This window comes from Telopea speciosissima, chromosome 4 (assembly GCF_018873765.1).
Source record: "Telopea speciosissima isolate NSW1024214 ecotype Mountain lineage chromosome 4, Tspe_v1, whole genome shotgun sequence".
Classification (NCBI taxonomy): Eukaryota; Viridiplantae; Streptophyta; class Magnoliopsida; order Proteales; family Proteaceae; genus Telopea; species Telopea speciosissima.
This window is the reverse complement of record NC_057919.1, coordinates 23,712,628-23,784,716: the sequence shown is the minus strand read 5'-3', so window position 1 is coordinate 23,784,716 and position 72,089 is coordinate 23,712,628. Positions and strand designations below refer to the sequence as shown.

The 72,089-nt window shown below is 39.6% G+C and overlaps 4 protein-coding genes and 1 pseudogene across 4 annotated transcripts in view; 3 read left to right on the top strand and 2 right to left on the bottom strand.

Annotated features, from left to right (window-relative positions):
- The first annotated feature begins 25,077 nt into the window (after window positions 1–25,077).
- On the top strand, window positions 25,078–51,259 carry LOC122659867 (threonylcarbamoyladenosine tRNA methylthiotransferase). Its single transcript, XM_043855012.1, has 11 exons — window positions 25,078–25,358; window positions 25,452–25,490; window positions 33,504–33,595; window positions 40,990–41,239; window positions 41,411–41,530; window positions 41,610–41,685; window positions 42,300–42,508; window positions 42,631–42,739; window positions 42,959–43,051; window positions 50,004–50,164; window positions 50,576–51,259. The coding sequence occupies exons 1-11, from the start codon at window positions 25,203–25,205 to the stop codon at window positions 51,101–51,103; spliced, it is 1,833 nt and encodes a 610-aa protein (XP_043710947.1). The 5' UTR covers window positions 25,078–25,202; the 3' UTR covers window positions 51,104–51,259.
- A 366-nt stretch (window positions 51,260–51,625) lies between these two features.
- On the bottom strand, window positions 51,626–69,945 carry LOC122658599 (FT-interacting protein 7-like). The gene is made up of 2 exons (XM_043853624.1): window positions 69,941–69,945; window positions 51,626–54,920 (listed from the first exon to the last, which is right to left on the bottom strand). Exon 2 carries the CDS (start codon window positions 54,869–54,871, stop codon window positions 51,827–51,829), a length of 3,045 nt encoding a protein of 1,014 aa, XP_043709559.1. The 5' UTR covers window positions 54,872–54,920; window positions 69,941–69,945; the 3' UTR covers window positions 51,626–51,826.
- LOC122659100 lies at window positions 60,351–61,056 on the bottom strand (annotated as a pseudogene).
- LOC122659099 lies at window positions 65,736–67,238 on the top strand. The gene is made up of 3 exons (XM_043854250.1): window positions 65,736–66,815; window positions 66,895–67,054; window positions 67,117–67,238. Exons 1-3 carry the CDS (start codon window positions 65,736–65,738, stop codon window positions 67,236–67,238), a joined length of 1,362 nt encoding a protein of 453 aa, XP_043710185.1.
- Window positions 69,946–71,385: 1,440 nt separating the features above from the next.
- The window catches only part of LOC122660247 (TOM1-like protein 5), a 20,786-nt gene continuing 20,082 nt past the window's right edge, over window positions 71,386–72,089 (top strand). Inside the window, exon 1 of the mRNA XM_043855466.1 lies at window positions 71,386–71,476. The gene's annotated coding sequence lies outside the window, so the exon portion shown is untranslated. The remainder of the gene's footprint in view (window positions 71,477–72,089) is intronic.

The following is a 72,089-nucleotide window of genomic DNA, read 5'->3' as shown; positions in this document are numbered from 1 at the left end:
TCTCACACACTCTCTACAAATCTATGTTCATAGACAAATGGTTTTATTGCTTCAATGTAAGAGAGAGTTTTAAGAAATCAAACTTTATTTGAAAAAAGGAAAATTGTGAGAATCCAAGAGCATGAGGTTCGTTTGCCACTTTGCCCAACATTGCAAACATCTCCTAATAAGCAAATTAATTATTGATATCATCAGATCTCAAGGATCTCATCTACCTTCCTCCTTTTGCCTTTCCCCATAAGTGTTCCTTAGACTCAAGTTCTAGGCTTCGAAAAACCATCGCAAGAATAGTGTTCGATTCCAAAGAAATCTGCAGGGGTCTCTCCCAGTTGAAATAGAATTTTAGATAATGGATTGTGAGAGGGTTTTCAGTTAATTGATGAAAAAAAGAAAAGAAAACGAAGGAGAAAAAAGTGAGTTCAGAAGATAAAAGAGAGGGAGAAGATGGGAAACAGAGAAGGGGTTTTGTGATAAAACTCATCTGCAGGTGGCCTTGCTCAAATCATACAAAGGTAGATTGAAAGCCCCAATTGCCACAACCGGTAACCAGAACAACAGATTGATTCCTCCGATAAATATGTCAGGCAAAAGGGTCTGTGACCCAACAAAAACACCATCGATCGTTGCAAAAACCTGCTGGAAATCTCCATTACCTCGACCTGTGGGGAAGTTGTTCAGTTTGATGTAAGCATTGGGAGGGTTCGACTCCCTGTCGAGCCAAACACCGGCGACTCCCTGTCGAGAGAAGAACAGAAGCAAAGAATGAAACCCAAGCCGCAACGACTCCCTGTCGCCTACCGCCACAACTGCCATGGTCACTGCACCTCACCGCAATGACTACCTATCGCTTGCGCTGCCGCCGTTGCACTCAAACGCTACCAGGAGCAGGGGAAGGGAAGGGAACGGAAGTGGAAGGGGGTGTGAAGTTTGGGCTTCCCTAAGGCTCCGTTTGGTTGCTAGGGGAATTAAAGGGAATGGGAGGTAAAATTTTCACACTTAAAATGAGAATATTTTTAATCATTACCCCTTATGACACCATGTGAGAATATATCTAACTCCAAATCATTCCATATTTGATTATTAAATTTTATTTTACTTTACTTTACATCCATTTTCTTTTGGTTTAAAATGTAAAATAAATGTTACATGTAAAATGTATCTTTACTAGATATGGTAAGAAATTTAAGTAGTTTATACAATCATATAGGGTAATGATTACTAAAGTTTCTTTTTGAGGTTTGAAAATTTTCCCTTCCCTTCCCTTCAATTCCCTTTGCAATCAAATGGAATCTAAGGGCAAAATGGTAAGCTCACACACTATTAGGGGTATATTTGTCATTTTAAGGCATCAATGACCAACACATCAGCACTTAATGGAAATGCTCTAATAGATGGGGACTGAGTGTAACGAGTACCCTAAACTCAGGGGTGTCGGGTGTATATTTTCAAAACACAAGGGGTTGCCCTGCATTTAGTACAAACCTCAAGGGTTGCCCTATATTTAGTACAAACCTCAAGGAGTGGCAGTGTAATTTAGGAAAAATTTCATGGACACCTCTTGTATGCATTCAAATATCACTGACACCCCAAAAAATATCAAAATATCAACCTTCCCCCCTGAGGTTAAGCACAATTAGCACCCAAAGTTGAAATGTCCATTTTACTCCCTTAGTTATTTAGATAAAAAAACACTTTCATTGGTGTGCCGCCCGTCGAGAAAATAACCACAATCTCCCTGCGAATCAGACCCCAAACTTGGGTTTGATTGGTGTGCCGCCCATCGAACCTTCTATTATTTCTCTCCATCCAAACAAAATAAGAGATAAGGATAAGGCCACAAATCCACACCTCTTTGAGCAAAACCGATTTCACCGTACCCTTCCACCAAGAACTCAACTCCAAAAAAGAGACTTCACATGTTCTTTTCCCCTGATAGAATGAAAATTTCTTCTGCATAGGCACAAAAAGAAGAAGGAAAGATGAGAAATGATTTGCACCAGATCTCTAGTTTAATCTGTGTTGTTCAATCCCCTACAACATCTCATTAACTGCTACTATCTGCTGGTAGAGATTTATGTATGAGAATCACTGAATATATCCTGTGGATATTCTGTTTTTCAGTCAATTTCAGGTTATAGTGTTTTAATCCTTGATTCTATTCTTCTTATCTGATTCAACCAAGACTTCAGAATATCAAGGAGTTACCCTAGTCCCAAGAGAGCAACTTGACTTTGATTTGGGAGAATTCTGATCATGGATTTTGTTGTTACTCAAAATTCTCCCGAATCTACCGAATATCAAAGAGTTACCCTAGTCCCAAGAGCGCAACTTAACGACTTTGATTTGGGAGGATTTTGATCATGGATTTTGTTGTTACACAAAAATCTCCCTAATCTGCAATTTTTAGGTTTCAAATTTAATGTTAGCCTGATTAATTTAAATTGGGTAATTTACACATACCACCCCTGAGGTTTAACGAATCATAATTTTACCCCCCAGTTTTGGATAATTCTGCGTACTCCCCTGAGGTTTACAAACGTTAACACATACACCCATTCCGTCAGTTTATGACTAACAGTGTTAAAATCAAGGGGTAAAGTTATCATCAATCGAATCGGTCAACTGTAATTGGAGCACCACACTTGTAATATGGATTCAAAACACCATTGATTTTTCCATTTTGGGGGAGGAAATAGTGCAGTTTTGTTCATATCAAGTGGGATCTTATAAACCTGTAATTGGAAGATAGCTTTGGTTTTGGTCTCGTCCGAGGTGGTTGGTAAGAGATTACCATTTCGACAACTGAATGGCAAGTTTCCAATTTTATCATCTTTGGCTTTATCAGGAGGAAGATCAGATATCTTGCCCTCTTCTTCTTCTTCCTGGTTCTCTTATTCTACAAGGACTTCAATTTAAGGCACAACCAACCCGAGCATCTCTGCAATTTCATCTTCTTCATCGAAGAACGAAGAATAGTAAAATCTCCGTCAACTCTCAGCTCTTGAACCGCGCACTGAGAGTACACGTTCTCATAACCAGAGTAGGCTTTGTTCATTTGTAATGCAATAAACCAATATTCAAAATTGATTTCTTCCCAATTAAAAAGACTGATATGAGCTGTCCATCCTTTTCTGTAATCAGATGAAATGTGCCGATTTATACTAACTCCATATTTATCAGCACAAGGTAATGGATTTGGATTTGGGCATGTTAGGGTTTTGGAAGCGTAGAAACTGAGTTCCACAATTTTTTTCCTTGGCATCCTATGCCGTCAAGAAATAATGATTAATTGGTTAGCTAGCATCGGTAAGTTATACTTGCAATTCATCTTCCCTTTTTTTCAAACCCTAAACGATTTGGGGAAGATGAGTTGCAGGTTTTTTTTTTCTTGCAAGGGCATTTCATACTTCCAAATCCATTTAAAGTGGGGAGATCAATTTTAGATCACATAAGTAATGAAAGGTAAGCATAATAAACGTTAGGTAGTAATTACTGGAGAAGACCTTTCATAGTTTCATACAGTAGGCCAATTGTGTAAACCTACTTCAATTGTTAAACACCCGAAAAAAGGAAAAAAGTTTTGGCAATAAATCAAAATACTGGACTGTAGAAACTATTTCTTATCTGTTGAAGTAATTGAATCCCTACCCCCAACAATTAATGTATGCGACTCCGGCTAGGGCTGCAACAGGGTCTGGTTGGGCCGAGCCTTTTAAAACCCCAGCCAGCCCTGAGTGTCCGTAGCTAGGCCCGGCCCTAACTCAAGGCCAGAAAAAAATCCAACCCTTACCTGCCCTTAGGGTCGGGTGGGGCTGGGCTTGACCCTGATTGACCATGACCATGGGGGGAAGGGAGATGCATGGGCTGGCTAGGATGGGAAGAAGAAGAAATAAAGATAGAAAGAGAAGAAATTTCTGATCTAGTTGGTGTTTTGAAATCCCGAATCGAGGTGGCTCTATAGGAAGAAGAAGAGGAAAGAACAGGAAGAGCAAGAAGGAAAAAAAAAAAAAAAGATTGGGTCAAGTTGATAATAAGGAATGATCATATTAGAGTTGATTTCATAGAAGTGTTGATATATGATAAGTTGCGAGAATATCGTTTAAAGTGGAATGGGCATGTACTATAGAGCCTTTAAATGCTCTAGTATGGAGGGGTGATTTGATTTAGTTTGAATGGGCTAAAAGAGCTTGGGACAAACTTAAAATGACTCTAGGAGAATTGAGGATAGACATGTATAGCTTAGGCCTTGTTACAAGTATAACTTTGAATAGAGCTGATTGTAAAAAAAGGATCCATGTAACCAACCCTATTAATTGGGATAAGGCCGAGTTGAGTTGAGTTGTTCTTGTAGTCTAGCTGACCATAAAACCATCCCCAACCACCCTGATCAGAGTCAACCACCAATGTTGCCACCTCAATTTAAATTTTGAAACCTAATTGGCCTACTAGATAATAGATCAGGATATCCTGCTTCCTTGAACTGATTGAAATCTTTATAACACACACACACAAAAAAAATAAAAAAAATAAAAAAAGAACTGATTGAAATCTTTCAAAATGGAAAAGAAAAAACAATGGTTTTATTCTATAAATCAGTCCTGGATTTGAAGTTTAACCCATGGTGGGAACTCTGAATTATATAAGGTTTACCCATATAAAGCAAACCGTATTCATTACAAACCATGAATCTGAACTCAAAAGTACAATTCTCAAAAAAACAAATTAAAACCATAAATGAAATAAGGGTATCTTTTTGACAAATTTATTAACAGGTGATAAAGCTGTTGACATAAGCAATCATAATACATTTTCTCATTCCACTTCCCCCACTTCCCTTGTTCACCACCTTAAACTGCGCAGTAGCCAGATCATACAATAGAAAATATCCCTCAAAAGATACAAAAGAAGGTCATCACCGGTCTAGGATTCTCCATCACAAAAAGCGGGTTAAAGTAAGAAAAATTACTAAGGCCAGAGTTATCTATGCCGAATAAATGAAGAATATTGATACTGAATTGCTTACTCCATGCTTGCTTCACATGATCATTCAAAACCCACAAGTCCAATTCATCGGAGGAAACACCTCGTAAGCCAAGACAGAGAGAACCCTTCATCTCTAGTAGAAAATGACCCCGGCATGGTGTTCGGGGTCGGGATGCCGGGGTACTGATCAATCTGAATTCCTCACTTGCAAGGTCCATCATTAAGATGCAATCATCCAGCTCTAGTGTTCTATGCAACATCCAATACATTGCTCCATTCACCGAATGCGGTTTACACATTGTGAAGATATCGGTATAGGTATTCAATGGGATGTCCAACTCTCTCCATGATCCACAACTGATGCCATCACCACCACCACCACCACCACCACCGTCTTTGTTGCTCAGTGTAACTGTAAATACCCCACACTAGTAATTCCAGTCTGTTTGGCCTGACTTTTGAAAGATGACCAAAACCTTAATACTTGTGATTTGAATTGTCGTAAGCCAATTAATGATGCCCACCAAGGATGAACAAAGTTGCCGAGGAGGAATTTAGGAAGCTTCAATTACCATTGGGTGATGGGATTACAGACATAATATTGCTGGACAGGGTTCTTACTGCTTAAGAGGAGGAGACCATTGCAGGAGTTTCGAAGTGTCACAGCAGTCTCCTTCACGACTTCTTCGATGTTGAAATTGACTTGCCAAACTCCTCCTTTTTCTAACTCTAAGTTGATATAGGAAAGGAGGCCTGATTTTTTCTGTTCATAGATGATCCCAGATGCAGGTAAGGGGGATTGTTGGAGTTGAGATTTTGCAAATTGAGGGTCGTTGATGAGGGTGAACCAATCCTTGCACACACACTTGAACATCACCAGAGATTTTATAGGCAATCTGATAAGAACCTCTGTTACAAGTTCTTGAGGGAGATAGGCACTACTTCTTTTCTGGTTAGCCATGCTTAATTAGTGTGTAGTTTCCACACACGCTAAAAGAAAAAGTGAAAACCCCTTCAATTCAATTCATTTCTTCTTTGGTTCCTGCTATTGGAAGGTGGAATTGGAGACTCAAAATTCGAAGAAAGTTTCTTGCTCGACAAGACATTGAGTTGTACTTAAATTTGAAAGTTGTTCAGAGTTAGAATTCATTGGTGATTGGGATCCTCTCCAACGACATTGAAGAAGATTTCTCTCCAACTACCTTCTTCTTATGCCACATTATCTATCAACCTATTTTATAAGAATCCATTAAACTTGAAATAGGCAACTAACTCTTGGACTATATGTTTCCCTTCACCCATAGAGGCCGGATGGTTCACCCACCTTCCTAGGGTTCATGATCCCCTCTCTAGGGTTTTAGTATATTCCCAAAAAGCTCTCCCGATATCTCCTCCTGCCTTCCCGTTCACCTTGGTTGGCTTAAAGTTTTACCTGGGAATAAGGGTGTCAAAATGGGTCGAGTTCTTGAGTATAAAATCTGAAGTTTTTATTTTTTTTATTTTGTGATATTTAATTTTTATGGTTAAATTACATATGAAGTGTCCAATCTTTGATAAAAGTACTTTTTAGGTACCTTAAATTTTAAAAGTGACGTTTGGGTTCTTTTGAGCTTGGTCCTACTCCAAAATAAATAAATTTCCAAACTTACCCCTCTCAACCCCTCACCCATCTTCATCTCCACTTTCGCTTCCACCTTTGTCACCACCTCCACCCACCACCGCCACCACCTGTAACACCCCTCCCTCTCCAGTTCTCACTCTCCCCTTCCCTCCCTTGCCGGCCCCACCTTCCTACCCCATCCCTCGCTCACGTCCTGCCCAACTCATCTTGGTATTCTTGTGGCTCTATGAACTTACCATGAAACCTTTCAGGTGAATGAACGGATAGTTCTGCTGATCCTTATTCCTGTCATATGCGAGCTCGGATAGTTGAGCAACATGGTGATCTGCAAAAAAGAACAAGAAAGATTAATGGTTCACCTGTGTTCACCTGGGGCATGGCGATCTTCACATACACCATGCCCTATCAACGGCAATATTCCAATACGCCTGTACCATGGCAGATACTGTTTACAACCCCAACGGAAGAACCCATACTATTGACCAATCTAGTCACCCCAATCAGCGCAACTCATACTATTGGCTGCCTGAGCTTTACTACCAATTCAACCGATGGAGTCACTTGTGCAGGTACGCTTCTATCAGTCGCATTCCAGCGTCCATGAAGCAAGGCACTGGCGAGTTTTCGCTCAATCCGACAAAGTGATGTGTTTGCAAAATCACTTCTTTGATCTACAGTTGTTGCACAGTCTCAGTCAAAGAGGGGCATTCTGTAGATATCTCAATTTGTCCTTTCCCCCCTAGAGTTTTTCCGTGACGTTGATGAGTACCCTCCAAGACCAAGAGCCGGTGTATTTGTGGATGTAGCATTAGTGTGCACTGCCCGAATCCGTTTACTAATAGTCTATTCCTCCTTGTCGAAACCCAAACCAAAGCCCTCCAAGAACCCCTGGAAAGGCTAGCCCTGACCTAGACTACTTGGAACAAGCCTGCCCTAGTACAAAACCTGGCCCAAATAGACCTATCCATCCCTATCGACACCGAAAGCTAGATCGACACTCAAAATCCCCGAGTCGACATCGACCATACCTTCCATCGACATAAAGCCATTCTATCTCACTGTCGGGTAGAACACCCCTACTATCTAACTTATCTCGACATTCAAAATTTAAACATCGACAGTCGAGCCACCCTCCCCAATGTCAAGTATAGTTTATCAACTGGCACTTGATGTCGACCTGACCCCACCTCGATGTTAACTCAACCCCAAATCACTGTCAAATCTGTGCAAATTCGAGAAGCCAATTCTTACCATGTTTAGCTCCGATTTTGATTATTTTAGTGACCAAGCCTATTTTTGGCACCTTGAATGCGTATAATGGCTTCCTTAGGCCCCAAGAAACATCCCCTAAGGCAATTAAACACCTTCTCTCATCCCATTGGCTCTTACCTTGACTATACACCCACCGTCGATGCAAAGACATCTCCTTTCGATAATTCAAATTAAACTAAACATCCCTACACGAATTTGGGAGTGCACACACTCCTCTACATCTATAAATACAACCCTCTCATGTTGAGGAGAGTCTAGTCTTCACTTCACACAAGCCCCTACCCAATTCCTATTGCTTTGGTGCATGCCCCCCCCCCCCCACCCATCCAAGTAGCCTTGAAGCCTTAGCTTTGACTCTCACTTGGCCTTACCCTACCACTTCCCCTTGTCCTTGAATGTTACTACAACCCACTTGAAGCTTCAAGATCAAAGCCCAAACATTCACCTGGTAATTTTGGTTTGGATAACAAAGTGTCACATACGAAGAAACGAGAGAAGCCACTACAAGCGGTGATATACTTGCTCAACGTACGAACCCTGAGTCACAAAAGGGAAGCCTCCACATCTCCATTTTGATTATCTTCTAACTAGGTAGGAGACTATTTCTCTCAAGCTTTCGATTATTTTACATCGTTTTATTGTTTAATTTGTTTTGTCTCTCCTAAGGAGTGTGATCCCATCTTTATAGATGGTGATCACACCTCTTTCTTCTTTTTCTCTCCTCCTAGTCTTTCCTCTTTCTTTTCATGAATCCTATGCATGCATGCACCCATCATGATCCCCATCCCCCGTAGTCTAACACTCGGTCATGCCTACATTCTTAATGTAGCTTTTCTTTTATGAATATTCATATGCCATGTACAAGTTTTGCATACGTCTTCTCAATCCTAATTTTTATGTTTTTCCATGTATATGCACCAAACCATTATCTTTGGTTCTTCATGCATTTACCATAGATTAGGGTCGATCCTGCTTAGGTCATCTAGGTCTTGAGTCCGTACCTAACATTCCCGTATACTAAACCTTGTTTTGCAGCCAAACTTCTGGGTATGTGTTTTTTGTCCATCTTTGTACTTTATTTTCTTTATAATTTTTGTACTTTCCATCTTGTCCAAAACCATGTCATAATCCTACTTTACCTAGCAATAGAAAGACCGGCAAGTCTGGGTGGACTGGGGTGCCTAATACCATTCTTGGATCATAATTTGACCCGTATCCAGAACAACGGACCATTAGTCCCCAAAAAGGCATTGGATGAAAGTCATTACAATACAATTTTTGGGTCCTAGACCCTCCTCTAGTTGGCAACTCCAACATTCATGTCACATCTCTCCACTCCTCAAAGAGGGATGAGGTGGAGGACATGTGGCGATCCCCCGCCATGTCATTGCCCTCATAAGGGGCTGTGGCAATGTCTTATGCGCAGCCTCTCTCTTTTTTCATTATATATGTAAGTGGGGGACTACCATGCATGTGACCCCCTTCTTACACCCTAACTCTATTGGGTTCGTGGGTCCCACAGCTGCCCCAAGTGGGTGCCCAACCCATATTGTTTAACAATTTCAATACTATTTATCCACTAAAGAACCTCTCTGAGTATGCCTCTTTATTCAAACTAGGTACGTTTATAATCATTTGTGATCGAAGTTTCACTAAAAACTCGAAAGAGGCTGGAGGGGCAGGTATATGTGCCAATGATAAGTGTTTTATTACTGAATAATGAATTTTGGTTTTGCAGGGAGCGCACAGGAGTCTAAGGCAAGAGCCATCTTCAGTGCCTTACAAAGAGCAAAAGAGCTAGGTGAGATACAGTCATCGACGTTTTGACTGATTGTAAGAGTTTAGTGGGTTAGTTGCAGGATGGAAATGAGGATTGACCTTGGGAAAAATTTTCAATAATCTTGGAAAAGAAAAACACTGGTTTTATTCTATAAATCAGTCCTTGATTTGAAGTTTAACCCTTGATGGGAACTCTGAATCAAAATAAAGCAAACCACGCGAAATTTGAATTACTTAAGGTTTACCCATATAGAGCAAACTATATTCATTACAAGGAGTCAAATTGCAAACTATGAATCTGAACTCAAAAGTACAAATCTCAACAAAACAAATTAAGACTATAAATGAAGTATGGGTATCTTTTTGACAAATTAACAGCTAATAAAGCTGTTGACATGAGCAATCATACTACATATTCTCATTCCACTTCCCTTATTCACCACCTTAAACTGCCCAGTAACCAGATCATACATTAGAAAACATCCATTAGAGACACAAAAGAAGGTCATCACCGGTCTAGGATTCTCCATCACAAAAAGCGGGTAAAAGTAAGAAGAAATAATAAGACCAGATTTATCTATGTCGAATAATCGAACATTGATACTGAATTGCTTACTCCATACTTGCTTCATAGGATCATTCAAAACCCACAAGTCCAATTGATCGTTGGAAACTCGTATGACAATACAGAGAGAACCCTTCATCTCTAATAGAAAACGACGCCATGGTGTTTCGGGTTGGGGTCGGGGTGCTGGGCTATTGATCACTCTGAATTCCTCACTTGCAAGGTCCATCATTAAGATGTATTCATCCATTTCTGTTCCTCTATGCAACATCCAATACATTGCTCCATTCACCGAATGCGGTTTACATCCTGCGAAGCTATAGGTATAGGTACTCGCAGGGATGTCCAACTCTCTCCATAATCCACAACTGCTGCCATCACCACCACCACCACCACCGCCGCCACCGCCGCCGCCTTTGTTGCTCATTGTAAATACCCCACACTTGTATGGCCCTAGTGTACAGCCTGTTTCGCAACCTGGATTCTTAAAGATGATCACAACCTTATACTTCTGATTTGAATTGTCGTAACCCAATAATGGCCACAAAATATGAATACCAGCAGGGATGAATTGAGGAAGCTTCAAATACCATTGGGTGATGGGATTACAGACATAGTATTGATCGGCAGTATTGTTTCTGTTTAAGAGCAGGAGACCATTGCTGGAGTCTCGAAGGCTCACAGTATCACTCACGAGTTCTTCGATATTGAAATTGATTTGCCAAGCTCCTCCTTCTTCTTCTTCTTTTTCTACCTCTAAGTTGATGTAGGAAAGGTTGCCTGGTTTTGTTTGTTCACATATGATCCCACATGCAGGTAGGGATTGTTTGAGTTGAAATTTTGCAAATTGAGGATCATTGATAAGGGTGTACCATTTCTTACACACACACTTGAATCTCATCAGAGATTTTACAGGCACTCTGAGGAGAATCTCTGTTACAAGTTCTTGATGGAGAGCCATGCTTTACTATCTGAAAATGGAAGGTAGAGTCGGAGTTAGAAGATAGTTTCTTGCTAGAAAAGACTTTGAGTTTACTCAAATTTGAAAGTTTTTTAGTGTTAGAGAATTCGTTTGTGGACAAGGCTCTTAATTTCCTCTCTATGATAAAATTTTGTGATGTGAGATTACCAGAATTTTCTTCTTTCCATATGATAATTTACAAGGTTGACCTTAGCATGGACCATAGAGTTTGGGTTTTTTTTTTTTTTTTGGGGTGATAGAGTTAGGGTTTATAACTTAAATTCACATCCTCTACTTCCGCCTGCCCCTACTGCCGTGTGCGACCCACACACAAGCAAGGCGGAAGTTACCGCCTTACCCCCGCTCGGGCAGGGGTAAGGCGGTAACTTCAGCCTTGCTTGTGTGTGGGGCGCACGACAGTACCGGGCAGGGCGGAAGTAGAGGATGTGAACTCTTTTAACTTAGGTTGTCTAGTAATTAACATTTAAATGTTAATTCCATTTAGTTTAATTGGGTTTATAAGCCTCAAAACAAGATACGTTAAATTTAGCAGCGCAACAATTGAGTTTGGAATTAAATTTAGCATCCCTCCTACATAGGAGGGACACCATTTGTAGGCCCTAGACCCTAATTTAGGTGTTGACTGCCATTTTTACCCAATCCACCCTCATGCGACGTTAGAGTAATACCACGAGGCCACAGATAGGAGCCCTGTATCCCCCCATTCGGGTGCCCTCAGTTTCCCCCGATCTATCGCACCTACAATGCGGTACATCAAGGTATAGACCAAAAGGTCAGAAATTCCAAAAAAGACATTGCACCATTTCCCTTTGACACCAAGGCTAAAAAGGTTGGATATGTCATCTAAAACTTCTTCTTTAATTCAATGGAGGGGGATGTTTTTTATGCTAATGTTCAAAATGATCACAAGGATTCTTATATAATAGGGAAAGTTCTGTAAGCCAATTAGTTGACAATGTTGGCAATGTTAATTTGATACCATCAGAGTTGGAAGGAACAATATATAATTGACACCCCAATCAAACTAATAAATGCAGTGGAAAGGGTAGATTTCAATGCGGAAGATCTAAAATTGAACATTTTAACTTCGAATCATTCTTCACTCGCATTAGAGAAAACACAACAAGAAAACAGAGTGGTTTAAGGTTACGTAGTACCTCCAAAAAAATATGGCACATGAATACAGATCCCTATGCAAATCGACAAGTTCCCTTATTCAAAGATTGAGCGAGATCTTGAACAATGGAACAATCCTCTCTCAAATTTCAAAACCCTAATTCGTACAAAGAAGACAAAGATTGGAGGCCGAAGGAGAGAGAGAGGGAGCGACTAGAGTTGGAAAGAACAATAATTGACACCCCAATCGAACTAAAAATGCAGTGTAAGGTGTAGATTTCTACAGGGATGATCGAAAATATGAAAATTTTAACTTTGAATCATTCTTCACTCGCATTAGAGAAAATTCAACAAGAAAACAGGGGTTTAGGGTTACCTCTTAGTAGCACAAGTGCAATACCTCAAAAGAAATATGGCACATGAACACAAATCCCTTTGCAAATCGACAGGTTCACTCGATCAAAGAATGAGCAAGATCTTGAACAATGGATTCAATCCACTCTCAAATTTCAAAACCCTAATTCTCAGAAAGAAGATCAAGAATGGAGGAGAGAGGGAGAGAGAGGCGGCTAGTAGTGTGGTCTACCCCTACCCATAGTTGTGTATATATAGATTGGAAACCCTAACCTACTAAAGGGATCATATGCCAAGTGGTAGGATCCTAATATGTAATCCAATTAGATTTCCTTATATGAGTTAGATCAGTATGTGCAAATAAATATAATTACTTAAATGTCTCACTTTTAAACAATTACTACATCATTTACCAATAAGTACAACCCTAAATGGTAATAACTAAAACCCCTGAAAAGTGAAAGAAACAATCACGTTAAAGTCCTCCACTTAATAAAATCACATAATAGATTTAGGGGTATAGAATATGAACATCGTCAAAAACTCTACCACGTTGAAACGATTATGTCTGAGAATCATGACCATTGATATTTTTAAATATAAATGTTAAATAATTATATTTTAAATTTATTTGCAAACTCATTACAAAATTACAACCGAGACATATATATGTACATGGGTTTTTTGGTTCGGTTGGAAAATATTAACTTTGATTCGGTACGATTCTAACCGAATAATTTAATCCATAAAACTGAAATCGAAACCGAATCAAACCAAAAAAGATGTCTTGTTCTAAAAGTAAAACCAAACAGAATTTATGATTGTTCCTTCCTTACTATCTCTTCTTGATATTTTCCTCAAAGCTTTGGATTTGTTTGTCTCACATGGCTAAAGGTAATTTGTAATTCATTTTTGCCATTTCATGCTACTTTAATTGGAATGCCCGGAACCAATGTGTTATTTTTTCTTCTAAACCAAACCCTAAGGTGATTTTACAAACCATTGATAGATAGTTAACAAACTTAGACATATAGGAGAACAGGCAGGGTTGCAATAATGATTTCAATACTGTTTATCCACTAATTTGAACGTTTCTGGCTAAGTATGCCTTTTTATTCACACCACATGTGTTTGCAATCATTTGCGATGGAAGTTTTGCTAAAGAATCAAAAGAGGCTGGATGGACAGCTATTTATGCCAATGATCAGGGTTTTATTACCGAAGTAATGAATTTTGGTTTTGCAGGGAGCGCACATGAGTCCAAGGCAAGAGCCATCTTCAATGGCTTACAAAGAGCAAAATAGCCAAGCAGTCATCGATGTTTGGACTGATTGTAAGAGTTTAGTGGGCTGGTTGCAAGATGGAAATGAGGACTGACCATGAAAGATATTTTCAATCTTGTGGGATATTAAGAATGACTAAGTGTTGAACACACAATGCATATGGCAGGGACTATGTGTTGGTTGTCATTGTTGCCAACACAGTGCATGTGTGTTGTTGTGGTCAACACAATGGCATGTGTGTTGTTCAGGCTAGCACAAGCAGCATTTTGGTTGAGTAGACATGCTTATGGCAGTGCAGACAGTGATTGGATAGTGTCCCAGCATCCCCAGTAGTTCTTAAAGTGTTCACAGTGGCAGTGACATCATTACAAGGGTTTAGCAGTGTATACAAAGGTCCCATAGTGTTTGGGAGTCTTCCAAGGGCATATCTGTCATTTTAGGCATGGACAGCATTCAGGGACATTTATGTAATTTTATAGAGTACATATGGCCTAGACAGGTGACAGAGAGCATCCAGTAATATGTTGGTGATTTTGTCAGTCACAGAGGTCTATGGAGTGTTGACACAGCTCACAGGGGCATTTTGGTCATTTGACAGTGATGTGACATGTTGGCAATGATGCTGAAGCATCCGGGGATTATGTGGCAGCATAAGATTGTTCATTGTAGTGTTTGGAAGCCTTAAACAGCCTTGGGTGAAGGCTAGGTGCATTAAGAATGTTGATTTCATAGGTTTTTGCACTGGCAGTGTGTTCATTGACATTTTTGGAGGCTATAATGATAGAACTTGGTGGAACATTCTACATAAAAAAGTTAGTTCGTCGAGTCTTCTTTCTATCGATTCAAACGGTTCGTCAATCCGATGTCAGACGAGGGAGTTATGAATTTTCTCGTATGGGTGCGCAGAATAGAAGCAAATCTAGAATTTTTTGGATTTCATCTCATGCTCTCGGCCAGCATTACAGATTCATTTTTGGTCTCAGGGGTTTATTTTACAAATATATATAAGTGATGTCTACAATGATATAATTGAGTGAAACAAGAAGGGTCTTTCTAAAATTATCAAAAGTTAAAGAGATTTCAAAAAGTGGAATCATGAGTGGCTTTTTGAAAAAGGTTGTATAAAGTCTTTGATTCCTTTCTAGAGCTTTTGATTGGCTCTTCAAAAAGTACTTTGGAATCCGTGCAAGTCACTCTCTACCTTTTGAGAAGTTTTTTTAATCTATGCTAGATTGAAGATTCCCTTTTTGAAAATCCCATTGGCCTATCTAAAAAGGGCTATTTTGACCTTTACATGGTCTCTTGAAAATAAGTAGAGAGAGGTGGTCTTCTTCTCCATAGAGAGAGCCATAGAACCGTGGAGAGCTGCAGAATAGAAGAGAGAAAAAAAAGAGGGTTTTTCCATTTTAGAAGAAAAAGGGCAACCAAAAGAAAATGGAATGATCTCATCTCTCTCAAGCTTTGATCTTGAAAATAGAAGGCTCTTTGGATTGCACCAAAGCTTATTCTCAATGGGTTGGAGCCCTAAATAGCACCTCTCTTCGTGGTTGCAGCCAAGGAAGAAAGGGGAAAAGAGAAAAGGAAGAAGAAAGAAGAAGGAGAAAGGAAGAAGAAGGAAGGAAGGAAGAAAGAAAGAAGAAGGGAAGAAAAAGAGAAGAAAATGCAAAGAAGTTGAAGCTCAATCTCAGATTCGGTGGAGTAAAGAAAGAAGAAAGCAAAGGGAAAAAGAAAAGAAAAGAAAAGAAAGGAGAAGGGACGAAGAAAATGGTTTCCCACACTGCCAGGAACCACTCCAGAGCATCAGTGATTTAGCACACTTGAAGATCCCAGTTCTCCATCAAATTGGGAGAAGTTAAAGATCCCAGTGAGCTACCAAAGTTGTCAGGCTCGATCTACGGATACCAGGAATCAGAGACACTACATGGTTGTGAGAATTTTTATCTCTTGACTTTGTAATTTTTGTATTTCGGTATTTATTGTATATACTAGCAGTAGGGATGCATGTTGATACCTATGCTAGATGTGCTTGACATTGTAGGGCATTCATATAAGCCAAAGTATTTTTGTTGAGTTATCTAATTGCATCTGGGCACAGTGTTGGTTACCAGTGGGTGCTGGGGAAACCATTGGGGGTAACACCCTTGTCTCTATACTTAGGGATAGAAGCAGGTCAGATGTCCTGAGTTATAGGTGTGACTAAAACATCATCTGCCATGGGTGCGGCCTCTCAGTTTTATGTTGTGAAAATTAGTGATGAGTAGATGCTGAGGTCCAAGTGATCATTGCTCCGTGCACGTAGGCAACTTGCCAAAGCACGTATATCTCTGTGTTGTGGATGCTTATTTGCTTTGGTTAGAAGTATTTTTCTGCAGGATGGGTATACACACCTGGTAGAGCCTTTGACTATCAGGCTGGGGTGTGTATGTGATTATATGTGCTTGCAGTGTGTGTGGTTGAGTGCCACATTGTGTGATAGCATCAGCTCTTGGAAACACTTGGTTTAGCAGCTCTTGACAGCAGTATCAGTGATTGTGGTTGTATGAGACTGAGTCAGGATTGCTATTAAAGTGTGATTGTGTGCCTGTGTGTCTTTTGAGAAGACTGTGTGGGTGGTTGTGGCGAGCGTTAAATATCTCAACAGGTGAACTGGGAGTAAAAGTGTTGGGGAAAAAGATTTTTAGAGTCCACTGATTCACCCCCCTCTCAGTGGCCGTCACTGTTCAACAATTGGTGTCAGAGCAAGGTCCTTGCAGTTAGCTTCAGCAACTTACGGATCTTGGTAATGATGGCAGTAGTTGATAGCCTTGGACATCCCAGATTTTCTGATTTTGGAGCACCTATCTTCTATGATGTAGATTATGTTTTCTGGAGATGCAGGATGGACTCATATATTGAAGCTGAAAGAGGTTATGATGTGCACCAAGTTGTCAAGAAAGGTTGTGGAAAGTCAAAAAAAAAAGAAAAAGGGTTTGATTCCAAAGCCAAATTTCTTATACTTGATGGATTGAGTTACAGCGTTAAAGTTAAGGTTAGTGGATGTACTTCCTCCAAGTCTATGTGGGATAGACTTCAGAGCTTATATGCTGGTGAGCCATGTAGAGCAGTTGTACAGTCAGCTAGTGATGAGTCAGCATCAGAGACAACTAGCAGATCATCAGGAGAGTGTTCTTCTATTCATTTAGAGACAGAGGTGGATAGGCTAGTGTGTATGGTTTCTAATGAGAGAGAGAGCATGGCGGTTCAGAGTTCACATGAGGAGTCTGATGATGAGGTAGATGATGCAGAGATTGACTGGAGAGGAGAGCTGACATCTGCTCTCAGTGAGTTGAGACTTGAGAGGGATAGACACCAGTAGATCTTTAGAGATCTCACAGATGCCAGAGAGACCATCCAGTCCTTGAGAGCTCAGTTGAGAGAGTCTTCAGTTATAGTGGAGGAGCTTGAGGCTCAGGTCATCAAGAGGGATGATATGTACCGCAATATGGAGGTGGAGACTACTGCTCTGAGGTCACAATTGACAGAGCTTGAGAGTAGCAGATGTGTCTACTGTAGACAGTCAGAGGCTGACAGCACAGTCCTGAGATCATTACTGGAGACATTAGTACAGGAGTTGTGTGATAGTCAGCTTGAGGAGAGATGCAAAGGACTTTAGGCAGAAGTCACAGCATTGCAGACACAGTTGCAGGAGCTTCATAGTAGTCAAACATCCATCCCATCTGTGGTTGTAGATATTGATAGACACCCAGCTCAGTCTGTAGATTCTCAAAGACCACCTATCATTAGCTCTGATTCTATTACAGAGCAGGGTGAGTCATCTAAGAGAGCTGCAGAGATAGATGTGAGTAGACCACAGAGATTGAGCATTAGCACAGCTCAAAGGAGGACACATCAGAGAGCTAAGAGGAAACAGAGACAGAGAGAGTAGAGGCACATGCAGATGAGACCTCTAGCACACCAGACACAGTGTGGAGGTAGTCCCCAGCAGAGACAGACCAGAGGGACACATACTAGAGTTACCTTACAGCAAATACAGAGGAGAGGTACAAAGTTCAGAGATAGAGGCCAGCAGAGGCAACACATACATGGTGACACAGGGAGATATAGTATGTTATATCAGAGATTGGCTGAGCATGGCAGGCTTGGCAGATTTCCCCAGCAGAGGCAGATGGTTCCTACCAAATGGCAGAGAGTACCACCCAATTGGCACAGGCAGCCCCCAGTGAGACAGTCACATTTTCATGGGTATTGTCACAGGTGCAGTGGGTATGGACACAGGAGTGTAGAGTGCACTCAAAGAGTAGGATCCACTAGCTATGGAGGGAGGATTCCCATAGCACCACGAGGTAGGCAGGCAGTGGAGTGCCTCAGATGTCACCAGCTTGGACATTGGGCCAAGCACTGCAGGACTGTTCTCTCCCCTCATCTTGCTCAACAGCAGAGAGATTATTTACACTCCAGAACCAGGAAATCTAGAAGAGGTTCTAGGAGACAGCATATAGAGAGACAATAGGTACAGAGACAGCATCAGTCACAGTCTAGTGACCAGTCTCAGAGGGCCTTGTGTTGTATTTGGAGAGTGAAGGGTTCACCAGAGACACATGCAGTAGTCAGACAGACCAGTACAGCGAGACCATCAATTGGGTAGTCAACAGAGAGGTCAGGTTATTTGGTCAAACAGAGACAAAGACAGAGGTAGAGACAGGGTCAGTGTCAAAGATAGAGGACAGTGACTGAGCAGTAGCAGAGCATGAGAGCTTCTGAGAAGAAGCCCAGCCAGAAGACCAAGGCAGTTGGTCAAAGAGTTTGGAGAGAGAGGCACACTAAGGTGTGTGCAGCTACACTCACCACCCTCACACCACTTAGCTTGGGTGTGGGAGTGGGCACACCTCCCAAGCACTAGGTGCACTTAGGTGCACAAGAGGGGGAGCTCACTAGATGTACATTAGTGTCCCCAACAGGACTCAAATTATAGTAGTAGAGTTCCTGCAGTAGTGCTTGGATTGGAGACATCAGTTGACACACAGTGCAATTCTCGACAGTGTTGTTGGATTTGGCGGATATGGCAGTCATCAGATGAGCAGTTTTAGGACAGTCAGAGAACAGAGTGTTAGTGAGATGTTAGTAGTGATGTCAGAGGTTTACAGTTAATGATTGTAGCAGCCAGCAGTCAATTTTATGTGCATCAGTATGGGTCAGAGTTTCAGTTGGTATCACTTTTAGAGACAGTTGTCAGAGTGCAGTTCTTCAGTGAGTATGGTGATTGTCTGACTTGGGCAGAGTTGAATGTTTCAGCACTTGTGACAGGGGGAGTGATATGTTGTTTTGACTGGATGCAGAGGTTTATGGTAGACAGCTAGTGTTGGTGTTGTAGTTGTGAGCTGCAGTTGTTTTTGTTGGTGTATATTCACTTGGGACAACACTTATTCTATTGAGCAGTGCTGGGTGGATATCAGGTGAAGATGAGCAATTGAATTTTCAACTCATAGGATAGAGAAGATGCGTATGGACACTTCCATGTAGTTTGAGAATTCACACCTGTAGGATAGGAAGATGCGATGGGCACTCCTATAGGTGCTTGTATCCCTCACTGGGAGAGATTGCTCAAGTGAAGTGATTGTCAGAGGCATCAGATGGATTTATGAGATTATTTTTTTTGTTGCTTTCAGTTTGGACTCATATGGAGTCAGATGGATTTCTTTAGTACTAAGACCAAAGATGGTGTTCTCAGACATACAGAAGATAGAGACACCAGTTGTGCACAGAGATATCCCAGGCAGGGGGAGTATTCTCAGGCAGTTGTGCTCAGTAGCATAGAGCAAAGATTGGACTTAGGGGGAGTCCAAGGTGGAGGGAGTCTCTATTGAAGGTGGAAGGCAATCCTCTTTAGCCCTTTGCAATTATTGTCAAGGGGGAGAGAGAGAGACTCATGAGCATGGATGACTTTTGATGATATTTTGCTTATAATGTGTTGACGATAATTCCAAAGGGGGAGATTGTTGAACACACAGTGCATATGGCAGGGACTGTGTGTTGGTTGTCATTGTTGTCAACACAATGGCATATGTGTTGTTCAGGCCAGCTCAAGTAGCATTTTGGTTGAGTAGACATGCTTATGGCAGTGCAGACAGTGATTGGATAGTGCCCCAGCATCCCCAGGAGTTCTTAAAGTATTCACAGTGGCAGTGACATCATTATAGGGGTTTAGCAATGTATACAGAGGTCCCATAGTGTTTGGGAGTCTTCCACGGGCATATCTATCATTTTAGGCATGGACAGCATTCAGGGGCATTTATGTAAATTTACAGAGTACATATGGCCTAGACAGGTGACAGAGAGCATCTAGTAGTATGTTGGTGATTTTGTCAGTCACAGAGGTCTATGGAGTGTTGACACAGCTCACAGGGGCATTTTGGTCATTTGATAGTGATGTGACATGTTGGCAATGATGCTGGAGCATCTGGGGATTATGTGGCAGCATTAGATTGTTCATTGCAGTGTTTGGAAGCCTTAAACAGCCTTGGGTGAAAGCTAGGTGCATTAAGAATGTTGATTTCATAGGTTTTCGCACTGGCAGTGTGTTCGTCAATATTTTTTGAGGGTATAATGATAGAACTTGGCTGAACATTCTACATGAAAAAGTTAGTTCATCGAGTCTTCTTTTCATCGATTCAAACGGTTCGTCAATCCGACATCAGACAAGGGAGTTATGAATTTTCTCGTATGGGTGCGCAAAATAGAACCAAATCTAGAATTTTTTGGATTTCATCTCATGCTCTCGGCCAGCATTACAGATTCATTTTTGGTCTCAGGGGTTTATTTTATAAATATATATAAGTGCTGTCTACAATGATATAATTGAGTGAAACAAGAAGGGTCTTTCTGAAATTATCAAAAGTTAAAGAGATTTCAAAAAGTGGAGTTATGAGTGGCTTTTTGAAAAAGGTTGTATAAAGTCTTTGATTCCTTTCTAGAGCTTTTGATTGGCTCTTCAAAAAGCACTTTGGAATCCGTGCAAATCACTCTCTACCTTTTGGAAAGTTTTTTTAACCTATGCTAGATTGAAGATTTCCTTTTTGGAAATCCCATTGGCCCATCTAAAAAGGGTTATTTTGACCTTTACATGGTCTCTTGAAAAAAGTAGAGAGAGGTGGTCTTCTTCCCCATAGAGAGAGCCATAGAACCGTGGAGAGCTGCAGAATATAAAAGAGAAAAAAAAGAGGGTTTTTCCATTTTAGAAGAAAAAGGACAACCAAAAGAAAATGGAATGATCTCATCTCTCTCAAGCTTTGATCTTGAAAATAGAAGGCTCTTTGGATTGCACCAAAGCTTATTCTCAATGGGTTGGAGCCCTAAATAGCACCTCTCTTCGTGGTTGCAGCCAAGGAAGAAAGGGGAAAAGAGAAAAGAGAGAAAGAGGAAGGAAGGAAGGAAGGAAGGAAGGAAGAAAGAAAGAAGAAGGGAAGAAAAAGAGAAGAAAATGCAAAGAAGTTGAAGCTCAATCTCAGATTCGGTGGAGTAAAGAAAGAAGAAAGGAAAGGGAAAAAGAAAAGAAAGGAAAAGAAAGGAAAAGAAAAGAAAAGAAAGGAGAAGGGAAGAAGAAAGTGGTTTCCCACACTACCAGGTACCACTCCAGAGCATCAGTGATTTAGCACACTTGAAGATTCTAGTTCTCCATTAAATTGGGAGAAGTTGAAGATTCCAGTGAGCTACCAGAGTTGCCAGGCTCGATCTATGGATATCATGAATCAGAGACACTACATGGTTGTGAGAATTTCTATATCTTGACTTTGTAATTTTTGTATTTCAGTATTCATTGTATATGCTAGCAATAGGGATGCATGTTGAGACCTATGCTAGATGTGCTTGACATTGTAGGGCATTCATATATGCCCAAGTATTTTTGTTGAGTTGTCCAGTTGCATCTAGACACAGTGTTGGTTACTAGTGGGTGCTGGGGAAACCATTGGGGGTAACACTATTGTCTCTATACTTAGGGATAGAAGCAGGTCAGATGTCCTGAGTCATAGATGTGACTAAAACATCATCTGCCGTGGGTGCGGCCTCTCAGTTTTATGCTGTGAAAATTAGTGATGAGTAGATGCTGAGGTCCAAGTGACCATTACTCCGTGCACGTAGGCAACTTGCCGAAGCACGTATATCTCTGTGTTGTGGATGCTTGTTTGCTTTGGTTAGAAGTGCTTTTCTACAGGATGGGTGTACATACTTGGTAGAGCCTTTGACTGTCAGGCTGGGGTGTGTATGTGATTATATGTGCTAGCAGTGTGTGTGGTTGAGTGCCACATTGTGTGATATCATCAGCTCTTGGAAACACTTGGTTTAGCAGCTCTTGACAGCAGTATCAGTGATTGTGGTTGTATGAGACTAAGTCAGGATTCCTATTAGAGTGTGATTGTGTGCCTGTGTGTCTTTTAAGAAGACTGTGTGGGTGGTTGTGGTGAGTGTTAAAGATCTCAACAGGTGAACTGGCAGTGAAACTGTTGAGGGAAAAGACTTTTAGAGTCCACTGATTCCCCCCCCCCCCTCTCAGTGGTCATCATTGTTCAACACTAAGGATTTTTCCAAGTTTGTTTCTTAACTCATAATTTAGCAATTGGTTTTTGAGCTAGAACTGCTAAGACCCAATTATGTATTACAGACACTGTTTGTGACTTTCTTTCTGTTTAGTTATATATTTTATTTCTCATAAAATAAAAAAAAGGAATGATTGTATTAGAGTTTATTTAGTTGTAATGTCGATATATGATAAGCTACGACGAGAATATCGTTTAAAGTGGAATGGACATGTACAATGGAGGCCTTTTAATGCTCCAATATTGAGATCCTTATTTTTCTCAAGTACTTGAGGATGCACTTGATAGCAATCCAATGTCTATGTCCTAAATTTGACTGGTACATATTCACCATTCCAATTTCACTGTATAACAAATGTCTAGCCTAGTTCACAACATGACATACATGAGACTTCCCATAACCGAGACACAAGGAATTCTCTTCATAGCCACAATATCCACTGGAGTTTGAAAACATTGTGACTTAAAATGACTAACTATTAAGCTTCTATCGTAAAACCAATTGGTTCAAAGTGGGGTGGCCTCTTGTGGCTCTTATATTTGATAGTCGGAGCACCCACAACCGGGGATTACCTCAATAATGACAATATGTCTGAAAAGAACAATTCCTCTCTTTGATTCTCACATATTAAATTTGGCCAGCACTTGTCCAATGTACTTGGATTGTACGTGAGAGTCCTAACATCATATTCTTGTAATCTTTTGCTAACGTAATCCTAAGGATGTTAAAATGGAACCGGAACCGACCGTTTACGATCAAACCGAACCGCACCGCAAAAAAATGATCCGATTTTGATTTTATAGGTTCTCTTCCCGGTTCGATTTTGATTTTCACCGCAAAATCGCGGTTCTAAACCGAATAAGAAACCAGAGAAACCGATACCTCTTACTTTAATACTAACCCATGCATCAATTGGATTAATTAATAACATATAATTATTGAATCAACATGAAACATAAAATAAGTAAAATGTCATGGGTTAACTATATATTATATTTGTTCAAGTATGAATTGAAAATTATGGATTATGTTAAAATGGATTAACAAAATCCTACTGTTTAATAGAAGAAATAGTTTGTTCATCATGTGAGAGTGGAGAAGAAAAAAAAAATGGAAAAACAAAGAATAGGAAAGGAAAAAGACGGGTGAAGATGAGAAGTTTTTTATTTTTATCACATAGGCATTGGAAATATGATGAGTGAGAGAGACCGGGAGAGAATGGAGAGACACGGGAATATAAAGGCCTTGAAAAACCAAGGTTGTCTTCATTACTGTTTCCCAAAGCGATACTACACAAACCGCATGTAAACCGGTCATGAATCGGATAATGAAAATCGAATAGAAACTGGTAAAACTGGACTGTGTGCAAAAGGATTCTGATTTTGACTGATTCCTATCCGGTTCAATTTTGATTTCACCTTATCAAAATGTAAACAACACCGCAACCGAACCGAATACCCAAAACCACACCATTTGACACCCTTACGTAATCCCAAGGATGTATCTAACCTCTACTAAGTCTTTCATTGAGAAATTGGTAGCTAGACAGCCACACCACAATAGGTGAGAGAATAAACATGTCATTCCCAATTATAAGTAGAGGTTGGTTATGCAGGCATTGCGACCACCACCACCCAAGATTTAAAGTATCGGTATCGAGTACACATGGGAATATACTTCTAGAGCAAAAAACTATATAAATAAGCAATATATAACATGGTATCACGTGTAAACGAGACAAGAGATTTTCATCGATTTGAATTCAAATCCTTGCAAATGATCAAATCAGATGTATCAATTAACTTAATTTTATCTAAACCTATCGATTTATAACAAAAAATAGGATTAAAAACCAAGATAAAAATACAAAGATCAAGTTTTTCTAAAACCTATATTTTTTTGTGAAATCTCCGTTGTCTGATCTCAAAAAACAAAATCATAGTTTGATCACATGGGCCTTTAATGGCTGTATCGACATGTATCAATTGGTATCGATTGTATTAGTATGTATCAAGTTGTATGGTATCTATGAAGCCGTATCCACTGATATATACCGATACATATTGATACTCTCACAAAACCCTTAAACGATATAATTTTCTAAAAAAGGATAAGTATCGATATGTATCGTTATTGATTATCAGTATCGATCGATACTTTAAATCATGCCAGCACCAGCACAAACACCACCGTCACCACCAGCACCAGCACCACCTCCATCACCGCCACCAAAAGATATATTTCAATGAAGATGCATTCCATACATGTTTCTACTTTTTTTTCTCCAATCGAGGTCCGTGAAATTTCATGAATTTTGGCTTTTACGGCAGGTATGGGCGTTCTAGTAATATACTAATATTGATTTAGCAAAATACCCTTGTGATGCCCTTTCCTTGTTGATGAGTGGAGTATACAAAGAGCGACGAGGAACCCTCGATCTAGAGACCAGGAAGGAGGGGGATGCTGTATCCACCGTAAAAGAGGAACTGAAAACCAAAACTCTCTCTCTCTCTTTCTCGCTCGCACGGACTCTGCATTTCGGCTGCAGGAAATTGAGATCAGCTCATGAAGCAACGATTTTAGCTGTTAGTTATTTCCAGTGTGGAGGGTGTTGCAGACAGAACAGAAGTCGAAGGTTGAAACTGGTTCAGGAGAATGGAGGACATAGAAGACCTATTAGTTGGGAGTGAAGGAGGAGCCCCACCTGGCTTCCGCTTGCCAGTGATGGCCGTGGGAGTGAAGCCCAAGAGAAAGACCCCTCAAGTCCAAGACCGTTCTTCCATTCCCTCACGTAAAATTCCAGGCACCCAGGTCTCCTGATTCTTTCTATGCTTCCTCAATGGCTTTTTTTTGTTTTTAAATAATTTTTTGTGTATTTATGTTTCTCTTGTTTCGATTTTGCAGACCATTTATATAAAGACATTTGGGTGTTCACATAATCAGGCAAGTTTCTTTTTATATTTCTTTTTTTTCATTTCCTCCCTTCCACATTTCCCTCTTCTTCATGTAGGTTGATGGTTCCTTCTATTCATGTTTCGTTGAATCGTAGTTCTCGAAATAACAATTACACAATAATAAAAGCATATGCAGATTATGAGTGTTTTTTAGTCCCACTGATTTTCAATCGCCATCAACCAAATTAGGGAGAGACAGATTAAATAAAACATATCATCATTTTCAATGGATGTATATTTATTTGTTTTTTTATATTTTGTGCTAGAAATATAAGTTTCGTAACTATGGACAGAATTAGATGTGGGTAGGTATACAATGTGCTGTATCCTGCTTAAAACCTCTAGAAGAAGCAGGAAATTCATTGGACACAATGGGAACTCCTTAGGAGAATCCCAATATTACAATAGGAAGCTAAATTATTTGCACATTTCTAGGGCTTTTCTTCAGTTCTTATTAAGCAAAAAAGGTTCAGGGAACTCAATAGGGCCTCCCTAATTTCACCGAGACTCCATTTGTTTCAACTTTCAACAGGAAATATTTCCCAGAAAATAAACTTACAGTAGCGGATGCTATTCGAAACCTTTTTGCCACTTGTCCTGTTATCTTTACATTAGAGCGAAGCATATTTTAACATAGGACATTGAGGAAAAGAATCCAATCATATGATGGGCGTCTTGTCCTTCATGGGTCAATTTTATATTGAGCTAGACACAACCACTTTTTCTTTTCAAATTCTGTATTACTTTTCAGTATAATAGTTTGTTCTTTTCATTAATTATAGTTGCCTTGTGCTTTTAAGACCACTCCTGTAAAATTGAAGTTGCCACCTAGCTCAGCTGGTAAGGGCAATGGCATGTTGTTGCCATTACCTAGAATCGACTCCTGCCTTCACCAAGGGGGTTGGGGTGGAGGAAAAAGCTGTAAACATGTTCCATTGAAACAAATGGATCATAAGCATCCCCCATTAGCGAAAATATTATTGGAAAAGGGAAAAGGGGAGAATAAGTACATTAGGAAGACAATGGTCTACTACAACACAGACAGAAACAGAAAGTCGATCCAATGGTTCTAGGCAGCTCCAAAAGCCATCCACTCCCCTGAAGCATTATCCTTGGCAAGACTTTCGGCAAGAAGGTTGTTAGACCTGGAGATCCACCTGGATGAATGTTAATTGTGGAAGGTGATGGCTGTCTCTAAACAGATGAGAAACTCTCCAAGACACACCAAACTGAGAGGTCAACCAGCCAATAACAAGGTTCAAGGAAATTGGGATTTCAAACAAAATAACATTGAATTGACCTCCATCCAAACTGTGTCCACTTTCTATGTAGGGCCAGTAAACATCTAAATGATGGTCCTTGTGCTATCTGTAAACCCTCCAATTTCAAGATTTTTTTTGATAGGTATTCTATTCTAAGGGGGAGAGGGAAGCTGAGAACCAGGAGGCTCGAACCTGAGACCTCCTGGTACGGTGGGCTTTTACACACCACACTCCACCAACTGCGCTAGGCAGTTGTCCTCACCAATTTCAAGATTTGGTTCCCCATGGAGCATCAATCAAATTGAGCTTGATAGACACCTCAAGGGAAGGATGACAAAATACCTGGGAAGATTGAAGGAGCTGATAGCATTATCTCACTGCAGCCCACAAGCAAGCATCTTAAGGGCATCCCATGAATTAGTCTATGAAAGAAGCCATGATATCTTCAGATTGTGATCGAATCATACAGTAAGATTATATAATAGATCTTTATTGGCTTATTAGCTGTTAGTTTTGAGTATTTGGTTCAAAGTCATAGGTTGAGTTTTATCTTTGGATTGTGATCAAATCATAAAGTAAATAGATCTTTATTGACTTACTAGCTGTTAGTTTGAGTATTTGGTTCAAAATCATAGAATGAGTTTTACATACGTTAGTAGCAACTTAGTTGGCTATGGATACTTAGCAAATTCTAAAAATAAATGCAATGAAACTAAGGTATTACTCTAAATCTGTAAACATTCTAACCCTTACGAAGGCAGGGGGGGATGGTGTATAGTGTTTGCTTTAATTAATTGAAGTAGAGTTGTTGCTCTTTCTGTGCTGCTCTTGTGGTCTAGCCTCCAGTTTGGGCTAATTTGTGCTTGGAATAAACCTTAGAATTAAAAGGAAATTAGTGTTTTGGCATGCTACTTGTGCGATGCTTCTGTGCTTCCTACATCAAAGTGGCTTCACTGGCTTGCCAAGCAGTCCAAAAACTGAATATTATTAGGAGGATGTCTGAAAAGGGGAAAGAAATTGGTAGACATCCTTAGTAAGAGCAGTGAAAGAAAAGGTGGTTTACAGAAACATCATCAGGTAAGTTCATTCTCTCTTCACTGGCTTGCCAAGCTGTCCAAAAACCTGATTTTCTTCCTTTGCAACATCTTAGAAGTGTTGAATCTCTTACGACTCTGATGCAGATACTTGACTGGACCGGTTTAAGATCACAAAGAACCGATTCCTAATTGGGTTTTGGGTCCAGTAGGATATTTAGGGATTTATTTGGAGTTATCTTGTAATCTTTATTTTTATGGGAAGTAGGATTACATAGGAGATTGGGTTCCATGTTTTAGTGTTAGTTTCCTAGTTGAGTTCTATCTTTGTTTTAGAAACTAGTGAGGATTTTTATCTTATTTATATGCATGTAATCCTACCGATTGAGCAGTTTTGAATATGGAATAGAAAATTGATTTGTGTGCTTGCGTGGTTTGTGGTGTGTGCTCTCTTCCTCTCTCTTCCCCCTCTTCCCTGTGTTCCGATCTGACTTTGACCTTTCTTCTCTTCTTCTCCCTCAAATCGATTCTCCCCAATCAGGTACGAATCCCTGGTTCTGCCTCAATGCTTTCCTTTCTTCTTCCTTTTCCCTCTGAGCTGCTTAATCCCTGCGTTTAGTTCCTTGTTCTAGTGGTATACCCAAAGTCATCCACGATTGTGGTTGATCTCCTTCATTCCTTAACCTTTGGTTCTACCAATTGGTGCTGTGTTCTCAAACACCAAGGCGATTTTGATTGTGGAGTTTGGGGCTGAAACACTGCTTCTATGAAAAGAACCAGACCTTTGAACAGAGTTGGTTCATGTTGTTCCACCAAGTTTTGTTGTGGTCTTTTATTCTTTTATTTCCTAATCTGTTGGTTCTGCTAATGCCTGAGTCTCAGAGAATCTTCCGTTGTATCCACACCCAAAGCCTTAGTTCAGTTGGAACCCTTGTGAGGGAGAACTTTCTTTTGAACCAGTTCTCTTCTGCTGGTTTTCTTCTCCCTGTCGTGAGGTTGAAGAATACCCATGGTGACAATATTTTAAATGTCACCATTTCATCCCTTTTCCATAATTATCCATCCACTTTATTTCTAAATCAGCTCATGTCCTTTATTTATTTTAATTTCTAGTTTGCCCTTACTCTTTAATTCGTAATTCCTTTTCTGTATTTTCCTTCTTTGACTTCCTAAGTTGACCTTCAAGATTCTCTTTATTTACCAGATTGCCACTCCCCTTTGTAAACTTGAGATAATTTACAGAATTGCCATTATATCATATCTTTTGGCGATTATTTCCTTGGGCGGGCCCACAAGTGATCTAAACTAGGTTTTTGAGCCTCGGATTGCATTAGACTCACTAGTCACTTCCCATAGCCAAAGCATTCCCCCCCCCCCCCGGGGCGGGGGCTTGGGATCTTTTAAATTACTGTATGAGGATTAAGGTCAGCATCTTGGTAATGAACCAAGAAAATAAATTTGCTTAAAAAGTTCTTTTTGGAGCTTAAGATGTCCTCATCCATGGTTGATAGATACACATCTTCAAGGTGGAGTAGTAAGTCAGTGATCTTAGGGAGTTGAACTTCCAATACCCAATCACCCCAAGATGGGGTTGCACACTCCTCAATGGTTAACCCTCTAATCATAACAAGGTCATAGAAATGGGTCAGAGGTCGGATAACACTATGACAAAGCTTTTCAGAATTTCATGGACCTCCTTAACTTATTGCTGCAGATTCGATCAGATCTGACGGATCTGCTTGGCCTGCGAGTAATGGGCCTACCAATGGAAGGTGAAGAGATCCTGATCAAGGTCAGTGATCTTAGGGAGTTGAACTTCCAATACCCAATCACCCCAAGATGGGGTTGCACACTCCTCAATGGTTAACCCTCTAATCATAACAAGGTCATAGAAATGGGTCAGAGGTGGGATAACACTATGACAAATCTTTTCAGAATTTCATGGACCTCCTTAACTCATTGATGCAGATTCGATCAGATCTGACGGATCTGCTTGGCCTGTGAGTAATGGGCCTACCAATGGAAGGTGAAGAGATCCTGATCTAATGGCTAGATGTGGGCCATATCTGATCTCAAATTAACGTTCAGATATCAACTGAATAACTACCAAGATAATTTTCAGATATAAAATATAATTTAATTAGACCAACTAATAGAGATTGACGTGGCACAATTGAGAGGAGAGAGAGAGAGAGGTTAATAGTAGTAAAGGTAAGGAAAATGATAATATCATGAGAGAAAAATTGGGGAGAATAAAGAAGTTGGGATGGGAATGAAGGAGATAAAAGCCTCCTTAAAAATAAGATCTAAAACTGAACAAATCAATAGAAGAGAGAAGAAATAGGGAAAGAATATCATCAACCGTGGGAAAGGAGAGAGAAAAGATAAAAAGAAAGTGAGGGGAGGTCTCTTAAAGTGTGGATGAGAGAGAGAACCTGCTCATGAGAGAATGGAAAATGAGGGAGAAATAAGAAAAAAAGAGAAGAGGGAGGGAGAGAACCCGTCAGCCATCAATGGCAACAACAAAAAAGCAAATCAATTCATTCCAATCAAATCCATAAATCATGGAGGCGGGGTTTGTTACATATGTATAGAAACCCAAAACAATAAATAAATTATGCTAAGGATTAACTTTCGTAATAAGTTTAAATTAACTTAGTAGACTCCCAACTACAATAAAGTGACCTACTAAAAGAAGACTTCAGACATCTAACTATCAAATCCTAATGGTTCCTACCAAAACATCCTAGGACCTGCTAACACCCCCTTTACAGTTGTAAAATAAAAACTACATAATTCGATGAATTACAAATTTTTTCCCTGCTTACATAAGAAAAGATATGGAACCTCCATCGGGTATCCCAAGGTGCTCCTGCATCACCCACATGGCCCTATCACATCTTATGAATCTTTCCACCAAAGTTGTAGACAATTTTTTTCCAAGGAAATATATGGTTAGTCATCTAGCTGAGTAGCTGGATTTAAAGCCTGTCCCTTTCTGGATACCCATACTCTGACCTTGTGATTTAGTGCCATAAGCTGTTGGATCCAGCTGGAAACCTTAATAGCCATGTGACAGGCAGTACTTCATTCTTCTTCCTCATGCTTCTCATCTGATGCAGATTTATCACCAAATTGGGCTTCTTTTATTAGGAATAAGTCTAGGGTTGGGTTATATACATGTTGGGCCTTTGATCCCATGGGTTTTCTATGTAATAGACCACTTTAATGGGCCTCAAATATGGGTACATAGGTTGCATACGGGATTAGTCCTATACTTAGTTTATTTTCATCTTTTTAATGTTTTAAATTGAACTGGTCCAAAACTGGTTTGAACCAGTGGTTCAATGTAAGTGATTTTATTAATTTTTCTTTACGTTGTTTAGTTGGGCTGGATTAGGACTCTATTTTGAATCTATTTTCAGTTTCTTAGTCAGTTTAAGTTACCTAATAGATTAAGGATAGGGTTAGGCCTTTCCTTTTTAGTGCCTAATTCTATTTGTGAGTCTTCTATATAAGTTTGTAAGGGAGGCCAGCATTGAATACGAATTTTGATTAATAAAAACTCAGCTTTATGCTTGCTACCTTTGTTGCTGCTGTTGCTCCTTGTGAGTATGCATCCTTGTGGATCTCAAGGTGGATAGGGTGGGTGGGTTGCTACTTATCTCCTTGCATCGTGAAGATTGGGAGACCCCATTGTTCATCTTCAAAGCTGCTACCATTGAAGATCAGTGTTCAAGTAAGTACTTTACAATTTCAGCAATCACCCTTCTCCTAATTCTCTACAGCCTACCCTACAGCCCCCCTTTTGTTTTTATTTGAATTCCCTAAACCCTAGTTCAGTTACAGCCCTATCCAATCGTCTAAACCCTAATTCCCCCTCTTCTCTGTAGAACCTAAAACAACCTAAAACCTGTTCAGACCTAACTAGCCAGGCCTTTCCTTTTTAGTGTCTAAGTCTATTTTTGAGTCTTCTATATAAGTTTGTAAGGGAGGCCAGCATTGAATACGAATTTTGATTAATAAAAATTCAGCTTTATGCTTGTTGCCTTTGTTGCTGTTGTTGCTCCTTGTGGATCTCAAGGTGGATAGGGTGGGTGGACTCCTGCGACTCCTTGCATCGTGAAGATCGGGAGGTTTTCTCACAATTGCTCAAGCTGCTGTTCTTGGGGATCTCTTCAAACCAGTAAGCTATCTTAATTTCAGTTATTCCCTTCTACTTCTCATCCTCTAACCTAAATCTACCTTCCCCATCGATCCAATTCAGATCATCAAACCAGCATCCTTATTCCCTCCATCAATCATCATTAAACTTCATCCACAACCTTCATACTTTACTCGACAACAACCCTAATTTCAATTCTCCATTGCAGTCTTAAAGTTATAATCCCTTAAACCCTAATTAAGTCCTACGGCCCTAACTTCAACCTAGACCTAACCACCCATCAAAATCTGATCTTTTTATTTTCATCTCACTCCCCATACTGCCATTAACACTCGACCAGCTCACTTTCCCTAGATTCCATCTCTAAACCCCAGATTCTAAAAACACCCAATTTTTACAAGGCCTCTAACCCGAAACCCTAGATTTCCAATTTCATCCAAATCAAACCAAACTTACATTAATAGACTCCTAAAAACCTGCACATCATTACCAAATAAAACCCTAGCTCAAAACCCTAACCCTAACCCTAATTCTGCCCTAGTTTATCTATTCTGTCCCATTTGGCCAGCATTGTTAAAAACTCTGATTTACCTGGTTCCTAGTAGGTCTCCTACCTATCTAGGACTACATTATCATCCTTGAGCCACCTCTTTGAATTAGTTTACGTACAGTTTCACAATTAACGAGGTCCTTTTGCTTCCAGTTTATCATGGGAGTTTCTGTTGGTGCCCCTCTATTTTTGCATAGATGTTGGCGTTCGCCTTAAGTGTGGAACATTAATATACTGCAAGACTGGCCATAGTGGATGTAATCAGAGTGATTTTTCTACCAACCTTATTTTAGTTCTTTTCTACCCCATAATTCTCTTCTTAAACTTTTTCATTATCAATTTTATTTTTGCCTGTTTGTTGTTTGAAATTATCTATAAAATGCATCTGATACTCTTTTGCCTCTCAAGTTGCAATGTTATTATCAGCAAATCGGAGGTTTGCAACTAAACTCTCTCTTCCCACTGCAATTAATCCTCTCAGGTGCTTGCTTTAGATAGCATACTAGAAGGTATCAAGACTATGGTGAAGAGTAAGAGGGATAGAAGAAGCAATTATATGTAATCTATTGAAAGGTTTTTATTTTTCTTTGAACAATTAGTAACATTTTGTATGTAGACCTAAGGATTTCTATTTATTTTTGATTGATCATTGACGCTAAAATATCATGAATTTCTCAAGAAATTCTCACTAGATTTTGTACCAGATGAAAATTTATGCAAGCTTGAGAAAGAAAAAAAATAAACTGTCAACTAAACTTTTTTGTGGAATGAATCATTTTTATGTATTAAATTGAGCAGCAATGAGTTATTCCGTCCTACCAAGTGGTAAAATGATTGTCTTTTGTCTACCTTTTATGCTTATTTAGGTTTAGTATGTCAGCCAAACCATATATTTGCTGGATATAATTTGTTTACCATTTCAGACTTCTACTATAGACATAGTTTTCACTATGGTGAATTAATCGGCTGATGTCATATGATTTTATCACAGAGTGACAGTGAGTACATGGCTGGTCAGCTTTCAGCTTTTGGATATACATTGAGTGACAACCCTGAAGAGGCAGACCTTTGGCTGATTAATACGTAAGAGTGAACCTTTCTATTTTTATAATGCATCTTTCACAAACGTTTTTTTTTTTTTTTTTGGGTTTCCAAATCCCTGTGGTGTTTGAAACATAAGAAAAGACTATTGTGAAGGAGGTAATTTTGATGATTTCCAGTTGCCACCCGTAGGAGTCAATCTTTGAGTGCAATTGACTGGACTGGCCAACAACAACAACAACAACAACAACTCAGCCTTTTCCCAACTAAATGGGGTCGGCTACATGGATCCCAACTACTTGTTACAAGGCCTAAGCTAATTGTAAGATAAGGTTCATAATCCCCTACCCCCTTGATTTCATTCAATACCAAACACAAGCAATAAAGATTAAGAGGAAGATAAGGTCTGCAATTGAACCCAGTGGTAGAGCAAGGAACCAGATCTGAGTTTCAGTTTGAACTTTCAGTTTATGGAGTCTAATGGTCTTGAACTGTGCAACTTGTCTGGGCTCCCAAACAGGTTAGTTTCGGCCCAAGGAAGTGCTACTGCATCACTAAGTTCCTGCGGCAGTGCCAGAAAAGAAAGAAGCTTCAGCCACGACAACCAGCCATGATAGACAATCTGACAGTAGATCTGACTATCAGGACAGCCTGTGGCTCCTACTCCTGTTCAATTTCTGCTTTTGAGATAAGATTCCAGATTATAGCAGGAATCTCATCTGATAAGCTTATCTAGTCAATAGTCCAATTCGTGGGGTCTTTTAGCAGCTAAATTTTCTTTAATTTTTTTATTGTAATTCTTATCATTAGTTAGGTTGGGTTAAGATTATTTTATTTTAGTCCTGTTTATTATCTAAACTTTGTATAGTCAGTTTAGACCTCTTCCATAGCTGGTCAATTGGAAGAGGTTGAGTTAGTTTTTTATTTTATTTTTTCCCCCTTACCTGATCAGGTTTGACTTCTTATTGTTCCTTAATCAAACCTGATTGGGTCTAGATGAGTAGCTATAAATTAGTGTACTGGCCTACAGGCCGTCCGCATGTTTTGAAGAAATACATATTTAGTTCTCTGAATTTGATGCTGTGGATTCAGTGATGTTACCTGGTGGATTCTTGGTGAGGCGTAGTGTTAGCTAAACGGAGAATGAGAGAATGCGAGAATGACTTGAGTGAGTTGTGACTATAGTTCGAAAACTCGTTTCGTTTCGGTGTTTCGGGCTGACTGAAATATCCGAAATTTCGGATATTTCGGTCGAAATTTTGCATTTTTCGGTTATGTTTCGGTAGGTCATTTGGGTGGGTTTTAGGCCAAGTTAAGGCTTGAAAGTTCATGGAAACCCTATTTTAGGTTATATAAACACATTTAAATGTTCAAATTGCAAAAATAGTCACCCAAAGTGGTGTTTTGGATTTGCACCATTGATTGGCAATGTACGGTCGAATCCTAATGTATAACTTAGTTAATTACACATACACATTGTTTAAGACTTTAAGTACTAGAGCACATAATAAATTAATGATTAATAAGTAATTTAAACAAGTAAATTGATTTGGAAGTTGGAAACATAAAGTGAATGACTCATAAGTCATAATATTATGTACAATAAGTAAATAACAAGTTAAGAAGATGATATCAATATGACAATATCCCCAATAGTCCAATACAAGTCAAGTAGTCATCTAGTGACTCAAATGTTTACAAATATTCTAATAATAACTACTCCGACGTCCAGGATCGACCCCACTCATAGTCCGATGGAGCCGACGTGCATTGTTCTCCGACTGTAGGACAAATGAATGCCACGTAATAGTATGAGAGAAGAAACGAGTGTAGTCATCCACAGTGGCCATGTAGATTGCATCAACATGCTGAAGGTAACCTATCCTAGGATCTGGGTCACCAATAAGTGAAGAAGTACTACCCACTGATCCACTATGATATGACGCCTCTTGGAGCATGTACGGGTACAGCTGGTGGGTTGGGTAGGAAAAGATGTCATCTACAAAAGATGATCCACTACATCCCTGTAAATGAGAGTCGTACTCAAAACTGGGAATGGATGGAGAAGATATATAATTGATCACCATACAACGTACATATCCCCTATTTTTTTTACATTCTTATTGTAAGAAAATCAAAATTTTGAAGCAGAAAAAAAATAAATAAATAAATAATATATATATAGAAACAAATTTCGACACCGTGAGGTTGTAGATCGGCCTCCGGTGTCTAACATATATTAATTTCATCACAAACAAACAAGTATTGATCATGCTTCTTTCAAAAAAGCATTTTTGGAGAAATTGGTTTTACCTGAAATAGTGAAAAAGCTTCACAAATGTGCTAATGATGTGTTCTCCGGCATAGATGCGGCGAAGATTCGAAGACCAGTGCAAGAATCAGCAAGGAGAAGTGAAAGGATGAAGAACAAGGAGAAAAAAACTCAAAAAACCAAAGCTTGTTAAGTTCGACCGAGACTAACGAGTTTTGGTATTTATAAAGCTACTTTTGAAAAAGGAATCTCGATATCTCGCGAGATTTTGATTTTGTCTCCAGATATCGCGAGATGGACGAAATTTCGACCGAGTTTTTACATTTTTTTTATTCGAGCTACTGTTTCATTTCGGTTAGGTCGAGATACTCGAAATATTCGAGATCCCGATTGAGATTTCGTACTATGGTTGCGACTCTCCGCAGCCCCTGTATATATAATTAGGACATAATTACAAGTATACCCTCCATAGCCAACTATGATAGCTAAGGAGAGAAATAAAGAAACAAAATAACGAAGGAAATGCCCAAAGTACCCTTATTGGGTTTCATAACTTAACACTCCCCCTCAAGTTGGTGCATATATATCATGCATACCCAACTTGACTAAACTAGGATGAAACAACTTTCCACTTAGCCCTTTAGTGAAGACATCTGCAAGTTGATCTCCTGACTTCACAAAGGGTATACAGATCTGCCCACTTTCTAACTTTTCCTTGATGAAGTGTTTGTCGATCTCCACATGCTTTGTACGATCATGTTGCACTGGATTGTGAGCAATGCTGATTGCCGCTTTGTTGTCACAGTACAACATAATTGGATGATGAACATAACCACCAATATCCTGGAGCAAACTTTGAAGCCATAATAGTTCACATATGTCCTGGGCCATGGCGCGGAATTCTGCTTCAGCACTGGACCTAGCCACCACATTTTGCTTTTTACTTCGCCATGTGACAAGGTTACCTCCGACAAAGGTACAATAGCCTGAAGTGGACTTTTTGTTAGGGTTACCACCCCAATCAGCATCTATGTAAGCCTCAATGCGGAGATGATCATGTAGAGATACGAGAATCCCCTTCCCTGGAGCTGACTTCAAATAGTGGAGAATACGAAGAACAACAACCGTATGGCTGGAGTAGGGATCATGCATGAACTGACTGACCAAACTAACAGCAAATGCAATGTCTGGTCTTGTGTGGGAGAGATAGATCAGTTTTCCCACCTACCTTTGATAGCGCCCCTTATCAACTGGATCACCATCCTTCTCTTGTAGTCGAGTAGTAGCCTCCAAAGGGGTGTCACATGGGTGACATCCTAACAAACCAATCTCTGAAATTAAGTCTAGAACATATCTCCTTTGGGAGAGGAAGATGCCTTTAGGAGAACGGACAACTTAAAACCCAAGAAAGTACTTGAGCTATCCTAGGTCCTTGAATTCGAATTCTCGGCCCAAGAATGTCTTTAGGTGAGAGACTTAATCTGCATCATTGCCAGTCACCACTATGTCATCGACATAGACTATGAGAAGAGTAACCTCATCTCCATTCTGCTTGATGGACAAGGTGTGATCAACATTGTTCTATTTGTATCCTACAGAGATGATGGAGAATATTGGGAAAAATGGTTGGGAGAACGAGTTATATGGTCTGTAGCACCCAAATTGATTATCCAAGGAACGAATACCATCGAGGTACTAGGAGGATTAAAATAAATACCTGAGTGGGTAGAATGAGACTCAGAGTGAATTGGCAAAGAGGCAGTCGGTGCAACAGATGGAGTAGAAAGCTGGGTCATCATGTTGCGAAGCATAGTTAGCTGCTCCTGGGAAAAAGGCGAATCAGTTGAACTAGCAGAACTCTCAGTAGTAGTAGTCTCCATGTGGTGAGCCAGAGATGGAGTCCCACAGCCACCATTAGAGCCACCATGCCTACGGCCATGACCTGTAACCAAACTCAGGACACCCATGAAACTTCCAACAATGCTTTTTGGTGTGACGCTCCTTACCACAATAATCACACTTCAGGACTTCCTTCATAGTCTGGATATAATCTCCTGATCAACTGGAAGAGCTTCCTCCACGAGGTTGAGAACCGGAAAACAAGGCAGACCTCTCTTGAGAAGTTGGCTGTAACGTGGCAACACGGCGACTGTCCTCGGACTGAACCAAAGAATAGGCTTTGGTCAATGTGGGAAATGGTTCGCAATTCAAGACATGAGCCCTAATCGGATCAAACTCAACATTTAGGTCAGCCAAGAACTCATATACACAGTTTCGATCTTCCCGTTTCTTGAAAGCAGAAGCATCTCCAGGACAAATGGGATGATAGTCTTCATAAAAATCGAGTTCCTACCATATACCTCGTAACTCAGAATAGTACTGGGAGAGAGTCATCTTCTTCTGCTTGGAACCACTAATTTTCTGCTTCAATTCATACACCTGGGCAGCATTCCCAACCTGGGAATAGGTTTCCTTTGCAGCCTGCCAGATCTGGGCAGCATTATTGAGTAACAAGTAACCCCTAGCAATTTAGGGTTGCATCAAATTCAACAGAAAGGCCATAACAAGAGAATTGTCAGAACACCACTTCTCCTGAGCAGCATCACCAGTTGTAGGCACCTCCAAGTCTCCCGTGAGCTATTTAGAAAATCCACGGGAACAAATAGAAAGGAAGCAGGACTTCGGCCACATCAAATAGTTACTCCCATCAAGCTTGACAGAGCACACAGGAATGGTAGAAAATTCATGACGGTTGTTTCTTCCATCCAAAGCAGGAGATAGGGTTGAAGTCGTTGACATATCTGTTCCCTCCATCTGAAACAGATAATCTCAAAAACAACTGGGCAAACAAAGGGCACCAGAAGAAATCACCAAAGCATGCCACAAGGAAGAAAAAATGGCATAAAGAACAAAAAAATCGGATCTGAGAATAAACCATCAGATCTGGATTAAATCATAGGAATCACACAAAAGCAACCCTTTGTGGGAAAGAGAAAGTCACCACCAAGGGTGAAAAACAACTCACGGTTCCAAGAGAAGAACTGTGAGAAAAGGGAAAGAGAGAGGCGGAAGGCGGTGTGGCTCATTGTGCGAGAAGGCGGAAGGGTGGTGGTGGCGGTGCTTTCCGGTGAGGAGAGATGGTGGCAGTGCTGTGAGAGAGAGAGAGAGAGAGAGAGAGAGAGAGAGAAGGAGAAGGAATAGTAATAGAAGAAAATTATGTTGGAATTTAGGAAATTATGAGTAATGAAGCACATATAGTATGTAGATCTCAATAACTGTTGGACAGGAAAGACAGGGTTCTGCCTGGAACTAGAACAAGGAATAGTAATAGAAGAAAAGAAGAAATAGAAGGAGAATGGAAAAGACGAAGAAGGAGAAGAAAGAAATACCTGGGAAGGGAAAGGGGAGAGATGTTAGAGGAACGCATGGTTGGTCAGCAAGCTACGCAACATACCACACAGGTAGCGAAATCCAATTTCTTTCAATTCATTCTGAATCTCACGATGCTTACAAGAAGAGTATTCAGTCCTATTCCCATCTTGAAACTGAAACATAATTGGACTCTAATTCTAACTCTATGACTCTCTAACAAGATAAAGATAAAAGAAAAGAAAATTACATTATTATCCCTAATTAAACTTACGCCTAACTGCATCACTATGGCTATATTGTTCTGTCAATTTCCAGATCTGTTTGCTTATTCTGCTTCTGCTAGACTTGAGAACAGTTTGCTTCATTATTGTTCTGGTTTAGTTCTCTCTGAAGTTTTGAAATTTTTTTTTCTGATTCTGCTGGTTAGTTGCTTCAACTCTGTTTTTTTACTTTCAGTTTTCCCAGTGACGGTAGGATTCCTCAGAAGACTACTGTTTCGATATCAGAAACTAAAAGTTCAAACTTTGCAGGCCTATTCTAACTACTTAATTAACTCTTCAACTGTAGCTTCAGACCTATATGATTTGTCTTGCTGAAGTGATTGAATTTTCTCAGTTTCCGAATCTTTCCTATTTCCTGTGATCCTGTTGTTTTTCTCTCCTTTTGTTAGAATTCTTTCTGCCAGAAGTTTGGAAATCCATTAAAAAACTTAACTGAATATATTTCAAAAGTTCATATCTGAGGCTTAGGCCACTACATTTATATACAGATTTCAAAAACCGACTCTCTAACAATCCTAAACTGACTTGAAACCCAAACTACTACTTGGAATAGTCAAAACAGACTGGTATTGACACACCTCCTCAAACTAGGACTCCAAAAGAACATAAATTTAGAATGAAAGCTGGATTCAAATTGCTACCCAACCCAGGTTATGTCTGTGAGTCTGTCAGATTCCAACCCAAAGACTAGCCTATTAGGTGGAGGGACTCACAGGTTTATGAAAACACGGAATTCCCACTCCTAACTAATGTGGGATCCTAACACTCCCCCTCACGTGTAGGCAGATCAGAATAAACCCTAGATGTGGAAAGATAACGGAGGGAGGTTCGGAACCTACAGCATGATTGGATACCTGCCCTGATACCGTGTTAGATTCCAACCAAAATACTAGTCTATTAGGTGGAGGGACTCACAGGTATTTGAAGCCACAGAAATCCCACTCCTAACCAAAGAATTTCTACTAAGATAAGCCCATTTGTGATTTATCTGTATCACATGCACTCGTGAGTCTATCCTCTAGTCTATGGGCATTGGGACTGCTGGACTGATTGGCAGCATCCTGTGTCTGCATGTGATAGGATGCAATAATTTCTTGTTTTTTAAGGGATAAAGTTGTACATACAGCCATATACACAAATTATTTCATTAAATCACAATGATCATGATCAGCTTGATTGGTGAATTATTGAATATTGACCTTGCAATTTTATGTAAGATGTATGTAATCAGTCAAACAGTGAGAACTGTGTCTGACACCTGCTTGGTTTAAAATCATTATTTGTGTGTTTGTCAGAGATATTTGGATGTATATCTCAATAATTTCATTATATATGAATTTGGTGTTGAACTTCTAATGTTGTCTAGGATAAAATAGTTTCGATGTTTTAACCAAGTTTAAACATGATCATTCAAGTGATAATACTAGAAGTCTAGAATCTCAAGTTTTCAAGCTTGATCTTGTATTTGCTTTCATATCATTGTCATCTTAATGCATATTTTTCCTATACAGATGCACGGTAAAATCTCCTAGCCAGTCTGCCATGGACACACTAATATCAAAATGTAAAAGCGCAAAAAAACCGCTGGTGGTGGCTGGATGTGTGCCTCAAGGGAGTCGAGATTTGAAGGAGCTTGAAGGGGTTAGTATAGTTGGGGTACAACAAATTGACCGTGTGGTTGAAGTTGTGGAGGAGACCCTAAAAGGTCATGAGGTCCGGCTTTTGACTCGGAAGACTTTGCCAGCACTTGATCTTCCAAAGGTATGGCTTATAAATCTCCTGCAGTTTTCTTATTTAGCCACATCAATACTTATGTTCTTTTCTTATACTTTTACCTTAAGTTTATTAGTTGGTTTTTTTTTTCTATGATTTTGATGTTGATTATGTTTATTTATTTAAGGAGAGTTTAATGTATTGTGGTTCTTCCGACAGGTGAGAAAGAACAAGTTTATTGAGATTCTTCCGATTAATGTTGGTTGTTTAGGTGCTTGCACATATTGCAAGACGAAACATGCTCGTGGACATTTAGGTAGCTACACTGTGGACAGCCTTGTAAGTACCGATAGATTTGGTCTAATGGTAATTGATTTCATTTTTGTGGCTATGCTATTTAATGATTCAAATTGTGCAGGTAGACCGTATACGAACTGTTATAACTGATGGGGTGAAGGAGATATGGTTAAGCAGTGAAGACACTGGAGCATATGGTACTTTATAATGATTTTCGTTACTGTTGTTATTTACACGTTGCCAATAACAACAGTACATAGTAGAAGTGTTGCTTCTCTTTCTCTATCTTTGGTGCTGGAGATCCTGTTTACAAGTTGACATAGCTAGATTTAATTATAATGAAATAACAAGTTTCAAGAGTCTTAATTATTCTCCTTTGAATGCTTTCTTGGTTAAAGTTCACACCCTAGAAACCAACCACCCCCCCCCCCCTCCAAAAAAAAAAAAAGGAGAAGGTTTCAGTTAGCTGTTTTAATAAAAAAATTCTCCTTGAAATGGTCCTCTTAGTTGGGAGCTCCTGACAAGAGCTCCCAGATTTGAATGACTTTTAAACCTTTCCTGTTGATTTTATGTTGTATGACCAGTACCGACCACCTGTAGTTTTTTTATGTATGGATAATTTCATAATTTTTCCACTAATGCTGCGTAGTAGATCGTTACAATTTTCTTGAGCATAATAATTGATAAAATCAAATGTTCTGATGTTATATTTTCACTTATTGAACTAATTCTCCTCTTAAATATATCTGACAGACAAGTGCTATCTGTATTTAATCTTGTCTAACTCCTCTCAATTTGGATAATCTTACAGGTCGTGATATTGGGGTTAATCTTCCAATTTTACTGAATGCTATAGTTGCAGAACTTCCACCTGATAGAAGCACAATGCTTCGGATTGGGATGACTAATCCTCCTTTTATTCTTGAACACTTGAAAGACATAGCCAAAATTCTTTGTCACCCATGTGTATATTCATTTTTACATGTACCTGTCCAATCTGGCAGCGACTCTGTTTTGAGTGTAAGTGGAGAATCATATGATTATCTTGCTTTGGAGGCATTTGGTCTGGCCATATTTGATCTATGGATGTAAGACGCTGGTGGTTTGGCTGCATGCTCATCTTCTTATTGATCTTTTACCAGGCAATGAATCGGGAATACAATGTGGGTGAGTTCAGAACTGTAGTAAATACTCTCTCTCAACTTGTACCTGGGATGCAGATTGCAACTGATATCATATGTGGATTCCCTGGTTAGTGTCCATATCTCAAATTTTTTACCTGCCTATTGAAACGGTTACATTTTAAGCTCTCTCTGCTTGGTCTTTTTTCTCCTCTTTCCCTTAAACGTGTACTCTTTGCTAGTGCAGTATATTTTCAAAATATCTAAAGTTCTTTCAGTTGGTTAGAAACTCATGGCTGTTATTGCATTCCCCTGCACTAAAAAGGATGCTCATGTCTTGGCTTCTCAGGTGAAACGGATGAAGACTTTGCCCAAACAGTCAGCCTGATTAATGAGTACAAGTTCCCTCAAGTTCATATTTCACAGTTCTATCCCAGACCCGGTTAGTTTCCTTTGGCTTTTATTTTTCCACTCCTAGTTTGAGTCAAGTCATTGATGTGTATTGTAGCTTCAATTGTCTGTAATTGCCATCTCTTTTTCTCCACTGTAGTTTCTTGCCACTGAGAAAAAAATAAGGGTAAATTTCACGGACACTCCCTGTATTTAGGCCTAAAGCCACACACCCCAAAAATATTCAAAATATCACGGACACCCTCTGACGTTAAGAATTTATTACTACTAAGTTCACTCCGTTAAGTGTATACAATTAACTGATAGTCTGACTTTTATTCGACGAGATCAGAGTGCATTTCTGATTATTTTTTTTTCACGGATTTTGAGCTTTTCCCAAGCTTTTTCTTTTATTTATTTCTTCTCTCATTTGTCTGTTCTTTCTTTCCCCCATTCGTAGTCTCGTGAGACGTTCGGGTGCCATTTTTGTCAAAAAACAGAGCAATCCCTGCAGTACAGGCTATTTCAACAGTGGACATTTGAATTGTGCCGGATTGGTACAAGGTCTTGTGACCTCTCTCTCTCTCTCTCTCCAGCGACATTTTCCCTTTTTCTTCCCTGTTACCTGTAATGTTGTTGGGTTGAGTACAAACTGCTAGAACTCGGAATCTACTGAAACAGTGCAACCTGAGATGATATCTCTACTTCAGTCTTTACTGTTCTGCTTCTCGAGCTCTCAATTTTGCACATTTGTTTTCCTTATTTGGCTAGGGTTAGTGGATGTAGTTCACTGGGAGTTGGAGAATCAAGGTGTTGGATGCAGTTAAGAAAGTAGAATTAAATCCTTCCAGTAACGGCGATTAGATGCTTTTAAAGTTTTCCACTCTAAAAACCCAGTCCTCCATTGATGAGGGCATTGAGTAGCCAACACTAGGTTCCGGTTGAGATTGAGTCCCTCTTTGATGGGGTTGATATTTCTGAGTCATTAATGAGGGCAAGATTCGAGGAGCTAAACATGGATTTGTTCAAGAAGACAATGGATCCAGTGAAAAGGCCTTGGAAGATGCAGGGTTGAAGAAGATGGACATCCAAGAAATTGTGCTTGTTGAGGGAGTACCTGGATTCCCAAAGTCCAACAGCTTTTGAAGGACTTCTAATTCGAAATTAGAGGTTGGTGGCAGACACGATCCGCCGAATCATGGCTTCGAGTTGATCCCAGCGTGAAAAATTTGACACAAGAGGATCAATCGATGGGCAATTTGGTAGGTTTTATAGAAAACTTTGAATCAGAAAAAGGTAGACTTTTATAAAGATGAAAAGGACGGATTCTCCTGCAATTTGAAAATCACTGATCCAATCCCTTCTTTAATAAAGTTTAAAGATTCTCTTTTTTTAGAGGGTTTCGAATCTTGGAAATTTTACGTCTGGGCATTATGGATTGATGGGTTAACTAATAACAGCAGAAACAACCGTTGGAGTAAACTCAGGCTACAGATCCAGTGAAAGATTTTCAATTTCCGAATCAGAATCTGTTAATCGAAGGAGGGATCAAACAGAAAGATTTCAGAAACGAGAATAGAAGAATGGTCGTCTCGCAGTGACTTCACCTGAGAAATCCACCTCCGAGAGTTACAAGAGAGAGAGATAGAGGAGAGATGGAGAGGGTAGTATTGTAAATTTCATTCTAATGTTTTAGCACAAGGGTAAAATAATCCTTTCACACCAAGAACTAACAGCAGACTAACACCGTTACTGTAGAAGGACTGATTTGAGTTTTTTCAAAAAGCAGGGGGTGATCTGAGCTTTGATTGAAAACCAGGGGGTGATCTGTAATTTACCCTATAAAAAAAGCACCAACTCGAGAGCACACTTCAAAATTTCATAGTAACTCGACAGAGAAGGGGGGAAACCTTGTTTCTTGACTTTTTGGCCACATCATCACTCAATACAGGGATACACTACTGGGGATTGCCATATCACTACGAAGAGATCGATTGTATTGTTGGGAGTTGGGACATGGAAGACTAGTGAAGTAGGGTGTGTATGACTAATTTATTGTTCACTGTTGGGTGTCTATGTAATATGCATTGTGAACACTTCACGTGGAGGAGTTTGTATTAGAAACTTTAAGTCTTTAACTATTTCTTAAATAATTATTCAATATTACGTGTCTTCATCCATTATTGCATAATTTACTTGTTTTACTTGCCAATTATGTCTCCTATCATTCAAACAATGTGTAGAAAAGGTAATATTACATTAAGGGTTCGGCCTTTATTGCCAAACAAGGGTGCAAATCCAAAACATCAAATTCGGTGTTTTTTTTTTTCCAATTTGAAGATTTATGTTTATTAAGCCTAAAAGAAGCTTCCCTTAAAGTTTTGGAGCCAACAATGGCCATTTGCCCACCGAAACAACAACAAAACGAAAAAAAGCACTGTCTTGCCTAGATCTCAGTAAGATCTTAAGAGTCTCGACTACGAGTTTTCGAACTATGTTATATTGTTAATATGACAGTAAGAGTAAGGTTGATGTAGGATATTTAAAGAAGAACAAATCCTGTGGCAGTGGCCCAAAATAAAATCTATAGAGTATCATCTGAGAGTACATGTAATAAGCTGTAGAATTTATCAATAGAGATAGTGATGCAGGCCCGTTGAGAAAGGATTCCTTCCCCTCAACGGATTGCTACAAGAATCACTTTCCTATTTTTGAGGGACAGCTAGAGATTGTTAAAGAGATATATTTTCCTATTTTAGAGGAGATTGACCGATTGCTAAAGGGATTACAGTTTCCTATTTTAGAGGAGGAGATTGCTATTATTTTGGAAATCTAATTCTAGAAAGAGGATAACCGTGGAACAAGAAGTTGGAACCCCTTCTCCTATATTTTAGGAATGGAATATACACAAGGCCATGCTTGAACGAATTTCACAAGGAAACACAATTTAAACACTTATGCCACATGGACAGCCTTGGATGAATTTGAAGAAAGAAGAGAGAGAGAGAGAGAGAGACGGTTTTTTAATTTAGTTTTGTATTTCTTAATTATTATGATTTCTAGCTTTAATTAGGATTTACTTTGATATTTTGAATTTTCTTTTGATGTAATTTGCAATTAATCTTAGCCGTAGGATTTAGCAGTCTTAGAGATTAGAATTAGGTTTATTTTCTCTTTAAATATGTAAGAGCTATGCTCATTCGGAAGTGAAGAATTGATTAATGAAGTTTACTCCATTGAGTATTTTAGAACCTTGAAGTGTTCTCCTTCGTAACCTTGGAAAGTTACCTTGCATCCTTGAAGAGTTGCAATTACCCCGTGTCCTTGAAGAGTCACGTTAAATCCGTTGCGATGTCTTTCTCCTTGTGTTCGTGTTTTTGACTCTCCTGATCCGTGTCTTCCAACCAGCATTAGATAAGGGTAAGGTACAAAACTAGAAAAAAAAGTTCTGGGAAAAAAAGAAAATAATTTGAGATTTAGGGACAAAAGAAGGGGAAATAGAAGTAATGAATTCGAGGTTGGATGAAGTTTGAAATGAAGCGGATGGATAAACAGAGGGTGGAAAATTTTATTGATGGGAGTATAAATTTCTAGCTGTATTGCTTGTGTTTCTTGGCTGAGGGCCTAATGTTGTTGTTATAATACTAGCTGTTTCTTCTTATCAATAGTGTTACTTGTCAAGAAAACAAAGGGACAAAGTTCAGTTCTTGAACAAAATGTATAGTTTTACAGCAAGAAAAGTAATATAACCAATTTATTGGTATCAAAAGTGGTAAACATTGACGCACCAAAAGAGGGGGGGGGGAACTGTAGGTTACGACATAAAAAAATCAGATTTTATGCTTAGTTATAAAAGTGCATTTGTAGATGATAACAAATCAGCAGTTGTAATATATTGTATTGTATTGTTTCTCTATTGTAACGAAACCAGGACCTGAAACCAGTACCTGCGACAGTGAAGAGAGAGGAGAGGAGAGAGAGCAACAGAATAGAATCCAACCTGCCATGATAGGATTTAGTGTCTCCTATCGTGGCTTTGTCCTTTATTTATAAATCAGCTAAGTAGTCTTAGTACGAAACCTCCTAAGACTAAAACTCCGACACCTAATTACAATCTAATACAAGGAAATAACTAAGGAAAATAATCACTAATACTAATTGCTGACAACTAAACTAAAGACTCAACTTAGACACAAACCTAAACTCTACAACTCAAGATAACTCACGATCGGGACACTCCCCCTGTTGTGAGTAACCTTTAACAGTTATGATGTGACACATTATAGGTTCGGTTGGGTGAGTCCAAACTGAAGCCAAACTCTTAACCCTAACCCAGTTGTCTGATAGTGGGCTTGCATTTCTGAATCTAACCAAAACCCTGACTGGAAACCCTAGCCAGACAGCTGAAATGGGGTTGGCTCCCATTGCACTTTATTTGGTTCAATCCAAGTTGCACCCTCTGATTAAGACTTTTCACCACTACATGCACACCTACACTTCATCTTTAAGGGAGTACCCAGTACACCCAAGGTTTAAAGTATCGGTATCGGGTATCGTATGGGAAGGGTGATTTAAGAGACGTATAGTATTGTATCGAAGACGGAAATATTTAGGATACATGTGAAATACAATTTTGAAGCATAAATCACTATAAATAAGTAGTATGTAAAATATAGTTTATAAGAGATGTATCAAGTGTATCAATCAGTATCAACCATATTGGGTCACGTATCGACCCTATACAGTTGATACTTTTTTTAGGTATCGTATCTGTAGAGGTGTCTACAGTATCGTGTCGTATCGTATCGGTACCCTAAAAATAAGATACGTATCAGTTAGTATCGATGGATACGTTAAGAGACTTAAAACCGTGAGTACACCTAGACTTAATCTTTACAAAGTGGAATATCAGAAATTTCAACGTCCACTACCTAAAGGAGAAAAAAAAATAAAGTTCTTTCTTTTAACCCTGTACAAGGCCCAACTGCTAGCACATCAACATTTACTTCTACATCACAGCTATAGTAACTAAAAATATAACTTATTAAATGCCTTGATTAAGTAGGCTGATTGATGAGATCATAGTTGTCAAGGCGTCGATTAGGCACCGCCTAGGCGTCCAAGCGGATTTTTGGGGGCCTAAGCGACTGCCGCCTTAGTGGTATTGAACGCCTTAGGCCCTTAGACCCTTATTTATGCCAAACATCATTTAATTTCATTTACTTAAGATATTATTTATAAATAAGCAAATACCCCCCCCCCCCCCCATTTGATCCAATAAAAATAGTTAAAAAATCAAATTCCAAAAGGATAAAAAGTCAACCCCCCAGTTTAAGAACAAAAAATGGATTTTTGGCAGTAGGTGAAATTTTCCACTTTTTAATGCCAGATATTTTCTCAAATCTAAAAATTCCATAAATCTTAATATGGTAAAACATAGCTAAAAACCAAAAGTGCAGTAAAATATTCATTTATTTTGATATATAAAAAAATAGTTTTCATTCAAAGCGATTTCGACAGCATTCACGCACATCAAATAAAGTTTAACCGGAACATAACTCTTTCAATATAAATCAGATTTAAGCAATCTTGGATTTGTTGGAATGCTGGTTTTGTGTTCCACCTAATACAAAAAATCTCATGTAAAAATAAAACCATTTGACCAGTCAAACTTCTTAGAGAACAAAACATTTCTCTAAGTTGAGAGCAGTTTAATTATTTATAGATAAGATCATATTTTCTAAGAACAGTATAAACCAAATGTGTGACTAGGTGTACCAGGACAATGTCCAATTCCAAGAATTGTATGAACCAAATGTATGTTTTGATTGTTTTAAACTTCCAATAGCTTGTTTCTTCAGTTCTGCTGTCTTCTCTATATTGATTTTTGATGACTAGATGTGGCTTAATATTGATTTTTGATGACTTGATGTGACTTAATGTTGATTTTTTATGACTAGATATGGCTTAATGTTGATTTTTTATGACTTGATGTGGCTTAATGTTGATTTTTGATGATATAAGGTAAATAATGTTAGAAAAGAAGGGAAATGAAAAATAATACTTGGGTGCCTTGTCGCCTAAGCACTTAGGCACCCCTCCACCGCCTTGGGTCGCCTTGCCACCTTGACAACCATGGATGAGATCCTACAAGTAGCAAATTGTAAAGGAAGGTGTTTGAGTTTGGAAGATACAGATTTTAGTACAAAGGCTCTCAACATAGACATCTACACAACATCTTACTAATGAAAGTCTAATTTATTGAATGCCTTGATTTTGTTAAATTGATTGATTAGATTCTACTAATAATGAATGGTATATTAGAAGGCAAACCTTTGCTTTAATGCCTTTCCTAGAAGGGGAAAAAAACTACTGGGTACCAAAACCACCAAAGTAATGTTTTCATGTCTCCTACATAATATTGGGTTGTACAGAAAATCTCAGATACGAAAGTAATTTGATAGTAATAAATTCTGAAGGGAGGTGTTTTGAGGCTAGAGATTTGATACAAGGGCGCAGCTGTCGCCATATGCTTTTTCAGTACAATCCTGAAAAATAAAAGCCTAATTTATTTAATGCTTTTTTTTTTAATTTAGATTGATGAGATCCTACTAGTAGTAAACTGTGAGGTGTTACCTACCTTATTGGAAGCATTCTATTGTTGAATAGATTGATTGATTAGATCGTATTAATAACAAATGCTAGAAGCCTTTATTTCCTACAAAGATACTGGGTAAACCATTATATGGTACCAGAGTGATGTTCCTATGTCAGTAATCCACTCTAAAGGGAGGTGTTCAATTTCAGCCAAATAACCAATACGTGGTACCAAATGTTGATTTATTCGTTGCCTTGATTTTGTAAAATGGATTGATTGATTAGATCCTACTAGTAATAAATGATATATTCAAAACTTATGTTGGTGCTGGTAGGACCCTATGTTTAGTGTGTTTGATATGTTAAATGTAGGTATTTCATTTGTCATTATTCTATTGTGGATCCAGGCACTCCTGCTGCAAGGATGAAGAAAGTTCCAAGTAATGTAGTTAAGAAGCGGAGTCGTGAGTTAACTTCTGTTTTTGAATCATTCTCTCCTTATCAAGGAATGGAAGGCCAAGTGGAGAAGATATGGATTACTGAAATTGCCACTGATGGAGTTCACTTGGTAAGACGACCGTTTAAATTTGAGGCCTATAAGTTTTAGGTCGACTTTTATGCTGCAATAGTGTCTTCATTGTGTTTTCCTGCTCATTCAGTTTTGGACTTCGTGAAGGAGTGCTTAGTCCATCCAGAATAGTCGCCAGAAGTGCTTTTCCGGTTTCTTTTGGTGAATTTGGCCAAGGAGTGCCTTGGTTTACACACTAGTGGAGTGAAAAAGATAAATTAGTTTAGTAGAGAGTCAAACAAGATGCTTGTGCATGTTAACTCATGACAGTGATGTTGCAATAATTTTAAGTTGATTCAAGTGTTTTCTGCTTTCTAGGGACCCGGGTTTTATTCTTATCCCATTGTGTGTGCTCTGTGTTGATGTTTCCTTTAATTCTTCCCCCTTTTCTTTTTCCTGTTGTGGCTCAAGGTGGGCCATACCAAGGGATATGTGCAGGTGCTTGTTGCCGCTCCTGAAAGCATGCTGGGGATTTCGACTGATGTGAAGATCACATCCGTTGGAAGGTGGTCGGTGTTTGCTGATGTTATTCAGACTCCTGATCAAACAAAAGAGGACACTAAGTCCATCAGAAACAAATCCATTCCCAACAAATGTCTTCCAAGCTCAGATTTAGAGGAGACTTGTTCTTGTGCAATGCAAAGCTGTGAAAAACAGGATACTTTGTGCAAAAGCGCTATCCAACTAGACAACACTTGGCTGGAAGATCACAACAGAAGAAACGTCATTGGGTGGTTGCTGAGGAGGCGAAAAGTCCATGGAGCAGAAAAGATGAAGGGACATCTCTTAGAATCAAAGGAGAAGCAACAGACAGAGGGTAGAAGCGTAGGTAATTTAGGTTTTACTGATTGGGCTCTACTAGGTGGGATGCTTATAAGTTCCCTTACAATTGTAGCTCTACTGTTACTCCTGGGTTTCCGGACACTATCTTCAAAATGAAGAGCATGTTGAGTGTATTGTAACATCATTAACCCAAGCAATTTTTGAGTTGGATTACTCTGACATGAAGCTGCAATTTTGAACTTATTGTAGTAATAATTTCCATGTATAAATTTTCTTTTATTTTGATTCTGATCTAAATTCATATTGATGCTCTTATTTAATTTTTAAGTGATGGACCCCTTGAGTGCACATGTGCGTATGTGTGTGTGTTTATTAATTAGTAAATTAATTTTGGGAAAAAGATCTCTGTCCGGGAGTGTGGCCTACGCCAGCACTCCCATGAGTCTCTCTTTCCTCCCCCATATGAAAAGACATCTCTGCCCCCTTGTTTTAAGGAGGAGAGAGATAGACCCATGGAAGTGTTGGCCTAGGCCACACTCCCGTACAGAAAACTGCTTCCCATTAATTTTATTTCTTTCCACTGCTGTGGAAACCCAGGTCATCACAACAATATCTGACAAATAACAGGTTGGACTCTTCCTTACTGCTAACTAACAAACTATTGGAATTTCTGAGTTAGAGCCATAAAGAAGAATTGGTTTCATATGTAGGGGAGAAAGAAGAGAGGATATGCATGTAAGGAAAAGTTGGAATTCCTCTCCTGAGTGGGAGAGTTTGTAGTAAGGTTCTTTGTACCTGTTATTAAACTTGAAATGGGTGGGTGGTGCCTGAAGAGTTAACTAGCTACTGGTAACATGTTTTTAAACAGAAGTCTGATTCTCAGAGAAGCATGTCCGTCTTTGCAGGTAACCTCTTGTAGAAATTGAAAGGTACAGAAGGCATCTTGCCCCTGAACCTGGGATGTCGTAACAGATAGAGCCCCGCCAGCACCGCCACGACCTGGAAAGGTGTGACATACAGAAATATAGCCCAAACCAATGCAAAGAAGATGAAGATCGCCGTGGCTCTCGGATCACGCCAGCTTAGTAAAGAATGAGCCCTCTCACCCTGTGTTGCCAGGTCTCCAACCACTGTCTGCACCCTCCCTGCTACACTCTTCAATCGATCATACCTCATCCTCACAATGTCCCCTGGCCGTGATGTCGGGAATGAGTCAAATTCCTCATCAAGCTCATCTGGGTGAGCCCGATCTGCATGTGATAGGCGAGCATCCATATGGGGTGGATGCCTCGTTCTGAATCGATAATTCCGTATCCCAATAACGAACAAATAGAGGAAGATCGTCGGTAGAATTAGTTCTGGGTAGCAGACCAGTATCAGGAAAAGCAAATGAACTAGAACTGTTGTCACCGGGTTCTTCCAATTACAGATATCAGCAAACCATTTGCCAACTCCCATTAGCCCGGAGAGGAGTGACATTATGCGATTGAAGTTGGCTTTGCTTCTTCTGATACTCCACATATGGTAGTCCACATCAAGCATGTACTCCACAGTCTCCCTTCGAAGAGGCGGCTCAGCACGCGAAAGCCGTGCTGCCACAATCTGCATTGCCTGGTGACGGAGCAAATCGATATGGCGGACTGGAATAGGTTGAACATAGTGCATCTTGGGTAGCAATGGCCTGGAATAGAGGCTTACCATATTCACCCATGCAGTGCAGGTGAAGCGAATTGCCAAGTGAAGTTCCCCTGTTTTTTTAAGACCAGAGGGCTGAAGAACTAACAGTGGATAGAAGTGAGTGTATACACGATCAGTCTCCAATGTCGATAATCGAATTCTCACCTTCCCAATTCTTTGATCTCTGGCTTCATCTTTGCTTCCATTGATGTGGCAATTGTCAAAAACACCAACAGTGACGACTGTGCATGGATCATAGACCTCCCAGGTGTACTGTTCATTCCACCGAGGATGCAGAGTGTCAAGAAGAGTACGAGTCCTAATCCACTTGTTCCCATACTTGGCAACACAGTAAGCATCCGTTGTTCTCCCATTCTTGGTTTTCATGGGTAGCAGGTTTCTAGCACTTAAGATTCCCAATTCCAAAATTCCAATGCTGGGCTTCCTGAGGTGTTTTGATGATGGCTGAAGATCACTACTAAAATGTGTGGACTCATCAAGAACATGATAACCAGCATCTAAGCAAAGCCTGAGTTGAATTTTGCTTGAGAATTTTGGTTCTTTCTTCTTCTCAGTAGCAGCAATAGATTCTTCAGTAGAAGAAGGCTTTTCAAGATTAAACCAACGAGCAGGGGGAAGCTTATGGGGGTCGGATCTCTGGCTAGCAGCTGAAACAGGAAGAATTAGTCTCCCTAAGATCTCATCCTTTCCAGGTCCAATTCTGTCATCAACTGTGATGATCATGAACTCATCCAATGGCTCTGAAGCCACAAACATGAGCTCATCATTCCATACCGGATTCATAGACCGCATCGGTGAAGGCCTAGTGATTCTGGATTGATTCCCCAATTGTATCTTCACAAAAGTATCAGGAACCCTACCTTTATCAGAAGGTACAAGGTCCTGAGCTTCTATGACATTAACACGGAGGTAACAGAGCTTGGGAGAGAAGTAAACCTGTGACCGAGTGCTAGAGAGGTTCTCGGGACTGAGGGAGTGAGCATCAGAGTGCCATGCTTCAGGAAATGCCTCATCAGCTTGTGTACCCATCCACACTGCAAGCATCACCTCTCCTTTGGTCTTCTCCCCCTTCTTATCTTCCAATTTATACCACTGTGGCGCCAATGGACTGTCCGGCGGGACTCGAAGTGGAACCTCCAAAAGATCGAAGAAGACTTGGCCGACGAAATCATCCTTCCCAATATCCTTATCCATCACCACAATCTCAAGCAAATTAGACTGCAACTTATCCTTTGAGAAAGCAAACACTTGCCTCCACACAGGATTCTGGTTCTTCTCTAAGTGTTTGGTTATTCCTTTGTAATTCCCAAGCTTCACTTCGACGTATGGATCAAGACTCCCAGTGACATCCATGGTAGGAAGATCTCTAGCCTTGACTACATTGACATACAAGTAATGCATCTGCTCGACGAGATCATAGGTGCCCATAGTCTTGTCGCCCCCCTTGTATTGCAATCGAGCTGCAACCAGTGGACTTGTCTCCACTAAGTTGAATTCAGGATTCTGTCTTGGAAACTGCATATGCATTACAGTAGCTTGAGGACTAGGCTGAGCTGCACGAGCATAATCAGTCCTGGTCTCCACTGGTTTGTCCTTCATTTGTTGTGAATCAATCCCAAAACCAGAGAACGATGAAGGTGGAGGAGGACTAAAAGCTGGAGCACCAGTATTGGTTCCAATAGAGTAGAATGATCTTGTCTCTGTCTCCTTCTCCTTCTTCTTCTTCTTCTGCTGCTTCTTCTCATTGTTCTTGACATCTTCCCCGGGATTATCAGTTTGGAATCCCTGGAGGGGAGACTCTGCAGTGCCATTGGCTTGTGGTGGGACTGAGTAGGAATTGTCATAAGCAGCATAGATTTTAAGAGCGATGTCGCCGCGTATGTTGGAGAAAGGGCCTCTTTTATCAAGTGGGTAACGTTGGATTGATGCTTCTGATTCAGAATTGGGAACAGAGACGCCATAAATCCTGACTCTGCCAAGGAAATTCTTGTGGCCTTTCCTGTCATTGTAGACAACTATATCAATTATCTTGTTGGGAAGGTCTGTTGGGTTAGACACATTGAACACAAATCTCTCATTCCACATTGGATTGAGGTCTTTTGCTTTAGTCTGTGTTCGGTGGCGCTGATCGTCGAATTCAACTTCGACGAAGGGACTTGCTGATCCCTGCCCATCTTTGGGCATCAGGTCACTTGCATCAAGAACCTCCACCACCAGCTTTGTCATAGCAGGATAATTCAAATCACCTTGCCAGAGTTCTGAGAACAGAAAATGGCTGGATAGAAGGGAGTGGTGTGTAGAAGTGGAAGTAAACAAAACAGAGGAAGAAAGAGGGATGGGAAGAAGAGTGGTCGGTAGATGATGAATGGTTAATTTTGAGTAAGAAGTCAGGCATTGTATTAGAAGGGAGGAACTGTCGTTTGGTGGACTGATATGGGTCCCAATGAGTTGTATACTTTGGTTGAGAATATCTGGTGGGTACAGAGAGAGAGAGAGGGGTTCGTTGGTTTTGGATTGTTTTCTTTGAGATTATGATGTAAGGAAGTGGTGTGATTATCTTTTGAAGATGGAAAGAAAGGCTAATTAAGTTGGGATAAAGAAGTATTAATTACTTTAATTAAGTGTTAATCACATTCATTTTGGAAACAAAGAAATCTTTTGACACAATTCTTGTGTTTTTGATAGTTTCCTTCCATTCTAAGAGTGTTAGGCAGAGCTGTAATGAATTGAGTTTGGTGTAAGTGGAGTCATCTTCTACCCCCTCAAAAAGGTCAAGAGAAAAGGGAAAGGCAAAAGAAGGCAGAAAAGAAAAAGTCAAAAATGAATATTTTTATGATGCAACAAAGTCTTTTATTTCAGCTGAGTCAACACGCCGAGTCAAGTCTAGGAACCCATTATAATTTTCAGTCAAGGGGTCTGTAACTCTATGCATCTGTCATGTATTCAAGTGGAGAGACTCCATTTATGGGTTTAAATATCCTTGGGAATTTACTTTTTTTTGTTTCTTTTTGTATTTAGATACAGATACATAAGTGTACCTTTGCACAACACCACCCGCATGCAATAAGCTAGCAGGATAGCGGGCACACCAATGAGGGTGTGGGATACGGCATCATACAGGAGTGACATGGGAGTCATTTCAATGGAAGGGGAAGCGAGAGATAGACACGACATGCGTTAGCTTATAGTATACCGACAGTGTATCCAGCCTTTTCCCTTAAAATAAATGGTGAATTATTATTGTCACAACGGCCTGTTCTTTCTCTAATTTTCACAAAGCATCTATTCTACCACTTAGGTAGATGATATGTCCATTTTGACCATTGAATAGAGAGGACATGGATTAGATTAGCCATATGTTAAATTTTGGAGTCTAAAAAAAAAGAGCGTCCTAATGCACGAGGCTCTTGCTACTGGAGGGTCTGGGAGGGGCATACACAACCTTACCTCCGCTTCGCGGAGAGGCATTTCCACACGTGGTCAAATTTCAAAATCTAATTTAACCAAATACACATTTGTATTGAAACACATCCTGTGTATGTCCATGCATGTATATCAATACTACAGACATTACTGTGCACTCTCCCAACTCTTAGTGTGAACAAACGATTTAGATTAAAAAAAGGGCTCATGTTCTCTGTGCCGCAGTACAGGCTGTGCCTAGACACATGGACCTGCCACTCAGGGGGGCAGGAGATGTGTCTGGGCGCAGCCTGCGCCCCGGCACAGAGAACATTCTCCCTTCAAAAAAATATATAGAAATGAATGACACAGATTTATCTTGAGATGTTTCAAAAACATCACCTTCATTTGTTACATGGATAAAAAACAAATAAAGTGGTTAGTATGTTTGCAATCCATAAAAATCATATGTTACCAAAATTATATGATACTGAAAAACAAGAAACAAAGATATTTATTGAAAAAGAACGCTACCTAGTTGTGTAGTCCTTGTCATCGAACATATGAACATGTAAAATTACCACCCCACCCCCTTATAAAATAATTCCTATTCATGTATATGCTCCTATGCATGCCCCAACACTGGTACAGGGGTTACCCGACCAAGCAGCAATCTCTTGCCCATATTTAAAACATCCCTCAATAATCCATAACAAGTATATGGAACCAAATCATAACCAAAGTAGAAAGGAAAGAATCTCTCTCTCTCTCTCTCTCCATCCATTTGTGTGGGGAGTTTTTTTTTTGGTAAAAGTGTGGGGTGTTGATTGAATATTCATGGGGAGGTTAAGAAACTATTGGGTAGATACGGCAAAAAGTCCCCACTTTTAAAAAGTAAGCCCTTTATTAAAGGGTGATGCTCTTAACAAAAATAATAAAAATAAAGGATGATGCTACACCCATACAAATCGTTCACTCCAATGCAGATCTCCATCAAAGGGTAATTAAACTGTGGGTCCCAACAGCAATAAGGAGTCTAGGAAACATTAAGGCAAAAGTTCCTTTAAGCAGGGCACTTATTTTTGCCATGTAGAGACATGATAGGGCAATTCTGAGTTTGGAAATTAACGGAGTGGTCAGGAATTGGCCTTAAGTTAATTTTCAAATATACTAACGTGAAGTGTAATCAAGTGGTCACAGGTTTGAGTCTTTGAAAACAGTCTCTCTCTACATAGTAGGGGGTAAGGCCGTGTACATCCTCCCCAGACCCTAGAATGGCAGGATCCTCATGCACTAGGGACGCCTTTTTTATACTAACATGGAGTGTTATGCATCCTTTGTTGAGGGTTAATGTCTTGTAGTCGATGGGCTGGGTTGTGGGTTGCCTTGTAAGAGTCGGATAAAATTTTAAGGTTTAAATGGGGTAATTCGGGAAATTTTATCTTTTGTTTTCCCTATAAATTAGTAGTAATAAGGGTTATTAGAGTTACTGCGACTTCATTGTGAACACTGAGACGCATGAGGAAGATAGCTTGTAACTCTTTCTCTATTGCTAGTGAAACTTCTCTCATCTCTCCATGAATGTAAGCGTCTTGTGATTGTTTCTTCTTTCTATTTCATTGTGTTTTCTACATCATGTATAGTTACATCTATGCATGCATACTCACAAGTCACATCTATGCATGCATACTCATACTTTGAAACCTACTTAGAATATCTTACTTTTCAATGCTTTGTTTCAACAATTAATGCCTGGTTGAAATAAGGGTGTCGATCGGTTTGGTTTCAGTCATTCGGTTCGGTTCCATGCCTTGATGGTGTGATTCGAAACTGAACCGAGAATCGAGTCGATTCTAGAAGTGGAAACCGAATCTGAACCTGCTCGGTTCAGTTTAGTTCGATTAGGGTTCTAATTCGATTTTCCAATACGGGTCTAATTCAATTCTCCAGTACGATTTCAATTTAGTTCTCCAATATGGTTCCATTTTGCTAGGTTATCATGTGTTGTTGCCTTGTTGTGTTCTCAAGAAACTCCATTTGTATAAATAAAATGCTCACAAAACCTTAAAAGAACTAAAAATATTAATAAATAAATAAGAATCCCAAGTGACTTCTCTATGTTCAGATCTTTTCTTTCAACTTACCCATCAATAAAGTCAGAGAAACACATCAAATTTATAGTTCTAAGAGAGAAGGCAACACCATTAAAAAAACATTTAAAAAAAAAAAAAAAAAGGGTTTTGGATTTAAGCGTGGTATTCGGTTCGGTTTTTTGTTCAAATCGATGGTTTTTTAATTAAAATCGAAATAGAATCAAATCGAATCGATTCAGTTCGGTCGATTAATTCGACTTGGTTTCAGGTTCGATTTGGTTTTGACACCCTTAGGTTGAATTAAAACTTGACATGTAAAGAAGGACCTTGAGATCCATCAATCCACAAAATTTACAGCCTTGTCCGACCTACCAAATGATAGCATCAACACCCTTTCGGAGCCATCAACTTGTTTAAGTTGGGACTAATTGCATAGAAAAGTAAAGGTATTTATGCAATTTCATGATTCCTTTTTCTTTCATGGAAAGTGATTCGTGCATAGGAGAGAACTTCTTTCTCATCAACTATTCGTAAAATAGGGGTTTTTGAATATTTCAATTGGGAAAATTTAATATTTTTATTTGCTTCATTTTTTTACGTTCTATTTCTTGAAGTTCCTCTAATAAAAGGGGTTGAATCCCACCTGGACAGTGTGTTGAGCAAAGGTAGGGTGGTCATTTTCGCTCCCTTATATTAGAGGAACTTGAGGAAATGGAGCTGTCCAAGGAATAGAACAATAAAAGTTCCGAAATTTTGTATCATGCATAGGTTATGCACAAAATTATTTATTTATTTATTTATTTATTTATTTTTGTTTATAGGCCTCAATCATTTAATTAGAAAAAGAAAAAACCAAAAAAGAAAAAAAGCTTATTGGTCCCAATCACCACTTACTCACCAACGAATGCATATGCGGTGGGGACTTGGGGTAGAGGGAATGTGCGTGACGGAGCACTAAGAAGGGAAAGGGTTTTGATCGAGGAGTTTCTGATTGACTGGCGTTGACCCTTAGGAGGAGAGATGACAGTTGAATATACCACATGTCATATCATATCATATCATATATGGTTCTTAATTAGGAAAAAAGATAAAAGCAGATTAGTTATTAATTATACATTTTAATAACAAAAAACAGAAAAGTACAGCTTTTGCCGGTGCAAGACTGAAAACACATTTCTGAGTGTCCCATGTGTATCTACCATCCTAACTAACTATTAAAGCCCTTATTCCCTTAATTTAAGGGTGTTACTAGATTCGAAATCGGTTAATTGGCTTGGTTAAATATATGAAAGATAGAAATTGAAACAGAAACAAATCGAATCCGTGATCTTTTGGGAACCTGCACTTTATCAATAAGGTACCAATCTTTGGGTTGTTTAAGTGTTTAACGCATATAGTTCTTCGTCTAAGGGATTCAAAATGATCATTTATCAATTCTAAATCAAACCGTACCATTTAATACATGTTTCAATACTTTTTTTTAATATAGAATCGATTCAATTTCGGTATTTCGATTTGCAATCCATACCTTTATTAACTCTCTTTTTTTTAAAAAAAAAAACCTTTTTAATTGGAACCCATAATGCTTAAAAGCTCACTTCCCATTTACTCAATAATGTGTGACTATTTTACCAAAATAATAATAATAATAATAATGTGTGGCTATTAGAAGTTGCATTTGTTTACCAAAAAAAAAAAACAGAAGTTGCATTTAAAGGTATATTTGGGTCCACTCTTGTGCATATGTTTTTAATCAAAACCCTTGACTTAGTGGACCACTCTCTTTAATGACATTGTAAACCCTTGACTAATACTTCCGATCAAAAGTGAGTTCCAAAATTAATGTCATTTAAAAAAGATTGGGTCAACATGGCCATGAAGACAATTACATGGGGATATACACAACACACACCCGATGTGGGACTAAGGTACCGTCTGACAACATTTCGTTTCTATTGTTTCTGTGCTATTAATGTTTCCAGCACACAATTAGCACAGAAAATGTGCTTGAGAAATTTGTTTTGTTTCACTTATTTTTTATAACAAAAATAGAAATTAATAATAATTTATGAATTTAAAAACGTTTTTTTTAACATTTTTTGGACCAAAATCTAAAAACAATTCCCCGACTCCCTCATCACTCATAAAGACGAATGGACAAAAAAACAAGCTGCATCTCGATTCTCTTCTCTTGCTCTTTGGCAGAAGCTTCACGACCAATTGAACCATGAGAAGATTGGTAGCAAGCGGCTGGCAAGCAGTTTGTTCCCTTGTTCTCGACTCAAATTCCAAACCCCAATCGCTGATTGACCTGCAACTCATCCTCCTCTTGGTAATGGAATGATCACGACCCACCTTAATCACAACACCATCGATCTGTGCCGCGGATATGGGTTTGTCCTGCGTTTCGGATAAATCGTATACGGTGCCAAAGTAGAGATCATCGAAGAGCGACCAATAGCAATCAGGATGCGCGGTGGTGGCGATTACTGAAGAAGAAGAAGAAGAAGAAGTTGGAGAAGGTTCGGTGACGCGAGTGGAACCAATACCGGTAGAAAGGTAATTTTCGTCGGGGCAGAGCTTGCGCTCGAGACCGAAATCGGAATTCTCCAAGAGAACGCCTGTGCGAAGAAGGCCAGGGTAGCAAATAAAGAGCTTGTGGAGAGAAGCCCATCCTCTGGGAGGATCCGATGATGAGCCGGCAGAGGAGGAGAGGAGATCGGAGACTATGGAAGGGATAGTCTAAAAGCATTTGTTCTTCCAGCAGACGTCGCGAACGAAGGTAGAGAATTTGGTGGAGACGCAAGCGAGTTGAGCCCAGTTTCGAGGGTCGTCCTCAAGCTTGAGGAAGATGCTGAGGACGACATCATCAGACAAGTTGGAGAAGAGGGTTTCCGTCATGGAGGGTTTCGTTGAATTGGGAAAACGAAGGATAAGGAGAAACAGCGTAAAAGCTATTGGAGAAGGAATTCGAGATTTCTTCTATGTCTACTAGATTATCTCCGAAATGAGAGAGAGAGAGAGATATGAAACACCTTTCAGGAAGCCAATAACGTTATTCTGTTAACAATATCACCAAAATACGTTTTTGATCAGAAACGACACAGAAACATTAGTAACGTTGTATGCCTAAACCCACACACCTTTTTTTTTTTTTTTTTAATGAAAGTGTAATCACACACCAATCCCAAAAGGTTAACCCATTTTAGAACCATAGAATAGCGGATATACACAACACACACCACACTTACACACCCGATATGAATATAAACCCATTAAAGCTCTACATCTTTTAACTATCATTTTTACTTTTTTTTTTATTTTTTCATTTCGTACGTGTAGGATGAGGAAACTGACAAAAAAAAAGACTGAGATGGGTGAGTGGCCAAATGGGTGTCAAGTGGGTGCATTTGAGGCCAAATGACATCCAACAAATCGTTTACTGAAGAACACTGGAACAGGATGTTACAGTGACAACCAAATGCATGTAGTAACAATAGTACTAATAAATACAAGGAGATTCCGGTTGCTAGGTGATATCCTTATAACAAAGTTCCTGTGAGAGCCTAGTTGACAGTTCAAAAGAGTTTAACATGTTTGTTATTTGATAAATCTCTGTCAAAAAAAAAACATTTGTAAGCCTAGATGAAGATCATAATTTTTTATCAAAAAAAAAATGATCTTAATTTTATATTTTTATCAAAAAAAAGGTCCACACACGTTAGCATTATGGGGGCAGGATTAATTTCTACCATTTATGTGGGCACACAGGGCAATCATTTTGCTTCCCTCTATATATGGGCGTTGATGATACACTTCCCCACAAAGAATTTTTCTCTTAAAAAATTAACACATGCTGGCCACATGAGGAAGGTAAACCAAAATAAATTTTTTTTTTTGGTAAATTCTAAAACAAAAACAAAAGTTCTTTTCAGAAGGGGATGAAATGTCCGCCTCACCCCGCCCCCCCAATGAAGGACGATAATAACTGCCCTATTGATATTTTTGCATGGACTCCCATTGACCCCTATGCATTCGCAAAGGCCACGCTCCTCCTCCCCAAAGAACTCTTACCCTAAATAAATATACAAAAATATGGATGGAATCAGGATTGAGAGATGGTGTGTTGCCTTTTTGAAGTTTTTGGAGTCTGGTGTGTAGTGTGGAATATTTTGCTTCTTTTCATTTTTTTGGTTTGTAGCATCAAAACCCATATGCAACACCACATGCCATCTTTTTTGGTATCTTTTCTTCATATCTTTTTCCTCCAAAGATGGTGACTTCCTCCACAGAAAGTAAGAGCCAATCAATCCTTCATCCTCATATTTGGAGGACCACCTTTTTTATTGGTACACAGGATGGAAATGGAATACATCACAAATTAAAAACTAGTTAATAATGCATGATTAAACAAAGAAAGACATCTTATAGATTGTTAATAAGGATGTTTAATTTTAATTTTCATTACTAATAATTAATTAAAAAGAGTGTTGTTTCTGCTTAATTGTAATGTTTGTATGCTTCTCAAAGGCCTTCTTTCATCGAGTTAAAGTAAAACATTTAGAGGAGGACATCCTTCAAGTACACTGCAGCTGCTTTTGTTTGTACGGGTAATATCTACACTAAGAAAGAACAAAACAAACAGGTCAGCAAGTGAACCCAAAGATCTAAAAGTATGTTTTTTTTAAATCGAGGAATTGAACTCACAGCTCAACCTAATTTTATTAGATAGATTGGAAAAACCCTGACCCATGTAAGCCCCTGCAACCCACATGAACCAGGAAAGACCAAAGGACCATGAAACCTCATGGGGTGGCCAATGATGATTATTGATGAGGGACATTAAGAACCCCTAATTAAGTTATGGGAGAGGGATAGGAACCCGGGTGCGGTAAAGCTAGTGGGCGGCACCAATGGGGGCTCTGAACAGGCATCATACAAGGGGTAGAGACGTCAATTTCAAAGGAGGAGAAGAGGGAGATTAACTATACCGGCGTTTTGCCCAACCTTTTTTCTTATATGATTAAGCATGCTTTCGGAAAAAAAATCACCTAAATCTTTTACCCAAATCAAAGAAAATGAGAAGTCCCGGTTCACCCGTACAATAATCCCATGTTAATACAATTTTACAACAACAACAACCCAACCTTATCACAACTAAATAGGGTCTGCTACATGGATCCTTACCTTCTAATTAACTTTATTCGAAGTTATACTTGATATTAGGCATAAACTATGCATGTCTTTCCTCACCATTTCTCCTAAGTCATTCTAGGTGTACCTTTTGCCCAAACTATTAATACAACCTTAATGCATAATAATTATAAGATAAAAGAAGGTTGACAAGACAGGTCGCGTGGCCCTTGTGCCAGTGCGAGTGCCAATGGGAATTAACGCAAAGGCATTTAACAGGGACGGGCTCAGAGGGGTGGGATGATCATTTCACCCTCCTTGTGTCTGGGCACAGGGACCACACAACCTGACAATGATCTCCCTCCCGCCCCTACCCCACCCATAATAATAATACCATTCCATACAAGGATTTTAAGAGTCTTTCTTCCTCCCTATGTCCTTTGGTACGGAAATCTCCATTTCATACTAAAATGTTTTGAATATAGATTTAGATACAGGTACCAGTTCTACGTGCAGCACGCCATCGAGCGCTGTCCATCTATCTCTCTCTGTCTTTTCTCCTTTGAAATGATATTTCTGCCCCTCCTGTATGATGCCCATCTCGTGTCACCATTGGCTTCGCCAGCTAGCGTACGGCATGCAGGCAGCATACCAATCCTTCTCCAATAACCTATATATATAGTTTCAATGGAATGGAAATAAAATTGGAAACCAGATCGACCCATCAAATGGCCTGATCCGGTTTTAATACACGTTTCAGAGACCCAAAAAAATGTCTAGATCATAGATTTAGAAACAGATTTAATGCTATATGAATAACTGGTTTAGTTCCTTTGAAAAGGAAATCAAACCGGCAACCAGTTTCAACCGATGGTCTGATCCGGTTTTAGAACATGTTTCAGATTGTAGCACCTGTCTCCTCATTTTCATTCAGCTGACCCCAACAATGAATAAAGGATTAAGTTGGTTCTAAGCTCTAACGACCATGATAATATATTATAAACACCTGTCCGGCCAGGCAGCCTTCTCTTTCCCATATGTATATATGAACAAATGAAATCGAACTGAACCAACTCGATAACAAACCATTAATCGAACCTGAAACCAAACCAACCAGAACCAATCCCTTATCGGGCCAGTTTCTGATTAGCACAATTGAGACCGAAGATCTGTTCAGCCAATCGAAACAGGACCGAACCAACCAATTGACACTCCGAATAGTCTAACGACTGCCACCGAGTTGGCCTGCTTTCAACAACATTTCTCTAATTCAAATGCTTGGGCTATAAGTCAATCTAGTCCAATACAAGCTGAAAACATGCCCATCTACCCCTCGCTGTTTAGGTAGTAATAGATTTTGGAACCATGTTGGGCCTGTTTAGGTACTAATAAATTTTTGAACCAAGTTGGGCCTGATTCCAAAAATCAAAAGACCTAACTAGCCCATATGAAGCCCAGTAAAATAATGATCCCCATAAAACAGTGCAAGGTCAACATTGATATAACTGTGTTAATCGGTTCGGTTAATCAGTTTGGTTCCAAATGTGAAGCGTTTAAACCAAAACCATTTTATTAATAAATGGTTATAAACGGTTCCAATATTCCAAATCGAAACTAATTAATAAACAGTTCCGGTTAAATGATTTCAATTGGTTTTAATCTTGTTGTCGATTTGAGTTAACAGTTTGGGCCCAATTGGAAATGAACCTACTTTTTAAGCCCATTAACAAACCTTATGTTGTTGGGCTTGAACCACAACATTCATGCTCAAATTGGTAATTTAAAGTAATTTATTTAAGCCAGTGTCAATTTTGACTTTACATCTTAGATTAGCTGCAATGTGGAGAGAACCTAGCTCATGTTTTATTAAATTGCCCATTTGCAAAGGCTCATTTGAAGGGAATTCAACAATTCAGGTATGGATTCAAAGTTGGGATTACTTCAGTCGTCAAGTAAAGAGTCGTAGTAGAGACTGCTTCAGCCTGTGTGGTTTTATTACATAGCATCTATGAAGGAGAAACCATTTAATTTTTTCTCATAAGAAGTGGACTCCGTCGAAGGTTATTGTGGCGGCACATTAGGCCTAGGTCAGGCTGAATTTTTGCAAGTTCAAGTTAAGGATCATTGAAGTTTTTCTTCCAATGTTTCCATTACACGACCCGGCCCATAGTGAACTACACGAGTTTCCGATGAGTAAAGATCGAGTTTCCAATTGAAAGACACGTGTACATGCATTTCAAAAAACGTGTTGTGTCCCCATAGTTCGTCCTGCCACGTGGAGTAGCTAGCTGGGACTACCTGGGAAAGGAATCCACCAGCATACTTGGAAATATGAGAATTATAACTTGTAGACGGTTCAATCTTTGGACGTTTTTCTTCTCCAAAATCCTCTTAATCGTATCAGATACATTCTTCTCCTCACAGGGATACCCAGCAAATCAAGCGAGAGAGAGAGAGAGATGATGAACGTGGTGGCTGTTTGTTTTGTTCTGTCTTCGCTTGCACCAGCCGGTATATTGTCGGCACAGCCCGATACACAGAAACAACAGTTGGAAGCGGAGAAGAAAGTAAGAGCAGATGTGATAGTGAAAGAAGGGCAGAGAGTAATCGTGTTTGAATACGAGAAAGAAGGTCTTTCAATTTCACCCCATAAGCATAAGGCCACAGATGAGATAGTCGACATGAGCTCCACTTCCACTGTCGGAGACAGATTATCGGAGGCGGCAATGACAATAAAAGAGAGAGCCAAAGAAGCCGCCTCTGTTCTCCCGAATCTCGGCCAAGGTCTTTCTACTTCAACACCACCATCAGATGGCGCCCATCAATCCACTCCCGGAGAGCTAATTTGCGACACCTTGGGTAAGTGCAAGCACCAAGTCGCCGGTGTTTTCAGTAAAGCGAAGGACATAGCTCAAGAAGGAACAGAGCACGCCAAGGAGAAGGCCAAAGCCATGGCAGCCCACCTGTTCGAAGAAGGGTCTGATAAAGCGAAAGGAGTCAGAGATGCTGTCATCGATATGACCAGAATCGCTGGAGAAAACTTAGCCGGTACCATCTCCGACAAGATGAAGAAAACCCGCGATGAAGCCGCCGGAAAAATGAAGCAAGCCGAGGAAAAGGCAGAAGACGTGGTGAAGAAAAGTGCTAATCAGGTAAAAGAGAACCTGAAGGAGGTTTTCCGACGAGGACACGAGGTGGTTTTCAAAGCCATGAGAAGTAGAGTGTCGCCGGAGAACAGGGGGGCTTTGATGGGTGTAGTTCGGCTGCTTGGGTTCGCAACTGCTTATGGGATGTCCGTGTGGGTAACGTTCGTGTCGGGCTATGTATTGGCAGAAGCTCAATTGAGGCAACAATTCGGGATTGTACAGAGTAAGATCTACCCTGTTTACTTCAGGGCCATGGCTTACAGCATTGGGCTCTCGCTGCTCGGGTTGTGGTTTAGCCAGGGTCGTCGCCGGCCCGAGAAGGTTCAAAGCTATAATCTGCTTGCGTTTTTAATGGTCCTTGCCAATTTATTTTACTTGGAGCCTCGTGCCTCTAAGGTAACTCTGGTTTCTCCACTTCAAACTTTAAATTGAATTAATACAAGTTGCAGCTGCATGCTTAATTAACTTTATGCAGGTAATGTTCGAGAGGATGAAGATAGAGAAGGAAGAAGGGAGAGGGACGGACGGCGCAGACATTGTGATCAACAAACCACCGGCACCGTCGCACTCGCAGCCAGTCGGGGTTGCGAGCACTGCATCCACCATCAATGGCAGCAGCGCCGCTGACAAGGGAAGTGAGAGGACGTTAAGGAGCCGAGTCGGTGCTGGTGTTGGTAAGGTGAAGTTAAAACGGTAGGAGTGTTGAACCAAAGGCTGAAGAGGTTTAATACTCACTTGTCGTTCCTCAATATCTTGACTCTGATGGCTCTTACGTGGCATCTCGTTGACTTGGGTCATCGTCTGCACTTTACTTGCTGATGTGGCAGTGGTGAACTGTATGCCTACGTATATAGATTGCAGTGTATGTAACTATATACATGTATGAACCCCAAGGGGTTAACGCAGCTGGCTTGGAGGGGACATGAGACTCCGCTTCAGGATGCGAGGTCTCGTGATCAAATCTTCGCCGCTGCATAATTTCTTGGGGCCACCCGCTTGAGGCTCATTAGGGCCTAGAAGCTCCCGATTTGTGTTGGATACCCCTCCTATCTCCAAAAAAAAACTGTATACATGTGTAATCTTTGTAATGAGGATGGATTTTTCTTGGCTTACACTGCTTTTCGACGACTTTATGAAGGATGGTGATTGTTTGATCTTGTAGGAGTTCGAAATTAAGCACAATTAAGTAAGAAGAATAAACAATTACATAACCCAAGAATTTATGTGGTTGGGCAAGCTGTTTACATGGATCGATAGATAGAACACAGTCATTTACAATGAATAAAAAATTACATTCTTAACGTCACTTTATTTACAAAGAATTCTCAGTTTAATCTATTACATGGGGTTTCAATTTTTGTTGAAGGATTCACGGTTCTTACACAATGAGGGTGCAGGATTGTAAAGGGCGAAAATGAGAGAAATTAGAGTAAATAAGAGACACTGAAGAGTGATGAGAGAGGCAAAGATGGCAATTGCAAATAGCAGGGCAAGGATATGAGAGATTGCAAAGTGCGAAAATGAAAGATTCAAGGTGGGAGAGATCACAAGTTCGATTGGACCTTGGTGCAATGGTAAGGTTGTTTCATTGTGATCATGTTGTCACAGGTTTGAGTTTCTAGAAATAGCCTCTCTGTAAAGCGGGGGTACGTACATTATGATATATCCTCCTCAAACCCTACAGTGATAAGAGCCTCATGATCTTGGTACACCTTTTTTTTTAGAGATCACAAGCTCAATTTGTGGTCAACCACCCATTGCATTTGTCTATCATTTTAACTTAGAGTGGGGTTGAGAGGGGCAAACTTGGAAATATGTAGTTTAGAATAGGACTAACTACAAAGTATCTTAAACGTCCGTTTTAAAAATAAAAGTACCATTAATGTTTTTTTATCAAACATTGAGTATGTAGTTTTATATAAAGCAAGAGATTATTGTCTGATCGTATATGACCATAAAAGCATTAATATAGATGGAATTTTCGCAACCAAGTAACGTTCTTTTCCCAAGAAGAATCTTCCAATGAACACGCACTGAGCCGTCCAATCTAAATCTAATTGGACCCAACAAATAGCCATAGCGATGCTCAATAATAGATTCCTTTCCAGGTGTGTATTGTGCCATGTAGAAGGCCTTTTTGCTCTTTTTATTTTCGCTTTCAGAGATAGCACCACTTTAGCAAAACTTATGGGACCAAGTATCAATTTGTTGATTTCCCTGTGTCTTGGTTTTATGAGTTCTTGATAGGTGGTGGCCTTGGCATTTCAAAATCTGACTTTTGAACCTAGCTTTTAGAATTCCATTAAAATCCAGGCTTACGAGAAGAAGAAGCTCAGCCAGATATGCAATTAGACTTATAATTAACTTTAAGAATAGGTTTATTCTCATAAAAAAAAATAAGGGGAAGTTTATTCTTGATACGAATCGGGCGATTCTAATGATCCGATACCAATCCCTAAAATCGTGGGAAAAAGATTTTATGAGCAAGCAACATAAAGGAACATACTAATAAGGTTCCACAAGAAGAGAGATAGACATAAAGGTGCTAGCGTAGCCCACCCCACCTTTTCTTATAATTTATTTACGCAATCCATCAATGAATCCTTAAGCCTTGAGAATTTCCTTTTATCATTCACATGATCGAATGCCATCCAAATCACCCATGGAGGCCTTATTTGTTTCATAGTAAATTTGCTATTAAATCGTGTATGTATAGAATTTTGGAAATATGTGTATCAGAAGGTATTAATATTCGAATGATTTGGAAAAAATTATTTTATCGCATTCTTCCACTTTCACCATGTTTTTCAATATTTATTTTGTATTTTGCCAAAGTTTTTATTCTTCTTTTGCCTAAAGTTATTTTCCGATATTTCTCTAAGTGAGGCATGATTGTAGTGATCAAGTGGTCCACGTTTATCAAAACAAATGCTTTGTTGTACACACAGGTTGGTGTGCATGGATTAAAAAAAATAAAGTGTGGGTAATATATCTTTATGGGCCGACGTTCTCTGTCCGGAGCACATCTGGGCACAAACTACGCCCAGATACATGGGGTGGGGTTTGGGTCATTCAGGGGGCCCACCCCCCATGTGTGTGACTGCACCTTGCGCCCCCCGTGCAAGTGCATGGAACTTTATCATGTAATTTATTTATAGGAGAGGGTTCTCTAAGCAAGTAGTTTACTCTCCATCTTTTCACATAACATTGTTTATTCATTTATTCAATGAGAAAGAAAACAATAAAAATGAAGATGTGAGAAGGCGCATTGTACACCTTAAGCTCAAAGAGCATTTTTCTTTATTTATATACATTATACATAGGGTCGATCGGACTGGGCTGGGCTCAGCCTAAATCCTTAGCCCAAGCCTGACCCAACCCGGCCTCAGGCCTGAAAATCCTAGCCCAAGTCTGCCCTTATAGACTGAAAAGCTCAACCCAAACCCCGTCTCAGCTCAGGGCAGGTTGGGGTGGGTTTGGGTTGACCTGGCCAAGTTGATATCCCTAATTTTGACGACGACATATTGGTAAATCACTTTTAAAAAAATTTTGAACCATTTTTTTATGTTTTACCTTGGGCTCAACCCAAGGCTTTAACCTTTTTGGATTGACGTGTGGTCTGTATGATTACCCAAATAATAAACCCAAGTCTTTAGGCCAGGCCCAACCTCAGAAATGAAATCTAATCCTTGGCCTGATCCCATTAAAGATTACATTCCGAAAGTTTGAATTTCACCACATGAACATGTGTATATGGTGACCCACACATTTCCCCACATACCATGTAAAGTTTCGGATTGAGCTCCTCTCCAGGGAGCCCAACGCCCAAGGAGTGCCCAGGGGGCATCCAATCGTTGGGCTATACCACACACATCCTGATGTTGATTGGGCACACGCCAGGATATTTGCGGCACTCCCTGGGTGCTGGGCTCTTTGGAGAGGAGCCAGATCTGTAAAGTTTCCATTCCCAATATTAAAATTAGGGAGAAATAACACTATCTTGACACGTGGGGTATGCTACCCCTACACCCAGACACAAGGGCATACGAATTGACTGTACACCCTTGGGATTTTCAGCATTTCCATGGGGTTGCGGCGATCATTTCATGCGCTTCTATGAGTGCAAGGCAGCATACTACACACATCCAAGTAGCATTCTCTTTCCCTTAAAACTAATAGGTGGAGCAGCTCTCAATTGTATAAGGGGTAGGGTAATTAGTAGTGGATGTGAGATTAAACTCCTAACAAGTAGGTGGAAAACCTCTTAATTATACAAGGGAGGTTGTACTTGTAGGTTAATTAGTAATCAATGTGAGACTAAACTCCATTTATTACATAGCGGCTATAAAACGAAAGGAACGAACCCAATCCATCCAACCGTTCACATGGTGTTGTAGCTTCTTCAATCTCTCAATAGACGACAAGTTTCCACATGCTTACGCGATTTTACTACTACTACTGATTTTTTCTCAATTGAAAAGCACAAGAAGAAAAAGACCATGAAACCTTTAGACCATTGAGACCGATAGATGGATAGGGACGGAACACACAAATTCTGGATATATGAAAAAACGAATCCACTAAATCTAAGCCAGCAAAGCACATAATATCTGTTACCCTTCAACAACCCTGTCGGAACTCTCTCTCTCTTTCCTTTCTTTTAATTTAAAATTTTTTGCTTCTTTTTTAAGCTTGAGAAAGTCTGAGAAGAGCAATGGCGGTGCCACATTACCATTCTTACTATCATCAACTTCCAATAATAATAAAAACCCAAGCTTCGACACATCACTGTAAACCTCCTCCTCATCTTCCTTTAAACCAAACTAACTCACGCGGCCTCTTCACTATTTTTGCTGCAAAAACGAAAAGAAAGAAGCAGAGTCAGATATAGATCTTAGAGAGATTGTGGAGAAGCAAAGCTTAACCTTAGCTTCCCTTCAAGTTCCGAGCTTTTCCTTTTCCTTTTCCTGGAAATGCTGACGCTTCGTGGTTTCTCTTATTTCTTATCTTCGTTTCCTTTCCTCGGTTTTCTCGCATTCTTCAGTCGATCTTTGCAGGTTCGTACGCCGATTTACTTTTGTTCACTGTTTGTACTCGGGAGGAAAAGAGCAGTCTTTTGAGTTCAGTTTCATTGGAATTTGATTCGGAACTATCGATCTTTGTGAATTCATTGGTTTTGCTTCTGGAATTTGCTACTGTCTGCTTTTTTTTTCCCCTAATTCGTTTTGGAAACTTCGTTTTGTTCTGATCTTTTGTTTTGAAATATGTTCCTTTTGGTTTGTGGCATGGGATAATATGGTATTGACTCTGGCAGTTAGTTTGATCTCTGTTGTTTTTTAGAGGGGCAATGCATGAGTTTGGATAAATCTGTATGATTCGTATTTGTCGAGTTGGGAAATCTGGACGGCACTAGATCAAAATGGGAATCTTCTTGGGTAATTAAGCGACATGGAAGCTTAGTCCATTGATGTGTGAAAGCATATTAAAGTGGCAGAAGCTGTTAACATTTTGGGGTTGAGGGGGGATGGAAGAATAGGAAATAACCTCCCCTCCTACTTTTTCGGCCAATTTTGTTGCGAGGTTGTTTACAGTAGTTGCAGACACAGATAAGAATCGCAGAATCAAAGGGTATATGTTTTGCGCATTCAGTAACGGGGGAGTCCCCTTTAG

Excerpts from the sequence above, each read along its gene's own strand:
- LOC122659867 (XM_043855012.1), top strand. The coding sequence starts at position 25,203 with ATGGAGGACATAGAAGACCTATTAGTTGGGAGTGAAGGAGGAGCCCCA. Across the intron at positions 25,359-25,451 it reads GTAAAATTCCAGGCACCCAG|ACCATTTATATAAAGACATT; the intron begins GTCTCCTGATTC and ends TCGATTTTGCAG. Across the intron at positions 42,740-42,958 it reads TATCATATGTGGATTCCCTG|GTGAAACGGATGAAGACTTT; the intron begins GTTAGTGTCCAT and ends TTGGCTTCTCAG.
- LOC122658599 (XM_043853624.1), bottom strand. The coding sequence starts at position 54,871 with ATGACAAAGCTGGTGGTGGAGGTTCTTGATGCAAGTGACCTGATGCCC.
- LOC122659099 (XM_043854250.1), top strand. The coding sequence starts at position 65,736 with ATGAACGTGGTGGCTGTTTGTTTTGTTCTGTCTTCGCTTGCACCAGCC. Across the intron at positions 66,816-66,894 it reads TGGAGCCTCGTGCCTCTAAG|GTAATGTTCGAGAGGATGAA; the intron begins GTAACTCTGGTT and ends AACTTTATGCAG. Across the intron at positions 67,055-67,116 it reads CAGCGCCGCTGACAAGGGAA|GAGTGTTGAACCAAAGGCTG; the intron begins GTGAGAGGACGT and ends TTAAAACGGTAG.